The 70293-nt window shown below is 31.9% G+C and overlaps 12 protein-coding genes across 12 annotated transcripts; 6 read left to right on the top strand and 6 right to left on the bottom strand.

Annotated features, from left to right (window-relative positions):
- Nucleotides 1-8552: 8552 nt before the first annotated feature.
- LOC124946107 (protein PHOSPHATE-INDUCED 1-like) lies at nt 8553-9082 on the top strand (the record flags this gene model as incomplete). Its single annotated transcript, XM_047486674.1, has 1 exon — nt 8553-9082. A coding segment is annotated over one exon (405 nt), but the record flags the coding sequence as incomplete, so codon positions are not given.
- A 2589-nt stretch (nt 9083-11671) lies between these two features.
- Nucleotides 11672-12625, top strand: LOC124910037 (protein EXORDIUM-like 2). Its single transcript, XM_047450662.1, has one exon. The coding sequence runs from the start codon at nt 11672-11674 to the stop codon at nt 12623-12625; it is 954 nt and encodes a 317-aa protein (XP_047306618.1).
- A 2099-nt stretch (nt 12626-14724) lies between these two features.
- On the top strand, nt 14725-16958 carry LOC124944822 (phospho-2-dehydro-3-deoxyheptonate aldolase 1, chloroplastic). The gene is made up of 5 exons (XM_047485169.1): nt 14725-15345; nt 15424-15701; nt 15851-16127; nt 16223-16468; nt 16551-16958. The coding sequence occupies exons 1-5, from the start codon at nt 14776-14778 to the stop codon at nt 16791-16793; spliced, it is 1614 nt and encodes a 537-aa protein (XP_047341125.1). The 5' UTR covers nt 14725-14775; the 3' UTR covers nt 16794-16958.
- Nucleotides 16959-25721: 8763 nt separating this feature from the next.
- LOC124944773 (F-box protein At1g78280) lies at nt 25722-33029 on the top strand. Its single transcript, XM_047485115.1, has 16 exons — nt 25722-26316; nt 26781-26891; nt 26979-27034; nt 27121-27263; nt 27637-27834; nt 27915-28114; nt 28952-29051; nt 29162-29704; nt 30050-30172; nt 30466-30546; nt 30622-30950; nt 31044-31256; nt 31831-31915; nt 31987-32167; nt 32263-32425; nt 32796-33029. The coding sequence occupies exons 1-16, from the start codon at nt 26165-26167 to the stop codon at nt 32935-32937; spliced, it is 2820 nt and encodes a 939-aa protein (XP_047341071.1). The 5' UTR covers nt 25722-26164; the 3' UTR covers nt 32938-33029.
- A 497-nt stretch (nt 33030-33526) lies between these two features.
- Nucleotides 33527-35231, bottom strand: LOC124910336 (40S ribosomal protein S6-like). The gene is made up of 5 exons (XM_047450969.1): nt 35107-35231; nt 34941-35005; nt 34492-34549; nt 34023-34404; nt 33527-33948 (listed from the first exon to the last, which is right to left on the bottom strand). The coding sequence occupies exons 1-5, from the start codon at nt 35110-35112 to the stop codon at nt 33710-33712; spliced, it is 750 nt and encodes a 249-aa protein (XP_047306925.1). The 5' UTR covers nt 35113-35231; the 3' UTR covers nt 33527-33709.
- Nucleotides 35232-37267: 2036 nt separating this feature from the next.
- Nucleotides 37268-39277, bottom strand: LOC124945202 (serine/threonine-protein kinase SAPK2-like). The gene is made up of 9 exons (XM_047485595.1): nt 39001-39277; nt 38842-38916; nt 38664-38765; nt 38524-38577; nt 38326-38418; nt 38154-38246; nt 37982-38086; nt 37811-37909; nt 37268-37742 (listed from the first exon to the last, which is right to left on the bottom strand). The coding sequence occupies exons 1-9, from the start codon at nt 39118-39120 to the stop codon at nt 37443-37445; spliced, it is 1041 nt and encodes a 346-aa protein (XP_047341551.1). The 5' UTR covers nt 39121-39277; the 3' UTR covers nt 37268-37442.
- A 2747-nt stretch (nt 39278-42024) lies between these two features.
- On the top strand, nt 42025-43373 carry LOC124944485 (14-3-3-like protein). Its single transcript, XM_047484743.1, has 4 exons — nt 42025-42596; nt 42701-42823; nt 42910-43026; nt 43101-43373. The coding sequence occupies exons 1-4, from the start codon at nt 42105-42107 to the stop codon at nt 43149-43151; spliced, it is 783 nt and encodes a 260-aa protein (XP_047340699.1). The 5' UTR covers nt 42025-42104; the 3' UTR covers nt 43152-43373.
- A 1844-nt stretch (nt 43374-45217) lies between these two features.
- On the bottom strand, nt 45218-46146 carry LOC124944486 (VQ motif-containing protein 9-like). The gene has a single exon (XM_047484744.1). It carries the CDS (start codon nt 46096-46098, stop codon nt 45433-45435), a length of 666 nt encoding a protein of 221 aa, XP_047340700.1. The 5' UTR covers nt 46099-46146; the 3' UTR covers nt 45218-45432.
- Nucleotides 46147-47252: 1106 nt separating this feature from the next.
- LOC124944487 (O-fucosyltransferase 7) lies at nt 47253-50711 on the bottom strand. Its single transcript, XM_047484745.1, is given in 12 exon segments — nt 47253-47590; nt 47676-47771; nt 47839-48036; nt 48038-48304; nt 48371-48504; nt 48574-48702; nt 48788-48968; nt 49187-49275; nt 49467-49537; nt 49608-49713; nt 49878-49955; nt 50285-50711. Coding segments are annotated over 12 exon segments (1644 nt in total). The 5' UTR covers nt 50447-50711; the 3' UTR covers nt 47253-47457.
- A 5881-nt stretch (nt 50712-56592) lies between these two features.
- On the top strand, nt 56593-59913 carry LOC124945446 (ribosome biogenesis protein BRX1 homolog 1-like). The gene is made up of 9 exons (XM_047485890.1): nt 56593-56766; nt 57295-57496; nt 57602-57743; nt 57816-57894; nt 57984-58108; nt 58938-59039; nt 59135-59203; nt 59301-59399; nt 59499-59913. The coding sequence occupies exons 2-9, from the start codon at nt 57309-57311 to the stop codon at nt 59628-59630; spliced, it is 936 nt and encodes a 311-aa protein (XP_047341846.1). The 5' UTR covers nt 56593-56766; nt 57295-57308; the 3' UTR covers nt 59631-59913.
- Nucleotides 59914-62876: 2963 nt separating this feature from the next.
- On the bottom strand, nt 62877-63320 carry LOC124910036. Its single transcript, XM_047450660.1, has one exon. The coding sequence runs from the start codon at nt 63318-63320 to the stop codon at nt 62877-62879; it is 444 nt and encodes a 147-aa protein (XP_047306616.1).
- Nucleotides 63321-66585: 3265 nt separating this feature from the next.
- Nucleotides 66586-67494, bottom strand: LOC124910035 (homeobox-leucine zipper protein ATHB-6-like). Its single transcript, XM_047450659.1, has 3 exons — nt 67404-67494; nt 66955-67334; nt 66586-66873 (listed from the first exon to the last, which is right to left on the bottom strand). The coding sequence occupies exons 1-3, from the start codon at nt 67420-67422 to the stop codon at nt 66586-66588; spliced, it is 687 nt and encodes a 228-aa protein (XP_047306615.1). The 5' UTR covers nt 67423-67494.
- Nucleotides 67495-70293: the final 2799 nt, after the last annotated feature.

The following is a 70293-nucleotide window of genomic DNA, read 5'->3' as shown; positions in this document are numbered from 1 at the left end:
GGAATACCAGGGTTAGACATAAATCTACTCAAGCAACTAACTGTATATGCAATATCAGGCCTAGTACTAACCATGAGATACATAACAGACCTTATTGCATTGGAATAAGGCACATTCTTCATTTCAGTTATTTCAGTTTCAGTCTTAGGAGACTGATCCTTACTTAACACAAAGTGGGAAGCAAGAGGCACATTCACAGATTTAGCATCAGACATAGAAAATTTACTCAAAATTTTAGCAACATATGCACTTTGATTCAACACAAGAGAAAATTTTGGTCTATCTCTAATGATATTCATGCCCAAAATCTTCTTAGAATCACCTAAGTCTTTCATGTCAAAATTTTCACAAAGCGATTTTTGCACATGCATAACAGACTTCAGACATGGGCTAACAATCAACATGTCATCCACATACAATAAAAAAATACAGACACAGAGTCTATATTCTTGAAGTAAGACAATGATCAGAAGAACTTCTTTTAAACATCAAAGATTGCATGCACTTATCAAACTTGATATTCCATTGCCTAAGAGATTGTTTTAAACCATACAAGGCTTTTTTTAACAAACAAACATGATCAGGCAACTGGGGGTCAACAAACCTCTCAGGTTGATGCATATAAATATTCTTATCAAGTTCACCATGTAAGAAAGCAGTAGTAACATCCATTTGCTTTAATTCCCAATCAAAGTGAGCAACTAAAACAAGCATAATTCTAACAGTAGTGAATTTGACAACAGGAGCAAAAATTTTAGCATAATATATTCCCTCCTTTTGAGTAAATCCTTTGGCTACAAACCTAGCCTTGAATCTAACTTTTTCAAACTCTTGTTTCACCTTATACAACCACTTGCAATCCACTAAGGAGCAATTATGAGGTTTAGGAACAAGTTTCCAAGTATCATTGATTCTTAGGGAATTCATCTCATTATTCATAGCAACAATTCATTCAGTAGAAAACTTAGACCTCAAAGCTTCTTTGTAAGAGTTAGGCTCATTACAGTTTAGGGATTCAAACATGTTAAAAGCAAATTCAGACATATTGCAATCATTCAAAAGGCATTATAACAGTTCTTCTACTTCTATCCCTAGCAAGTTGATAGTCATGCAAATAATCAGACAAATCATTTGAATTAGACAAAACATTTGAATCATGCAAATCATCAATATCATGCACATTATCATGCTCCACCTCATTTGGAGCATTCACATCATGTTCAACAGGTTGATCAAAAACTACAGGCACATACTCCACCTTATTAGGAGCATCATTAACAAGAGTGGGGGACATAGACAAGCAAGGAAAATCATTCTCATTAAAGACAATATCTCTACTTATCACAATCCTAAGCCCAGGTTCACTCCTATTCCAAAGCCTATAACCTTTTACCCCTTCAGGGTAGCCTAAGAACACACATTTCTTGGACCTAGGCTCCAACTTGTCAACCTTCTGATGCACATAGCCAACACAACTAAAAACTTTCAAGTTGCTCAAATCAAGAGGTTTACCTGAAAACACAGATTTAGGACATTTCCCTCCTAAGGGAACACTATGGGACCTATTTATTAAATAAGCAGTAGTATGCAAAGCATCCCCCCAAAACTTCTTAGACAAACCAGATGACGCTAACATAACTCTCACTCTCTCTAGAAGTGTCATGTTCATCCTCTCAGCAACACCATTATGTTGTGGTGTGTACGGCACAAACCTATGTCTTTTAATACCCCAGGTAACACATAAATCATTCATCTATTTATTACAGAATTCAAGACCATTATCTGTTCTAAGAGTTTTGATTCTCTTACCTGTTTGATTCTCAACCAAAATCTTCCACTCTTTAAACTTTTCAAAAACATCAGACTTATGTTTTAAAAGTAACACCCAAACTTTCCTAGAATAATTATCAATGATGGACAGAAAATATTGGTTCCCTCCATGTGTAACAACGCTAGAAGGACCCCACACATCAACATGTAAATATTCAAGGATATCAGTACACTTAGACACATTTGGGTAAGAGGAGATGGGAAAACTCACCTTATGTTGTTTTCTTAGCACACATGATTCACAGAAAGGGATGGGGGACAATTTATCACTACCAAAGTGACCACCTTTATGCAAAATTTCTAGACCTTTGTTACTCATGTGACCTAATCTATTATGTCAAAGAACAGATTTATCACCAATCACAGAGTTCACAGAGTCACAAGTAGTCTCAGCATGACACACATACATATTATTCATCTTTTTAGCAGTAAAGATAACAAGAGACCCACGTAAAATTTTCATAACATATTTCCCCCACTTTCCCTCCAAACCATCATTCTCAAGAGATGCACAAGACAACAAATTATAACGCAAATTAGGAACATGCCTCACTTTCTTCAAAGTAAACATAGAGCTGCAAGAGAACTTTAGGCATACATCACCTATTCCTAACACCTTGCAATTTTTCGAATTTGTCATAGACACAAAACAATGTTCAATCTCTTTATAGTTAGAAAACAAATCTCTAAATGGAGTCACATGAAAAGTACAACCAGAGTCAACTAGCCAATCAGATTTGCATAAAGAATTAGATAACACAGAGTTCAAGCTAGCATAATCACATAGATTATTAATCATAAAAATATCACTCATATTGCCCTCACAAACAGCCACATTAACATTTTCAACATGCTGATTTCTCTTAGGCTTGGGATAGTCCTTGATAAAATGACAATTATAACACTTTTGGGCACTAGACCTACCCTGAGATCTACCGCTCACATGCATGACTTCCCTAAAATCAGTTTTTCCGTCAAACGGAACCATACCATATTGATTAACACCAGACATGCTATCAAACAAATTAAAAGCAATCAACAATCAATTGGCAGAATTTAATAGGAGGGTTCAAGCTATGATACCTTGCGAAACTTAAAGAAAGTTTTGACTTACCCACCCCGCTCAGGGATTTGCTGCTTCGTCTTCTTAGTAGCGGCACGACAGCGGTACGGCAGCGGCACGGTAGCGGCACGGCAGCGGCACGGCAACGGCACGACAGCGACACGGTAGAGGCACAATAGCGGCACGGCGGCGGCTTTGATTCTCAACGGTCGCGACAAACGCGACACCGACAACGGTTGAACAAGACAACAACGACTTCTTCTCCAGAGGCGGCAACGGTTTTCTTCTTCCTCCAGTAGCAGCAGAAGCAGAGAATAAAAGAAGATGATTAAAGAAGAAACAATGACAGATCTACGCTTATTGGTGAAGATAACTTATATCCTCCAACTCAATCTCAAACTCCAATTACAAACCCTAAACCCTAGCTCTGATACCACTGTTGGGTGTGAATGCGATTGAAGTTTGGCTCAGTCATCTTGTTTATCGATTCCGTTGCATCACTATCTCACACTCTTCTAGCCTAGTGGCAACAAGAGGTGGATATCCCCCAGACCTCCATGAGGTCTTGGGTTCGAGCCCGTCAGGCGGCAAGTTCTGCGCCTGGTTAATTGGTTAAGTATGTTTGCGGGCTATGTACTTAACCCGCGGGGATTAGTCGCACTCCATAGGAGCAGCGGAACCCCGCGTTCTAAAAAAAAAAGAGGCAACCCTCTCACTAGCATCCAAACACCACAAAGGAATTTGACATCACCCTCCCACCAAGAGAGTAGTATCTATTTATATTATTAGGTTAAGTCCAATAAGCGGGTTACTAGAGATTGAGCCACAATGTTGGGTCAACCAATACCCAACAGAAAACAATCTGTAAGAACACAAGAAAGAAAAACACAAGAACACACAGATTTATAGTGGTTCACTCAAATTGAGCTACATCCACTTCAGCTACCACTAGATTTACTATGAAGAAGAAGAAAGAATACAGAGTTTTTGCCTCACACTTTATCTCTCTAGAATTATGTCTTCACAATGTAAACCCTTAATAATCACATATTTATAGGGTAAACATTCAGGTAATAAACCTAAATAACTTTGGTCAGGCCCAAGCCCAAAACCAAAAAAAAAAAACTCAATAAACTCTAATTAATAATGTAGAGTTTATTATAAGTGTAAGCTCCATAACTCAACAATCTCCCACTTTGAGACTAACTTCATCATCTCTCGATCGGTAGTGGCTTTCCATTCGGTGTCTTAACGAAGAAGGACAACTGAAGTTGCACACAACTTCAGTTTCTCATTCGTCACAGCTTTCGTCAACATATCAGCTGGATTCTCACTCCCGGGAATCTTCTCAAGAGCTAATACTTCATCTTCTAAAGCTAATCGGATGAAATGATAACGAACCTGTATATGCTTCGTTCTGCCATGATAAACATGATTTTTTTCCAAATGAATGGCACTCTGACTGTCGCATTGCAACACACTTCCCTCGTAGTCTTGACTCAATTCTCGCATAAAGGGTTGTAACCACATCATTTCCTTAGCAACTTCTGTCACAGCAACATACTCTGCCTCACAACTAGAAAGAGCAACAATCTTCTGCAATTTTGAAACCCAACTGATTGTAGTACCTCCCAGAGTATAAATATACTCTGTTGTACTCTTTCTACTATCAACATCACCACCATTGTCAGCATCAACATATCCTTCCAAACCCAAATTAGACTTTCAAAAACACAAAGTAAGACCCGTACTTCCTCTTAAGTATCATAGTATTCACTTTACTGCTTCCCAATGTTGTCTACCCGGATTGCTCATGAATCTGCTAACAACTCCCACTACATGTGCTATGTCTGGTCTTGTGCAAACCATCGCACACATAATACAACCAATGGAAGAGGCATACGGAACAGTTGCCATGTAATTTTTCTCCTCATTTGTTGAAGGCGACTGATCTTTAGATAGTCTGAAGTGACTAGCTAAGGGGATAATAACTGATTTTGCATCATACAAGTTGAACTTGCTAAGAATTTTCTTCACATATTCTTCTTGTGAAAGCTTGAGAACTTCTTCATCCCTGAAAATTCTCATCCCAAGGATTTGTTTAGCAGCACCCAAATCCTTCATTGCAAACTTTTCAGACAACTCTTTCTTGAGCTTGTTAATCTCACACAAGCTTGCTCCAGTAATCAACATGTCATCAACGTAGAGAAGAAGAATAATGTACGATTTATCAAACTTCTTGATATAGTAGCAATGATCAGCTTCACACCTCAAAAAATTGTTACTTTTCATGAAGCTATCGAACTTCTTGTACCATTGCCTTGGAGCCTGTTTCAAACCATACAAACTCTTCTGAAGCTTACACACAAGCTCATCTTTTCCTTTGATTTCAAATCCTTCTGGTTGTCGCATATAAATCTCTTCATCTAAATCACCATGAAAAAAAACATATTTGATATCCATTTGTTGAAGATGAAGGTCTTCTTTCACAACCAAACTCAAAATAGTTCTGATTGTAATTAATTTAACTACTGGAGAGAAGATCTCATTGTAGTCAATACCTTCTTTCTGTTGAAATCCTTTCACAACCAACCTTGCCTTGTACCTCATGGTTTTATCTTGTTCTTCTTTAATCATGAAGATCCATTTGTTGTGAAGTGCTTTCTTTCCCTTTGGTGGCTCAGTGAGCTCCCAAGTCTGATTCAACATCAAAGAGTCCATCTCATCTTTCATAGCAGACTCCCATTTAATCGATTCATCAGATTGTATTGCTTCCTCATAACATTCAGGTTCACCTCTATCTGTCAACAAGATATAGTTCAGAGATGGAGACCACCTCTTAACTGGTTTTGATTCCTTGATGATCTTCTCAACTGTATAACCGGTGTTTGTTGATTTACCTTTGGGGCCACGTTCTCAGCGATTTCATCTTCAACAACACATTATTCTTCTTCGACAACCGGTATATATTCAACTGAAAATTTTCTCAAATCGACTGTACCAGTCTCTTCCAACTTTGAATCACCATCTGATGTCTTCCCAACACAATCTTTGTAGAGAACCTATTCATTGAAGATAACATTTCTGCTACGAATGATATTCCGATTTTGATTATCCCAGAAATGATAACCAAACTCGATATCACCGTAGCCAATGAAAAAACATTTATTAGACTTTGGATCAAGTTTGCTCCTATCACATTCATTAATATGAACATATGATAAACAACCAAACACTTTCAAATAAGAAAGGTTTACCTTTTTATTGCTCCAAATTTCTTCAGGAATTCTGAATTCAAGAGGAATAGAGGGTCCCCTGTTTATCAAATAGGCAGCAGTATTAATAGCTTCTGCCCAGAAGGTTTTAGGCAGCCCTGCATGCAATCTCATGCTTCTAGCACGCTCGTTCAATGTTCGATTCATTCGTTCAGCTACTCCATTTTCTTGAGGCGTTCGGGGAACAGTTTTCACCATACTGATCCCATTCATAGCACAATACTCCTTGAAATCTAAATTGATATATTCACCTCCGTTGTCGGATCTCAAGCACTTAACTTTCTGATTTGATTCATTTTCAACCAAAGTCTTCCATTTCTTGAAAATAGCAAATACTTCAGACTTGTGCTTCATAAAATATACACATACCTTTCTTGTCGAATCATCTATAAATGTCACGTAGTATTGTGATCCGCCAATAGAAGAAACAGGTGCAGGTCCCCACACATCAGTGTGTACCAACTCTAGCATTTCTTTCTTGAGCTCCTTCCCAATTTTTAAGAAACTCACCCGTTTCTGTTTTCCAAGAATGCAGTTTTCGCATAACTGATGTTCAACAGACTTCAGTTCTGGAATCTGTTCATTCTTCAAAAGAATTTTCATCCCTTTTTCACTCATATGGCCTACCTGCAATGCCACAACTCACTGTTCTTCGAGTCATCAACTACAGTAGTAACTGTTTCTCTGCAAGTTGAAGTCGTGTATAAAGTTCTAGTTTTGTGACCTCGAGCAACAACAATTGCTCCTTTAGTCACCTTCCATGCACCATTTCCACAACTGAAATTGTGACCTTCTTTATCAAGTTGTGTAACAGAAATCAGATTGCGCATTAAACCTGGAATGTGTCTCACCTTATTAATCTTCCAAACAGAACCATTTGTCATCTTCAATTTGATGTCACCAATGCCAACAATATTCAGTGACTCACCATCTGCGAGATAAACTTTCTCACAGTTTCCAGCCACATAATTCTCCATTAATTCTTTGTGAGCAGTGGTATGGAAAGACGCTCCTGAGTCCAAAACCCATGAATCTATCGGGCTATCAACAGACAGAAGTAATGCATCAGTGACAGATTATGTAACAACGTTGGCTGCATAATTTTTATCATCACCATTTTTCTTCGGTGTTTTATAGTTCCTCTTTAAATGACCTTGTTTACCACAATTCCAGCACTCAAATTTCCTCTCAAACTTGGACTAACTCCTCCTGCTCCTTGACATAGATCTGCTCTTACCTCAGTTGAAATTTCTATCATTATCTATTCCCCTGTTTTCCACATTCAGAGCAGAACCTTTGAATGTTTCACCATAATAAATTTTACGAACCTCTTCAGCAAGAATACGATCTCTAACTTCAACAAATTTCAGTTTAGCATTTCCAACTGAAATACTAATTGTTGCCCTCATAGGTTCCCAACTATTTGGTAGAGATGCTAACAAAATCAGGGCACTAACTTCATCTCCAAAATCAATCTCAACAGATAGCAATTGATTCACAATTGTATTGAATTCATTCAAATGAGTAGTGACAGAAGTATCATCAACCATTCTTAAGTAAAAGAGTCTTTTCATTAAGTGTATCTTGTTGTTAGCAGATGGTTTCTCATACATATCAGAAAAGCTTTCATCAGACCCATGGTGGTCTTCTCCTTTGCTACATTATGAGCAACCTTCTTGGCTAGCGTCAATCGGACAACTCCCAAAACCTGTCTATCAAGGAGTTTCCATTCAGCTCCATCCATCTTCTCTGATTTCTCACTCAAAGGAACATGAATCTGTTTACATAAAGATAATCTTCAATCTGCATTCTCCAAAAGGCATAATCTGTCTCATCAAATCTTCCAATCACATGTTCTATACTGTTCTCACTTGCCATTATTTTCAATGCTCAGATCTAGCCTAGTTGCTCTAATACCAGTTGTTAGGATTTGTATCTCCCAAATCCGACCTGCTTGAAAACAATCTGTAAAAACACAAGAAAGAATAACACACAAAAAACACAGATTTATAGTGGTTCACTCAAATTGAGCTACATTCACTTCAGCCACCACCAGATTTACTATGAAGAAGAAGAAGGAATACAGAGTTTATGCCTCACACTTTATCTCTCTAGAATTCTGTCTTAAAAATGTAAACCCTTAATAATTATCTAGTTATAGGGTAAACATTCAGGTAATAAACCTAAATAACATTGGTCAGGCCCAAACCAGAACAGGTGTGGAACACACAGGCAGGACTGGCCCTAGAGTAAGGCAACCAATGCACTTGCATAGAGTCCCCACTTTTATAGGGCCCCCATTTTTTTATATTTAATAATATTATATTATTAATATTATTTTTTCCTCTTTTTTCTCCTTTAATATTAAATATATATTATAAAAATACAAGTTCGCATATATCTGGGTTGGAAACTCTGAAACACAATGCCCTGGCTACTGCGCTTGGCCATTTCATCAACCCATTTACGGTCCACAAAACCCACCGTTGGTTTCCCCTAACAACGACGTGGGTCTCGACGGAATGATCATTAACCTCGCCAGTCTTTTGGCCGGAACCGCCACGAATCCTTTCGGTAACGGCTATTATCAAGGTGCAGTCGATGCTCCTCTGGAGGCAGCTTCTGCCTGCCCGGGAATATACGGGAAAGGTGCCTATCCGGGATACGCCGGCGATCTGTTGGTGGATTCTAACGGAGCTAGTTATAATGCTAATGGCTGTAACGGTCGGAAGTTTTTGCTTCCGGCCATGTATGATCCTGCTACATCCACATGTTCCACGTTGGTCTGAAAACCCTAGACAGAAAAAACACTTCTTGTGATGATGTATGCTTATATATATTGTGAATAGAACCTTTTGTATTTCTTTGATTCAATTATATTTATTTATTTTGCCCAATTAAGAATTTTGTTCAATCGAATTCCATGAAAATCTATTAATAATCATAAGCTATATCACTATGTTAATCTTGAAACAATGTGACAAGATGACAATTCATAATCTGGATCTTTATTTTTAACTTATACCCAGCTTGACAAAGCAAAATAATTAAAAGTGAACATGTTTGATCATTTGATCTTATCTCCTCGGGCATCCACAGTTTGTTGTCAAAATAAACGATTTAAAATGTATATATTATATTAATAAATAAATATTCCCTTGTGAATAAAACAAAAATGTAAAGCAAGCAAGAAAGGCAGATGTTGTCGCAGGAAAGTTTATTTCAAACACTGCCACCCAGTGTCTCCTCTGCCTCATTGAGTCATTGTGGATAACTATGGATTTTATTTATCTAAATTAAAAATAAAAAAGGATATTCATGAATCTATTGGGCCTTATTTGATTTGGACTCAAAAATGATATTTCTATATAGTATATATTGAGTGAGTCATTGTGTATTAGGAATCTAGGATATCATGTTAATAACTATTATTATATTAGCCAGTTTTTGAATTATGTATTTTCATATTCAGTTTTTATTTTAAAAATTGTGACTTTTTATTACTTACTTTATTTATGTTAAAAATAATTTATAACAATAAAATTCGAATAATTCTATCAATAAGATCTTAACCCGCCAGTAACTCTTATTTATTATGTTGTTTGACGAGAGTTGCTCACACCTGGCTGTCCAAAACTATTTTTCTCGCTCCGAAAGCCCACATGAACGGAGTTGATGCTCCCATATTAAGAATTAAGAGTAATTTAAACACAGCGAAAAATAATAAATTAAATAAAAATAAAATAAAATTTATGTATAAGAGAAAATATACTATCATATATCAAAAGATTAATGTGTTCCAAGGTTTTTAAGAATTGCAATAAAACTTTTCAACCCGCCAGGGACAGATTCAGAATTATGGGTGGGTGGGCATAATAAAAACAACATGAAAAATTTGGATAATATGAATGAATAGAGGTGAGTTTTACAATTTTTTTAATAATTATAGGTAATGTTATATTTTTATCCTAAACCAATTTTTTTTAAGTAGATTCAGATCACTCGAGCCCCTACATAGAGACGAATCGTCTCTGAACTCAACTATATTAACTTTTCAGAACGAATATGAGATACTATCAAAATAATGACAATATGAATTATATGCATAGATAGAATATACTCCACTAAAAAATAATATGACCCAACAAAATTTGATAAATGTTATATTTGATGTCTAGATCCATATCTTATACCAACTATCGAGAAACTAAAAACACTCTTTAAAGTTCAATAATGTTTAGAAAGAGATTAAAATATCTGACATACTACGACAATAAAGAATGTATCCATTCAACCTCTACAATGCACATCCAATTAATCATAATACTAACAAAAATTCAACCATTAATAAATTTGAAACAAAAACTATATTTGGAAAAAAAAAAGTCTTAGACTCCTATTACTTCTTTCCATAATAATAATAATAATATTATGAAACAACTAAACAAACAAGTTATAAAAAGCTGAAAACAAGTTCCAATAACACTTTCTTTTATTATTATATTTTCATTTCCTTTATAAATAAAACAATTGAGACAAGCACAATCCTTTCCTATTTAGACATAATGCCTTTTTTTTATTTCATTGATTTTGTGGTAGTTAGCGAGATGGATTTATTACAACAGTTATTTATGAATTAAAAAATTATAGTTGGGATAAATTAAAAAAAAAAGTTAGAGTGTCTTAAAAAAAAATATATATTATTGATAAAATAAGTAAATAAATATAAGTTTTATCCATTTTTTAAATAATAAATATTCAATTAAACTAAAAAATAAAAATAAATTAGAAGGTCGGGTAAAATTTCTAACTTTTACAAAATTTATTATTATTTTCGTGGTGGGCTGAAACATAATTATGTCATTTAAGTTTTTATAAATATATATATATATATATATATATATATATATATATATATATATATATAATTTATCAAGTACTATCAATCCTTTAAACTTTAGAGCATTAAAATATGGGATGATTAATAAAATCAAATTATCAATCTTTGAAATGCTTTAAAAAAAATGTAGGTGCTAGCAATATTATATAATGTATAATTTACAGCAGTCTAGGTACCCACAAGATCACAACTAACTAGATATACATGCATGATAAATTGTATTGAAAACATCAAGTTTCCAATTAATATAAGTTAGTTTAAAATGAAAATGACACCTAAATTATTGAAGTGCTAACTAAAATTGGATTTTCAGCTTACACTACTGCACGATCTTTAACTTGTTATTAGATCTTCTTCATTAAATTTAATTTCCTTATAAGGCAGCACCTTCCCCCATTGAAACCGACAAAGGTTCCCCATGGTTTTATCAACCCGCCAAATCTTGCATATTTCCATTGTCAAACCCACACGCTTAATTAAACCCATAAACATGTTCATCACTCCTCTCTTATCAATGTCGGATTCAACATATATATATATATACACAATCTAAATAACTCATGATTATACATATTGATAATTAAACACAAAAGCTCACTCATCATGGCATCTTCTTCTTCTTGTCTGTCAATTCATCTCCTCCTTTTCTCTGTTCTATTTTCGGCCTGTTCTGCTTCCCATCCAGCCCGAATGCTCTTCCTTGTTAAACCCAAACCCATCATTCTCAAATACCATGGCGGCGATCTTCTCAAAGGAAACATAACAGTTAACCTTCTATGGTACGGCAAATTCAACCCTTCTGAAAAATCCATCATCATAGACTTCCTCAATTCCATCTCCACAAATAATTCAATTCCCCCGCCGCCATCCGCCGCCTCCTGGTGGAACACCACCGCCAGTTACAACACCGGCCAGTCTAAAATCTCTGTCGGGTCCCAAATATCCGACCAAAACTATTCCGTCGGAAAATCCCTCACCGATTCGGATATAACCTCTCTAGCCTCCAAACTTGCAACGCCCGGACCCGGAAAGAATCTGAATTCGTTCAACCTTGTTCTGACATCAACCGACGTGCTCGTTGATGGGTTCTGCATGAGCCGGTGTGGTGTTCACGGGTCCGGTCGGGTCAAGAGGCGTCACGGGCATCGACTCGAGTTTGCTTACGGATGGGTGGGTAACCCTACAATTCAGTGCCCTGGAGAGTGTGCCTGGCCGTTTCATAAACCGACTGTGGGCCCTCAGACGCCGCCGCTTACGCCGCCAAATGGGGACGTCGGAGTGGACGGGATGGTGATAAGTCTGGCGACGATCTTGGCCGGGGCGGTAACGAACCCGTTTGATAAAGGGTACTTTCAGGGTTCACCTAGTATGCCAATGGAGGCTGTGACGGCTTGCGCTGGTTTGTTCGGGTCGGGTGCGTTTCCGGGTTATCCAGGAAAACTATTGGTGGATAAGAAAACGGGTGCGAGCTATAATGCGCTGGGTGTTAAGGGACGCAAGTATTTGATTCCTGCTATCTGGGACCCGAATACCCTGAAGTGCAAGACACTGGTGTGACCCGGAATAAATATTATAATATTTATTATTTTCTGTTCTATATATCGAATACTTATATTATATTTTATGTCTGTTTAACCATTATATATTACAGAGTGTTGTAATTTTTAATATGTTTATTTAATTAAAGTGTTTTTGTAATAAAATAATGACGAATTATAATATTGTCATTAAAATTTGACATTAGAAACGTGGCATGCATGATACTGTTGAATATTTCTGTACATTTAACATAAATATATGCAACCAAATTAAAATATATGATTTTAAAAAATAATAATAATTTACTGAAACATTCAATCTCTACATGACTAAAATATGTATATATATGAGCACTAAATGAGTAGCTAGAGGTCCTTTTCAATATTTCTAACATTAGGGGATTGAATTTACTATTTAGAGGGTTAGTTTTGACTTTTTTTTCTTAATAGAATATGCCAAGCAAAGGTACCATGTGCTTTTATACTTTTATAATAAAAACCTAGCTTTGATTTTTGTTAAACTGTAAATAATTACTTATTAATGTAGTATATAAGGTTAGGTGGTCTTTTTAATTTATTTTAAGTTAACGTAGAACAAATTTTATTATAATTCAAAAAAAAATTATATTAATGAAATTTGTTGATCATTTACTAATATGTAGAATATAGGATTTATTAATAGTTATGGGTTAGTTTTAGGTAGAAATGTTGTTGATATTGATGAGTTGTTAAGTATCAATGTTTTTATTTTATTTTTTATTCTTTTTTTTTGTTACAGTTTTTTTTTTGCCAGTCAAAATTTATCCGATACAACATAATGGTTTAACCCAAAAAATTACTACTCAACAAACTTAAAAAAATATATATTATTCACAATTATCAGGTTTCAACAAAAATATCGAATAAAGTATTTGAATAACACTTACTAATTAGTAATAAAAATAAGAAAATGACTTTAAATTCTAAAAAACAGAAATGGTAAGACATGTAATAGAAAAAATTAAAATAAAGAGATATATATCTCTGAAAATTAAACTATCAAAACAAATTAACTTATTAATTCAATTAATATTAACAATTAAATTTAATAAAAATAACTTATTATTTAGTTGTTATAATTTTGCTTTCAAACCCCTTTAGTTATTTTCTTGAAAGGTTAGTTAGGAATGGAGCATGATAATGGAAGGTGGTAGGTGAGTGCCGCCATCTCTGTAGTGTGTCTAAAATCTAAATATAATTAATTTTAAAGTTATGATTTTTTATATATCTTTGTATACTTACAACTTTAAATTTAAAAAATCTACAAATATTGGTAGTATACCTAAATCCATATAAACTAATATGTAGTAATGTATTTGCAGCGAATAATGATAAAAAAATCGAGAAAGAAATTGCGATAACATTTTAATTACTATCACATATATATATTCAAATTAACCATAACTTTCAACCCGACAATCCGAACACTTTAAAAATTAAGGACCATATTATATATATATATATAAATTATTTAGTTAAAAATTGAACTTATATAGTTAAAACGTCGCACGTTCATCAAATTTAATGTTGAATTTAAATTATAAAGTTTTATTAGTTTAGTTCGTTAAAAGGTTGTATTTATTTTTGTTAGGTTGCAAGTTAAAATATACCTATAACATTTTTTATTTTAATTTTAACCGTTTTAAGTTTATGGACGGGTCATTCCACAATCCGACCCAAATATCAATTTACTCTCACATATATATTCAAATTAACCACAACTCTCGAACCAATCCGGACACTTTGAAAATGAAGCATCATATATATAAATATTACTATTTTCAATACATATTTAACTTGTTCAGTAGCTATGTAAAAAAATAAAACAGCACAATTAATTCCAAGCTGTTATATATTGATGAAAATGGTAGGTGACAAATAATTCAAAGTATCTAACATTATTTAAAAAAAAATATATCTTTGTTAAATTATATTTTATAACTTGGTCAATAAAAAAAATATTATTATAGTATAATTACGGAAATACCCTTGATGAGAATCACCTACCACAGCCACCATACAGGGCCTTGAACCGCTTATAGTCTCACCTACTAAAACCCTCTTCTCTATAAAATCTCTCCTTTCTCCTTTAAGCTCTTCAGCTACCAGCTTCCAATTCAACTCACAACAATGGCCGTCGCTAGCAGTAGTAGCTCTGTTATCCCTCTCAACTCCTTCAATGTTCAGACCCAAACTATTTGGTCTTCTTCTCAATCATCTCTAATCAGATCCACCAGATCCGTTAAACCCATTTCCGCCGTCCATACTCCTGATTCATCTAAGAATCCAATCATCTCGGATAAGTCTTTGAAACCCACTTCATCGGCTACTGCGGCTACTGCGTCGAATGTGACCCCGGTTTTGACGAAGCCCGATGTGGGTCTGGCGCCGGTGAAATGGAACATTGAAAGCTGGAAGACTAAAAAGGCTTTGCAGCTTCCTGAATACCCAGATCAAGCTGAGCTTGAATCTGTGTTGGAGACGATTGAGGCTTTCCCTCCTATTGTATTCGCTGGTGAGGCACGGAATCTTGAGGATAGATTGGCGGAAGCTGCTATGGGTAATGCGTTTCTGTTGCAGGGAGGGGATTGTGCTGAAAGTTTTAAGGAGTTTAATGCTAATAATATTCGTGATACCTTTAGAGTTCTTCTTCAAATGGGAGCTGTACTTATGTTCGGTGGACAAGTGCCTGTTATAAAGGTTTGATTTTTCGCTTTGAATGGGTGTTTTGTTATTTTGAATGTGGATAGGATTCTGAATGATTGATTGTTAATTCAGGTGGGAAGAATGGCTGGGCAGTTTGCCAAACCTAGATCGGACTCGTTTGAGGAGAAGGATGGAGTGAAGCTGCCAAGTTACAGAGGTGACAACGTTAATGGCGATGCTTTTAACGCTAAATCGAGGATCCCAGATCCGCAGAGGCTGATTAGAGCCTACTGTCAATCCGCAGCTACTCTTAATCTACTGAGAGCTTTTGCTACTGGAGGATATGCTTCTATGCAGAGGGTTACCCAATGGAATCTTGATTTTACCGAGAACAGCGAGCAGGGAGACAGGTAAAGACTTCACCATCATTGAAAATCACTTTCAAATCGAAGTTAGATGATACAATTTGTCTGTTTGCTGTCTTTTCCTTGTTGTTTGCGATGATGATGATGGTTTTAAGTAATATGGGTTGGTGTATCTCTGTTTTGTGGTTATTCAGGTACAGGGAATTAGCGAACAGGGTTGATGAGGCTTTGGGATTCATGACTGCGGCTGGGCTTACAATGGAACACCCTGTTATGAAAACAACTGACTTCTGGACATCACATGAATGTCTGCATTTGCCGTATGAACAGTCCCTTACCAGGTTGGATTCGACTTCTGGATTGTACTATGACTGTTCTGCCCATTTCCTCTGGGTCGGGGAACGAACTAGGCAGCTTGAAGGTGCTCATGTTGAATTCTTGAGAGGACTTGCTAACCCTCTTGGAATTAAGGTAACAAACAAACAAACGGGCAAAAGTGTTTATAGAAAATTATTTTGAAATTTGTTCTAATTTGATTGAATTGTTGTTGTTGTTTGTTACTACAGGTGAGTGATAAGATGAATCCATCTGACCTAGTTAAGTTGATTGACATTTTGAATCCAGCGAATAAGCCTGGAAGGATTACCATCATAGTAAGAATGGGAGCCGAAAACATGAGAGTGAAGCTTCCCCATCTTATTAGGGCTGTGAGAAATTCGGGCCAAATTGTCACATGGGTCAGCGATCCTATGCATGGAAACACCATCAAGGCTCCTTGCGGCCTCAAAACCCGACCCTTTGATGCCATCAGGGTAAATTAACCATCTTGTTCTTCTTCTTCATCTTAGCGTTTATCATAAGTAGAAGAATTGTTCTAATAAATAAAAATGACAGGCGGAAGTGAGGGCATTTTTCGACGTGCACGAGCAAGAAGGGAGTCACCCTGGAGGAGTTCACTTGGAGATGACAGGACAAAACGTGACGGAGTGCATTGGAGGGTCAAATACTGTGACATTTGACGACTTGAGCTCGCGTTACCACACCCACTGCGATCCTCGACTAAATGCTTCGCAATCTTTGGAGCTGGCTTTCATTATCGCAGAACGCCTCAGGAAGAGACGGCTTGGGAATCTCTAGGCTTGGATTGTGTTGTGTTTGTTGTTTACTAAAGTTTGTTCACATTTCATATTTACTATTATTATTATTGATTGTTACTTACTAATTAGTATTTTGGACAAGTAATGCATGTGTACTACTAATAGAGGAGAATAAACCGGCAAGATTGAATGTTTATTTGCTCAATTTTGATTCCAATCCAGATATTTATGTTGTATAAATTAGGTGGAACAAACTGATAAAACGTGTCCAAGGAAAAGCCAACCACCAACTGCAATTTTATTTTTTTTAAGAATATTTCATATAAATAATCTTAATATTAAAACAATTTACATCTATATATTTGATATTTCGTCAACATCATCTAGCTGTCGCCTGTTTCTTCATCGTTTTTAATTCCATTTATATTATCATGTTAAAGAAAATTAAATAGGTTTGAAAATAATTTAAGTATGTATTATAGTTTATTGAAAAAATGGAATACTTTTGAAAGTAATTTAGATGTACATTATAATTTATTGAAGTGGAGACTATGACATCAACCAAACATGGATATATCTTGTTATATTATAAAAATAAAATGTAATAGGTTTGAAAGTAACTTTAGTCAATAAATCAATTGATTTAACCAAACATGGATATATCTTGTTATATTATAAAAATAAAATGTAATAGGTTTGAAAGTAACTTTAGTCAATAAATCAATTGATTTAATAAAATTTGTAGTTGGAGATTTTAAAGTGAATAGATATTTACATTGTTTCGATTGCAAAATGAGTTATAGACTATTATATATGGTATAACTATGTTCATATACTTATAATAACATAATTTTGGAATAAAAGTTAATTAATCTAATTAATTAATATCAAAATTAAATAATACAGTTAACAATCAAATTAACTATAATAAACTTGTTAAACAAGGTTTAGAAATACAATATCTTATTATTTTATTTGTTCATTTAGGTTTGTAATATTATTTAAAGTGCAGATGACATTAAACAATTAATATTATTAATTTTAAAATATTTGATATATACATATTTGGTTGATAATAATTATTTATTTGTAATTTCAACTCATTACAATTCATATGTAGATCTTACATGAATTTGTTTACTTATATCAAGAATAAACTCAAGTTTATAAAAATTAATAATAACTATAATAAAAGGTACAATTATCCCCATGAGTGAATCGAAAGTTAGATCTATATTAAATCTCACCTGAATCGTCCCATCTATCCTCCGAGGATGTGTTTTGTTTCAAACCCCGATTGGAACCGGTGGTAGGAAAGATCTGTCTGACATGGTTTTGTGTATGTAAATTTTGGATGGATGAAGTTTATATAAAAGATGGTAAGTGTGAATGCAAAACTTACAAAAGAAAAGAAAATATGCGGATAAGTTCAATAAATGTGTGCCATAAGTTTTAGGCAACACAATGAAAACTAGTGGGAAGTGAAATAGGCTTGATAAAGACATTTTTATGAAAAGAGGAGATAAAAAATAATGATGTTTTGGACAATGATTTAAATGTGAAAAACTTACTTTTTCTATTATGATTCATTTGTAATTTGTGTTTACCCTAATTGAAATGAAAGAAATACTATAGTCTTTTACTCTTTTAGTTCAAACATAGAAGTGATGAAAATATTTTAAAAAATATATTGAATAATGTATTATTATTAAAAGTATAGAAATGCCATTACTGTATATAAAATGAAATTTTTTTATTTCAAATTTTCTTTTAAGCTGATAGATGTATAAAATAGAATAAGGTGCTTAAATTGATTCTATAAAAAAATTGTAATTTTTCTGTGGATTATTTCGTTAAGTTGACTTATACAAAACTAGCATGTATCCCGTGCATTTGTACGAGTAATAATATAAAAAATCGTAAAAAAAAATATCACGGTAAAATTTTTATGGGCGGGTCAACCCACAATCCGACCCAAGTATCCATTTATTTTCACATATATCCAAATTAACCACAACTCTCGACCCGGCAATTCGGACACTTTAAAAATTAAGCATCATTATATATATATATAGATTAGTTAGTTAAAAAGTTAAACTTTTATTGTTAAAATGTCACGCGTTTATCAAATTTTGGGTTGAATTAAAAATTTGAAGTGTTATTAGTTTAGTTGGTTAAAATGTTGTACTTGTTTTGTTAGGTTGCAAGATCGAACCATACCTATAGCATTTTTAATTTTATTTTTAGCCGTTTTAAGTTTATGGGCGGGTCAACCCCAATCCGACTCAAGTATCAATTTACTCTCACATATATCTAAATTAACCACAGCTCTCGACCCGGCAATCCGGACACTTTAAAATTAAGCATCATTATATATATATATAGATAAGTAACTACACTAACATCGGTTTGAGAAATCTAAGACTAACATTTCTTTGAGAAATCTAAGACTAACATTTCTATCTCATTGTTGGTTGTAAACTAGTCATGCAGTTTTATTAGTGTGGTAAAGATATTGCTAAATAAATATACAACACAATATATTTTAAGAAAAATATATAATAATAATAATAATAAATTATATGTAAATTAGTTTAATGAAAATATCTTTTTTAATTTTTTTTAATATTTATGATTGTTTATTAGGGAACAAATTTTTTATGTATTTTGTTTTCGATAATAGAGTTAATTTTATTAATTAAAAAAGAGTTACAAATTCAAAATTAATTTATAAATAATATCTAAATAATCAAAATGGTTAATTTTTTTAGCTTTATTTCAATTATATATATATATATATATAAGTTGTTTAGTAATGCTCTAGTTAGCTGTATTTTCTTTTTTATGGAATCATTCCCATTATTGGGACAAAATAGTCAAATTAACAAATCAGTTAACTCATAAGTTAAATAAGTTAAATAGGGCCGATCAACTAACTTTCCAAATCGTTTAAAAATTTGATACTTGTCTAACCAACTATGGTATATTTTGTGCTAATAGTTTTAAAATTAGAATGAAGATTGGTTAGTGCATTTAGCTGTTTAAACTATAACCAACCCTTTGATTTGACAAGTCATTTTCTATTTGGACCATTTCATCTAGTCAGAAAGTTTGCTCATTTTTCATATAACAGCGTAACAAGCGTAGTATTTTATATTAAAAAGTCACGAATTTAATTTCATCTGAAAACATTTTGATATGATCGGTGAGATGTCAACTAGTTCTCATTTAATTCTAAAAAAAATATAATATTTTATATGATTGTGAACCCATTTTTAGCCTAACAGTAATAAAAAAGTGAATATCCCCAACTTGTTTGAGAGGTGCTGAGTTCAAACCCTTTAGTTAAATGACTAATTGTGTTTGCGATACTATATGCTTATTAAACGAGAAATTTGATGAAATGACCATAATAACGTCTTTATTTGGGAAATGACTAGCGCCCCATAAACCTTATAAAAATGACCTTTCGGACGGAAATACCCCTTCGCGTCACGCAACGTTGCGTCGCAGGACGCGACGGAACCCTAATTCGTCGAGTGTGTCGTCACGAGACACGACCGCCATCGTGAGACTTCAACGAATTAGGGTTCTGTATTCATCGAGTGTGCCGTCGTGAGACTCTAACTAATTAGAGTTATGTCGGATTATCGTCATAACACAGGAGAATGGATATTTCCTCAAATTTGATTGAGTGTTGATAATTTCCTCAAATAAGGGCTTTATTAGGGTAATTTCATCAAATTTCCCTATTAAAACATTGTTGTCACATATTTTTATTTTTTTTAAATGAAATGCATAAAATTAAATTAATAACCATTTTCATTTTGTACTACAAACAAGAGGGAAATTTGAGGAAATGACCCCAAAATAGGGCCAAATAGCCGATGGTGCGGCTCCCTATTTTTTATAGCGCTGGTGACCCCCAAATATTTTAATGACCATTATACCCATGCGTCACGCACCCTCCAGATGCGTGACGCACCCTGAACCCTATAAAGACTTAATTCGTTTCATTTTCTCTCTCATCCAGCCCCTTTCTTCCCCGTCTTCTCCGCTCCGCCGTGAAACCCTAATGGTGGCGGAGAAGATTTTCTCTTCTTTTTCAGCGATGAAGAACGAATCGAAGTGGCACCGTCGACCATGGCACCATATTCAACGGCCTATAGCTTCGAAGAACATCCAATGGAGACGAGTTTGCACAGCGCTGAGGATTTCGAACAAATTGACATTTCATTCGACCATTCCACTATATTTTGTGTTTATTTCGTTATTGTTTGTTTCGATTTCCTATTCAGTTCGTGTATATTTCCTTTACAGAACGTTCCTCATTGATTCGCTGATTCGTTGAATGCAGGTTGTTTGTTTGGTAGGATGCGTCACGTAGGATGCGTCAAGATGGATGCGTCAAGATGGATGCGTCAACTCCGATGCGTCAAGTAGGATACGATGCGTCACATTTATTTTTATTTTATATAAAAACCCAAATAAGCCTCGACCACTATTCATGCTCTCTCTCTCTCTCGCACCCGACGACGCACCTGCCTTGACGTCTCTTCCTGCTCGTCTTCATTGACTTCATGAGGTTAGTTTTAGTTATGTTGGTTTATGTTATGGTTCGTTCATTCATTGATTTATGTTCATGTTAGGTTTTAGGGTTGGTTGCTTCTTGTTTGCAAATGATTCATTCATGGTTTATGTTAGGGTTTAGGGTTGCTTCATGCTTGCAAATGGTTCATGAATGTTTTATGTTAGGGTTTTAGGGTTGCTTCTTGCTTTCAAATAGTTCATGCATGTTTTATGTTAGGGTTTTAGGGTAGGTTGCTTCCTGCTTTCAAACGGTTCATGCATGTTTTATGTTAGAGATTAGGGTAGGATGCTTCTTGATTTCAAATGGTTCATGCACGGTTTATGGGTTGGGTTGCGTCTTGCGGTTGCGTCAAGCAGCTGCGTCAAACAGCTGCGTCACGCATCTGACAGTTGTTTCTAGCTATTTTGACGGTTGCTTTTCTTCTCGTTTGTTTATATTTGTTGTGAAAGGTTTTCACAAACATTGTTGTTTTTGTTTTCCCTTTTGTAGATGGCAGACTTCACGGTTTATGATTTTCCTGATAGGATTTCATTGAAATCTGTCCTAGCCTTGAAAAAAGTATCTGATAGGTTTGAAGCGCTGGGTCTTATGGAGAGGGCTCTAAATTCCCAATTTCAGTATTTATTGAGAGGAGTCCAAAACTTGTTGTTCTCAGGGACCATTTTACATCAGTTGCTGGTTCGAAAGGTGAAGGCCAATTTGAATAGGATGATTTTCAACTTTAATGGGGAGGAATATACTTTTGGTCTGAAAGAGTACGCATTGATTACAGGCCTCAACTTCGACAGATTGCCTATATACAAAGATGAATGCCGAGGTTGTCCACCCTTGCTGATAAAATATTTCAAAAAGAATACGTCAATTCGAATGATGGATTTGGAATCTATTTTCATGAAATGCACCGATAAGGAAGACGCATGGAAGATCGGGCTGATCTGCTTGATTAACCAGTACCTCTTCTCATATGACCCAAAACGGCTTTTAAATCTCAAAATCATCCATATGGTTGAAGATGTTGAAGATTTCCTCCGATTTCCATGGGGGAAGGTGTCCTTTAGATTCACCATGAGGGGCCTTGACCAGGACATGAAACACCACAGGTCCGTATATATGTCCAGGAAAGGGAGTGGAGTTACTAATTCTTTTGCTTATAACGTGTATGGGTTTGTACTAGCACTACAAGTGTGGAGCTATGAGATCATTCAAAACTTGGTCCCTAAATTCGCCACAAGGAAAGACGTTGATGGCCCTTTTCGCCCAAGGATACTGTTGTATCAATCCAAAAGGAAGAATACATTTCAGGAGGTACAATCTGCCTTTAATAGCGCTGTGTTTTCTAAGATGGAAGAGTCCTCCGAGGAGACGAGTTTGTACAGTGGGGAGGATTTTGAACACATTAACAATTCATTCGATGATTTGTTTGAGGGAGTTACTGATGGGGGAAAAAAGAGAAAGGCTGATGAAGATGTTGATGAAGATGATGATGATGAAGATGTTGATGAAGAACCTACTACTGTCCAACCTTCCAAGAGGAAGAGGAATGTTGAATATGATGATATATCCCCCCCGAGCAAAGCAGCCATCAAACGTCGTAGCCTGCGTAACATGAGTCCCCCATCCGCAACTTCAACACCTCCATCATCACCTGCACGTGAACCGGCACCGGCATCTCATGTTCAGATAAAGGATGCCGAAGTGATAAAGAAGGATGTCGAAAAGATAAAGAAATATGTCGAAGAGATCAAGAGAGACATAAGAGACATCAAATTGAATCAACAAAACTACTTTATGAGGTTTGAAAAGATGATTCTCAGTCTAAGCAACCAGTTCGCCAGCCATGTCACCAACCAGGTAATTCTGTTAGAGCTTTCTGTTTTTTACTACTTTATGTCTTGACGCCGCTGCTTGACGCAGCTGCTTGACGCATCCTGAATTTAAATTCTTTTCACTTTTGTAGCAGGAGCAGAAGGAGAATGACATCGGTCTGAATGACATTCGTGACGAAGAAGAGGAAGAAAAGCAGAATGACATTCGTGACGAAGAAGAGGAGAATGCCATTGGTCTGAATGACATTCTCGATGAAGAAGAGGAGCAAAAGGAGAATGAGAAGGTTAATAATGGAGCCATTTTGCAAGACAATGTTGAATTGGAGCAGAAGAAGATTGAGAATGAGAATGTTGAGGATCCGCCGATAGAGAACGTTATTCATGAGGCTGTTGTCGAGAATGAGAATTTTGTTGAGGATCCGCCGATAGAGAATGTTCTTCAAGAGGCAGTTGTTGAGAATGAGAATGAAGAAGTGGAGATTGAAGAAGGGGAGAAGAAATAAGAAGTGGAGATTGAAGAAGGGGAGATTGAAGAAGAAGGGGAGAAGAAAGAAGAAGTGGAGATTGGAAAAGAAGGGGAGAAGAAAGAAGAAGTGAAGAGAAAGTCTATACAAAAGACTTTTCAGAAGAAGGTGGGGAAGAAGGTGGGGAAGAAGAAAGACGAAAATGATGAAGATGAACTGAAAATAGTGAATACTCCTCCTCCTCTTCCTAAGAAAGTCATATTGGTCACGAGAAGGAATAGGAGGCCGAAGAATGATCCAGATTTCACCGACCCCAATCTGAAATAGCCCAAGTTAAAAGATCCTATCACCGTCAATCCACTTCTAAAATATGACGATCAACTTCTTCATCAATTGCAAACATGGCTTAAAAATCCAAAAACTGACAACACAAAAATTGAGCTCCATACTACGTTAGGTGATAAGGCATTATTTCGCCGATTGCTAAAAAGGTTCACCTGGCTGACTGATGATGTAAGTAATATTCATGTTAGAATAATTTTAGATTTGCAGATTGTATTTTAAATGTTTTTCTCTCGTGTAGGAAATTGATGCAGGTTGCTTCATTCTGAGAAGAAGATCTTGGGTATATCCAAAGACATATAAGAAGAACTTCTTTATTGGAGATTGTTGGCTCCACACCAGGTTCACTGCTGATTACCCTGAGTTTAAGAAAAGTCGTATTGAGTTTGACATTGAAAACTTTTTCGAATAGTTCTTGGGCAATGAAAACAACTTTAGGAATAGTTGGAAAGTATGCGATGATATATATATTCCTTTGAACATCAAAGACGTCCACTGAATACTTTGTGTTGTCCGTCTACAGCAATGGCGCGTAGACGTATATGACTGCGATCCTGGATGTTATGCTAATCTTGATGAGTTTGTGCTACCAATGTGCGAAATGATTCCGGTTATATTTGACAAGGCATTGCCTCTTGAAGATAAACAAAGATTTCCTCTGCTCAACCCTGATTCCGTTTTGCCATACAAAAGACTTCCAGAGTCAGAAGTTCCCAAAGCAACTAAGAGTGGAGATTGTGGTGTATTTGTACTAATGTATATTGAGTATTTGACTGCAAACCTGAATCTAGCAGAAGTGACCTCAAATGAGATGAAAGCTTGGAGAGAAAAATGTGGGCAGTGAGATTATTTCATGAACTTGTAGATCCATAGGTTATTTATGAAACTTTTGTACTGATATCAAATTTTTGTAATGTTAATCTCAAACCTTTGTAATATGGTTGATTTAATGATATGAAATGATGTTAATGATATATATGTTATTGTAATTAATTTAATGCCTTAATTAATCGTCTCATAGATTGTATCAACTAATTCAGCAAATGTAGTACATTGGAGTATATCCATGGTTTTGCATGATTGTGCAAAGAAAGACCTGGTACCATTGGCTGCAATTTGCCACTCTCCATTGTACACAACAAATACGTCAGCAAATACTTCAGCTGCAATTGAAAAAATGATAGTATCAATCGAGAGACACCGTAACAATGAAATGGAAATAATAGTTATAAATGGTCTGGGGTGCGTAACGCAGTTGCGTAACGCAACTACGTGACGCAACTGCGTTACGCACCCGGTTTCCGCCGCGACGGTGGCATTCCACCTACTCATTCCCTAATCACTATACCCTAACAAACAAAGCGTGGAAAGAGAAATAAAGAAGGAGAAGAATTCCCGTAGCAGCAGAAAGAGACATTGTGAAGGAAGAGAAATGGATTCCGCCGTCGTCTTCGTCGGTCGGTGGTTGTCTTTTTTAGAGAGAAGAAGGAGAAGGGAAGTGAAGAAAGAGAAGAAGAAAGAAAGAATGAAGAGAACTAACATTTTTTTTTATTATATAGTAAGGGCATTGTGGACTTTTCACAATGTCCTCAGGTGCGTCACGCAACCGGAGGGTGATGCGACGGGGATATTTTCGGCAGAAAAATGTTTGGGGTTCACCAACGCTATAAAAATTAGTGGCCGCACCGTACGCATTTAGTCCCTTTTTGGGTGTCATTTGCTCAAATTTCCCCGCACAAGAAGAGTGTGGGGATTTAGTGCTGGAATCTGAAGTGGTGTCTAGTTCATGCTGAATCTTTCAATTCAAAGATGATAATATGATGAATGAAGGAATCTGATGGGAGATTAGTGCAATAATTGATGATTGTGCTCAAAACTCAATTCTTATAAGGATTTGTAAATCCATGGGCGTCGTCCGAAGACCAACTCTACATCGTTGACTTCTCTCTTTCCCGCGGCTTTGGCCGCCCCTAATGGAAACGCATAAAGTATCAATAATAAACAATAAGGATTCAGACGAGAGCTCCTTCTCCGCGTAACTTCGCCGCAGAAACCACGCATCTCTTTTTCTCTCTCCGCATATATTCTCCCCGTTTCTCCTTTTGCCTTGTTACAACAATCGATTAAGGCAGGGAGAGGAAAAGCTAAACGTCGAATCAAACTGCTCTTGAGAACTCGCTAATTATCGATGGAGGTCGAAGGTTTTCAAGCTCAATTCCTTCCCACAGATCGAAGATTCGATGCCTTAGGTGACCTTAGGGTTCTTCCTGATGAAATTCTCTGCGCTATATTGACCTCTCTCACTCCTCGCGATGTCGCTCGCCTCTCTTGCGTTAGCAGGTTTCATTTCTTTCAATTATTCCAACTATCTTTTACTTATTGTCAATTCTATGGAAGGAAGGAAGGTCTATTCTAGATTTAGATTTACTTGTAATGTTTCTGATGATAGTAATTGATTGAATGCGGAAGGTAATGGAGGTAAAGCTATGTTGGAATACTTCTTTAATGTAGTTAGACTACATTGCATATTATGCATCTAGAAATGAAATGCAGGAAAAGCTGAACCAAATTTCACTCAACATGGCTTTTCAATAACCTTCTGTAATAGGAGTTCTTAAGTGTTCATCTCTCATTTTAATCCATAGCTTTTATCGAGAATATGTGTAGTTCTTAGAGGAATAAATTACTTCATTTATCTGTCTGGTTGATTACACAGGGTATATGATTATAATGTGTTTAATGATTTATCTCTATTTTTTTATTTGAACTTTCTTTTCATGAAGTTAATGTTTCTATTTATCCAGTGTGATGTACATTTTATGCAATGAAGAACCACTATGGATGAACCTCTGCCTCAACAATATAAATGGCCCACTTAAGTATGATTTAGGTTGGAAGAATACAACATTAAAACAGTAAGTATTTGCTTCAGTTACAATCCAAGCATAAGCATCCGCCTTGATTCATTATGACAAATTCCTGTCCTACATTTCTTTTTGTAGCTTAGACTTGCTGAAGGAAAGTCATGAACCTCGACAAATGGTGCTGAGATCAGATGGTAAGGTTGATGAATCCTAAAGTGTTAATTTTTCTTAATGGATCATTCCTATTTATGTTACTTATGGTTTATCTTTTCCTCTGTAGGGTTCAATTCACTGTTCCTTCTTAGAAGATACTACAGGTGCCATACCACTTTGGCTGGTTTCTCTTTTGACCAGGGAAATGTGGAAAGGAAGGAGGATATTTCACTAGAGAATTTTCAGGATGAGTTTGATGGAAAGAAACCGGTAAGGATTAATGATCTGGTTCTCATCCCCTAGATTCATTTGCAAACAGTGGAAATGGTTTTCTTCCATGTTGTATATCTTTCCTGTTACATCAAGATTTATTATGTTTTCCAATGTTTAAGTGCTCTTTTACCTTTTCTCATCACTTTCCTTCGATTTCTCTTCTCCTTCTAACATATATCTACTTTCTATTTTCCCTTTTTTTTCTTTTCTTTTTTGGGAGGTGGGATTGAGTGCAGCATTTATTATACGTGCAAAGGAGAACTCTGCAGTTCATCTTCTTTTTACAATGTTTTAAGCATATGCATCTGACTATCATAGTATATGGGACTTCTATTTGTTTCATTCATGTCTCTTTATGAAAATATCCCAGGTTTTGCTTACTGGCTTGGCTGAAAGTTGGCCTGCAAGGCATATGTGGACAGTTGACAAGCTAATAAAGAATTATGGTGACACAACTTTAAGGATCTCTCAGAAGAGTGCCAAGAAAATCAGCATGAAATTTAAGGACTATGCCTCATACATGAATAATCAACATGATGAAGATCCTCTATATATTTTTGATGATAAGGTGGTTTACGAGTATTAGCTTTATTTTACCTTCCAATGTTATGTGGAATAGCTCATCATTCTAACTCAAGTGTACTGCAGTTTGGTGAGGTTGCACCAGGGTTGTTGGAGGACTACAGCGTCCCTCATCTGTTTAAAGAAGATTATTTTGACGTACTGAGTTTAGAAAATCGGCCTGCTTTCAGATGGCTCATAATTGGACCAGAGAGGTCTGGAGCCTCTTGGCATGTTGATCCTGCTCTTACTAGTGCCTGGAACACTCTTCTATGTGGCCGTAAAAGGTAAAATTTGTGTTATCTACTTGCAGTTAAATTCTGTCATACAGTTTTTATTACTTCTTGCATCAGGATGTCTTCTTGTTTCTGTAAGTGGTTATTTCTTGGCTACATAGTCACTTGTCAATCCTTTTCACTTTCAGACTAGCTCGCTACATTTGGTGTTGATGGTATTGGTAGTAGTAGCATTACACATTAAATAATTAGATACTTGCACTCAGTCATCAAGGATCCTTTCCGGGACATTTGGTTAATGAACTTGATCCTATATTGACCAAATATATAGACTGGATTGCCTGAAGGGAAATTTGGATATTATAAAAATATTTTTACATGTTCTTAGATATGCAGATGCTTATGTTGTCTGTGAAGCAAATGCCGTCTGTATCGTTACTTCCATTAGTGGTCAGTTCTAGTGTAGTTAGCTGTTTTTTAGAATCATCTTCCTCTTCAATCAGGTGGGCACTATATCCTCCAGGAAGGGTACCTCTTGGAGTGACTGTACATGTGAATGAAGAAGACGGTGATGTCAATATCGTCTACATTTGGTGTTGATGGTATTGGTAGTAGTAGCATTACACATTAAATTAGATACATGCACTCAGTCATCAAGGATCCTTTATGGGACATTTGGTTAATGAACTTGATCCTATATTGACCAAATACATAGACTGGATTGCCTGAAGGGAAATTTGGATATTATCAAAATATTTGTACATGTTCTTAGATATGCAGATGCTTATGTTGTCTGTGAAGCAAATGCCGTCTGTATCGTTACTTCCATTAGTGGTCAGTGCTAGTGTAGTTTTGCTGTTTTTTAGAATAATCTTCCTCTTCAATCAGGTGGGCACTATATCCTCCAGGAAGGGTACCTCTTGGAGTGACTGTACATGTGAATGAAGAAGACGGTGATGTCAATATCGATACTCCACCATCACTGCAGGTATTTCAATTTATCATCCAGGACAAGATCCTATTGCAGCTTCTAGGTTTTGATTATTTTTGTATGGCTTTATATCTTGGACATAACTTATATTCTTTGTGTTCTCTCAGTGGTGGCTGGACTTTTATCCACTTCTTGCTGATGAAGACAAACCTATAGAGTGTACCCAACTGCCTGGCGAGACTATATTTGTACCCAGTGGATGGTGGCACTGTATATTAAATCTGGAAACCACTATTGCCGTAACTCAGAATTTTGTGAATTCAAAGAACTTTGAATTTGCATGCCTTGATATGGCTCCTGGTTATCAACATAAAGGAGTTTGCCGAGCTGGAATGCTTGCCCTTGAGGATGGGGATGATGGAATGCTTATGGACAGCTCAGACATAGCTAGGGAAGGAAAAAGAATGAGAATGTGCAAAACTTCAGAGGAGAAAATCCATCATGACACAAGTAGGACCAACGGAAAATACAATTCTTCTCGAGATAACTTTGCTTATGACATCAACTTCCTAGAGATGTTTTTGGATAAAAATAAGAACCATTATAGTTCTCCTTGGAGCTCGGGTAACTGCTTTGGACCGCGAGAAATGAGAGAGTGGTTATACAAGCTTTGGGTGGGAAAACCAGGAATGAGAGACCTAATATGGAAGGTATTAGATTTTAATGGAATTTGTTTTCTGTTATCTTGGCAATCAATAAAGGGCACGGTTAATTTGCAAAATTGCATTCCACTGGCTAACATGTCTTTTTGCATCAGATATTATTCCTCCATAGAAATGTGACAATTGTTTTCTGAGGAATACCTTGCTCTAACTTTTTTCTTTCTTTCTTGGGAAGCATCCTTAATAACCTCTTTCATCCATAATTAACATCTTGATAGTAAAAAAATTAAGCCAAGAGTTGAGTGTTTACTTGCAGAAGTGTAGACCTGTATATTTTATTACAAATTAATTAGTTTAATCAGTATCTAAAACTTGTTATCTTAAATTTCGTAGGGTGCCTGCATTGCACTGAGTGCAGATAGATGGCATGAATGCTTGAAAACAATTTGTCCCTTCCATGGGTTACCAGTCCCTACAGATGATGAAAGGTTTCCTATAGGCATGGGCAGTAATCCTGTAAGTGATTTACTTAAATTAACATTTAATTGTTAGATATCTCTGGGCACTCTGGTTACTTTTTCTGTCTTGTTGAATTGTGTAATATAGTCACTTGTTTCATCCGCCTTGCCCAGTGAGTAGATAAACCATAGTTTGGATAATATGATGTTACTTTGCGTAAAATCCCTATACTGATGTTCTTTGTTAAACTGAAAAATATTCCGTGATAAAGAAAAAACAGAAGTTCTGTACATCATCAACAAGGGTATTTACTATCAGTTGGATCATGTCTGTGCTTTCTTCCTTGCAAGGTGTATCTCATTGCTGATAATGTAGTTAAACTCTATGTTGAAGGAGGGTTTGAAGCATGTCTTTATGCTTTAGGAACGGAGGTAAAAAATGTCAACTTTTTGGCTCAACTTTTTGTCTTAGTTATCCTTACTAGCTTCAAAATGCCCTTTTTACAGCTTGAATTCTACAGTCTTCTATGCAAAGTTAAATCCCCCCTTGTAAATCACATACCTCTTGTTGTGGGAAGCGGGTTTATATATATGGAGAATGAATCATATAAAATAGTATCGTGGAATGGAAGAGGTATTCCTGAAATGATAACAAACACAGTGATTTCCGAGCAGTCATCTGAAGATGAATTTCCTTTTGGAGTATGGAATAGAAGTAAATATCTATGTAGAGAAGCAGGAACATCACTGTATGAATCAAGTCATGATGGTGAATACCCAAATATATGGCCCTATATTATCACCAAAAGATGCAAAGGAAAAATATTTGCTGATTTGTAAGTTAATCATATGTTGATAAAAAAATCCTTCAGTTTGAGTGAGGTGATGTGTTAATTTTTTCTTGACATATTGTATTTTCATTTCTTCAGGAGGGATACACTTTCATCAAAAGATACTTTGAATTTAGCTTCTTTTCTTGGAGAACAACTTCATAACCTTCATGTGCTACCTTGCCCTTCCTTACATCCTTCAACTTTAAATCACAGTTCCAATGATACCTTTAACATAGCACCGGAATGGATGTTATTCATTCATACATTAGACCAGAGAAAGACTGATGTCTCTACCCGATTGAAAAAATGGTATGCTCCTTTTGGTTTGCAAGAAAAAAAAAAAATTGAAACTCTTTTGGCTTTTATTTTGTTGAATCATATTTATTATATTACTGCCATAACTGGCATGCAAAGTCAAGTAGTCCTATTTGTTAAAACTAGTTTATTATCCTGAGTTTATATATATACTTTTTAAGTTTCTATTAATAGAGTTGTGGCGACTACAGTGTCTGATCTTGAACACATGATCTGAAAATTGTTCATTTCATGCATCATTCAATTAGTAGGAATCATGCAAGTTCAAATTATTCTCTAATAATGCTTCTTCAAATGCAAACCTAAATCAGCAGAAGGGATCTTAAAACATTACTCTTAAACTGTCATTATCAATAACGATAACTAATAAAAGTTCTCATTGTTTCACTATTTTTTGTACACAAAAATTCTAGAACACCACAAGCTTATGATTAGCCTTTCTCTCATACTTTCTCATGTTAATGTTTGATTATATATCCCTTCTGCCTTTTTTGAGTCTTTGTTCATTTATGACAGTTTCACTATTATGTTCATGTTATCATTTAACTAATATTTATTGCAATTATAGGGGTGATCCAATTCCCAGCTTTCTCATAGCTAAAGCCGAAGAGTACCTTCCCACTGATTTGACTCAGTTGCTGAACTTATCCAAGGTCAGTTTTCTTCCTAGTATTCTCAATTACTCTATTTGATAGAATAATAATTAATTTGGTTAATTTTGCAGGATGGGAAGGTTAGTAGACCATGCTCCTGGATACATTCTGACATAATGGACGACAATATACATATGGAAGAAGAAGGTTCCGCAAGTTCTTGCCCATTGAATGGCAATATTGATAATAACGTGGAGGAGCAAACATCATGGAGACCTAGTTTCATTCTTGATTTTAGTGATCTTTCTATAGGTGTGTGCTTTCTCTAATTAACTGATTTTAATTTTTTCTTTCCTTTTCTAGCAACAGCATGATCCTTATATCCTTGACTTCTTTTTGGTTTGTAGGTGATCCCATTTTTGATATAATTCCAATCTATCTCGATGTCTTTCGTGGAGATCCTTATCTTCTAAAAAGGCTTTTAGACAGCTACAAACTTCCATTATCAATATCCTCGTCGTGTGATCAGTCAGCCAAGGATAAGTTTGGACGACTCTCTTATGTAGCCATGTAAGTTTTTCGTTCTGAGATATCTTTATTCTTTAATACTTAATTTTTCTTTAGCGTTTACAATTTCTTCAATCTTTCAATATCTTCTCTAGTTGCCAACATTCTAATAATAGTGAAACATAATATCAAAAAAAGTATTTTACTTTCATAGGATATTTTTCTTCTCTAGTTTTCAATCAAGGTGCTTTTAGTCAAATCTAACGACCTCAATCTTTATTATTTTTGTGAGACCGATTTTTTTTGTAAGAGGCTAACACAATATTTCATTATCACTTCAATTAAGGTGTTTTCAGTAAAAAAAATGAACTTAATATAAATTGGTGTTTGCATAATTGAATCCTAACATTATGGTTTTTGATGGTATGAGCAGGTGTTATTGTATTTTGCATGAAGATAATATATTGGGGGCAATCTTTAGCATGTGGAAGGAACTTAGAGAAGCAAAATCATGGGAGGAAGTTGAAGAAAGAGTATGGGGATATTTAAATGAATATAAAGCTCTCAATAATTGATAAATCATCTTCTTCCATTAATTCTTTTTTCCATGTATTATTTTATTTATTTACATTATTAGTCTGAATAAATGCCTCCTTATATGAACCTTTGAAGTTTGAAATTTGTTATTCAAACTTTACCACCAAAATAATGTCATGTAAAACATACCCTCATCATTCAACATAATGTTACAAATGTTCATCTTCTTTGGATAAATTTAAATTAACCCTGTTAGTGTAAATAAAGTCTATAACATAGTCAATGGATCATTTTTAAAATTTTAAAAATTACATTAACAAAGTCTTTATAATAAATTATTTGAAATAAAATTTTGTTAAATGGATGTGACAAATTAACAAATAATAAAGTATATTGTTTTGTTATTCTCAAACTTTATAAAAAAAATCTTATATCCAATCTTAAGATGTCCAATCTTAAGATGTCACCCATACATGGTATGAGTCCTTCATACCCAAGACTCCTTACAATATAATAATCATATTTTTATGTAAAATGAATAATTGAACTCATGAAACCAAACATGCATGGAAATAAACCAACTTTATAACCTACAACATATATAAAGCAAAGTCAAAGAGAAAAATATTCAGGAAATCAAATTTAATTGAAGTTCAAAATTGTCAAAATAGTGTGTAGAACAAAAAAACAACACAACTTAAAACAAGGATTATGAAGGCTGATCATGGCTATCAGATATCATTGGTTCATTCAGTCTCAACCAGTAACTTAAATAGAAAAACAAAGTTCCTGCAAATTTCAAAATAGATCTTAAGCCGCAATGGATGGCTTAGAAGCAGTTGATAGCCTGGACCTTTTCTTAGCCATACTCTCGCTACGCTTCTCCCTCTGTTCCTTCAAACGACTAGCCAGCAGCTTCTGATAGTCTGCAGCCTCAGACTTAGCCTTAACAATCCTCTTCTTCTTATCAGCAATTCTCGCCCTCTTCCTCTGCAATGTCAATGGTGTCACCAACCTCTGAATCTTAGGAGCCTTGCTAACCTTCTTCCCTGTTAAAACAAAATTCAACAATCAAACAATCATTCCTTTTCTTTTCTTAACAAAAAAAGTTAAAATTACCTACCTTTCTTGTTTGTGAATGTTCTGCGGTATGTGTTCACATACTTGCGAACATCATCCTCCTTGGAAAGATTGAACAGCTTGCGGATTTTGGATGCCCTCTTGGGACCCCTCATTCTGGGCTTCTCAACATCGGTCAATCCTGGAAGGTCGTTATCTCCCTTCTTCACAATAACTAAGTTGAGAACAGAGAGATCTTGGCTCACTATGCATCCTCTCACAGACTTTCTTCTCCTCTCCCCATTACGTCTTCCATATCCACGGAAGCAAGATGTTCCTCTGTGGAGTAACAAGCTCACTCTACCAGGAGTCAACACTCCCTGTTTCATTGGGAAACCCTGCTTGTCACACCCACCTTTAATCTTGAACACATACCCCTTGAACTCCTATCATCGAGAAAAAAGATGAATATAATCAAGATGAAATCTTTAGGATTCTTGAATTATACAAGGGTGGTGAAGATGGGTACATACCTCTCCTAGAGCATCTCCACTGACCTCCTGTGAGATCCTCTTGTCATAAAATGCACGGCTGTACAGGTCAAAAACAAATTGAAAAATAAGAAATGCAAATCAATGGATATGAAATTGTGGGTTTTGAATGCATTGCTAAGATAATCTAATAAATGAACTCAAACAATGACAGACGAGTGCTTTTGAATGTAAATGAATGAATCACAGAACCAATTGAGCCTTAAAGTAACCGAACAAACTCATGAACAATAAGTGATTTGTCCTCATATCATCAATCTCAATATTCAGGCTTGGTCTATTCAACCCATGAAGCAGAAGTTATAGACATTCAGCATAGAAAATGTTGTTTCAAACAAAATACAAAACCTAATCTAGCTATAAACTATCTTAGTAGGAATGAACAATCTTTGATCAGATGCATGGTAACGGGTATAGATTTGATAACTTACAGCTTCTGGTCATCGTCAATCTCCAGCTTCTTCTGGCATCCAGTGGTGGGATTTGCGATGTTGAACTGAAACACAAAGAAAATCAATGTGAGAGCGAAACAAGAGAAGACCGAATCTGGTTAAGATGATATGAGAAGGGCGTAAGGATTAGTTCGCCGGATCGGACCTTCATCTTCGACGCCTATTTGCTGGCTGCTTCTTCAGTGCCTCTGCCGAAGATAGAGAAACAATACTCCTCGATATGACGCTTTGATTAGGGTTTTCTCAAAGAACATGTATTTATATCCCTCCCTTTCTCAACCAAATAAAATATAAATATATATTTATAAATAAGCCCTGAATTATTTTACATATTTGAAGAAAAGTCTTTAATATAAATTCATTTTAATTTAACCTTTAACTTATAGATATTTAGAAAATATAACTTAACTTCATGTGATATAACATATTTAGAAACATTTTTATTTGATTTTTACTTTTAAACAATTTTTTTATAAATAATTATAATTCACTAATATTAAATTCATTAACAATATCTAAACTAATTGTAAAATAAAGAGGACGGATTAAAATTATATATATATTATGTTCTTTATATACATACTACTCTCATTTATATATATAATTTAATATACAAATTAAAAATATATTAATATTTGATATATCAAATTATATAATTTAATATATAAGTAGGACGAATCTACGTAGGTAGGAGTTAATTCACTCGAAAAAAATTAAATTTGATTATATTTATAATTTTTTAAAAAAAATTTAATATATTTCAATGTTTATTTATCTAATTATTAAAAAATTATAAAACTTACATTTATCCACTAGTTTTATTTAAAATATATTTTTTTTTTAAATTCGGTCAAAGTCAAGCTTTAACCGAGACAACTTGACACAATTTTCAGCTCTAGGTCCGTACCTGTATATAAGGATATAAATATCATATAATAGTCTTCAATTCTTTTTATTTAAAATTTTAATACTTTTATTTAGTTGATTAAATTTTTTTCTCTAAAAGTTAAGTTGAATACTTAAAATTAAGTACTATAAATACTGAGATTCTCATTATCTACATATACATTCTCAATCAACAAGTGAAACATTTAAGAAAAATTGTAATGTTAATTTTTTTAAAATATAAATTTATCTTTTCTCTAGTTAATTACATCACTCTATTTATTAATTAAAATATTTTTTCTATTTTAAAATTCATAAAAAAAATTATTATACTTTACCTCCTCAAAATAGTACACTTAGGCTATGTTTGGTAGAAGGTAATGAATGCACTATTGGAATAGTATAATTATTCCAATAGTAAAATTATAACGTTGTTTGGTTGGACTAGTTTTATATGTATAGTAAAATTAAGGTATAATTTATACCTTGAAAAGGTATAAAATAATAACATCCTACACATGTTACAAGAATGTATTAAAATTTTAATTTATTTTTTTATATTTTTAATCTTATTTTTTAATATTAACATTAATTTGTTTTATTAATTTTTCAGATTAATCATTAAGCTTTTATTATTTTTAATTTTAGTTTATATTAATTTTTTTAAAACAAACTTATTTTATAAATTTTAATATTTAAAATTTTAAATAATTTAAAATTTTATTTATTTTTACACAAAATAAATTTAACATTTATTTTATAATTAGTAGTATAAAAATAATAATATTATTATTATTATTAATTATAATTATTATCTATTAAATGTTAATTCAATGATTTAAAAAATATATAAATTATCGTTCATATTTTAAACATAATTAAATAATACTAAATATTTATTTTTATATATTATTATTAATTTAAAATAATAACGTAATTATATTATATTTATTTATTTGATATAATATTAATAATATTTAAAATAATTATAATAAATTTTAAATAATATTAAAATATAAAAAGGGTTAATTAAAAATAATATTAAAAACATAATTAACAAAAATAAAAAAAAAATAAAAAATTATTTTATTCTTATACTTAAATTTTATACTATCTACCAAACAAAAAATTATAAACCTATATAATGTCTTTTCCAACCAAACAATAATAGTCTATATAAATTATACTCTTTTATATCTCGTTACAATTTATACCTCCTTATAGTTTATACCTAATATGTTGTACCTTGTACCAAACGTAGCCTTAACATTTTTAAATAAATCAAGTTTATTGTAAAATTATAATAAACTATAATAAACCCAAAAGTGCATCATTAATTTGATAAACATTTTAATTATTTTTAAAAAATGATAAACAGTTTTCCTCGGAAAAATAACTTTTACATTCATCTCTTTTTTCAGGTTCAAAATGATTATATTAAAAAAAACATAAATATGTAATTATATTTACACAAAAGTAGACATCTTACAAGTTACAACTTACAACACAATAAAAACATCCGACTCAAGCTTTTACTCTATAAACTTAAAAAAATGGTCCGATTTCACTTGAATGAAGCTCTGAACTCATTCAAGCTTACACAAAGTCCCCACTAGTTTCCACTTCCTCGTAATCATCGTCGTCTTCTTCCAGTTCCATCCCGTCCATATCGATACTTTTTCCCATATAGAGATGATCCATGTTTTCATTATGATCTGTGTTTTCAGGCGCATCTTCAGGAGGTATCCTCGCCTCCTCAATTATGGTCAGTACTTCTTCCAGGCTCTGAGGAGGATTGTTCACCTCCTTCTTCGCAAAAGAACCATTTTCCCACAATTCTATCGGCAAGTTCTTTAAGAACCAAGGGTGTTTCTTAATCTCTGCAATCGTTATCCTCTGCACATTCATAATTCAGATTTTAAAACTCGAATCTGCTGAAACCAGATCTTCGACAACACAATTACCTTTTCAGGGTCGGCCACGAAGATACGAGATAAAAGATGTCTACACTCAATTGAAACTCGAACATAATCCGGTATTGAGTATTGAACATTAAGAATCCTCTGCCACCCATAAACATAATTGTCAACAACAGACAAAAAAACAAGACATAACAAACACAAATAGTTCATTACAGCAATAGTGTGGCCAAAGTTTTTAGGATTTGCAGGATCTTCAAAAGGGTACGCTCCAATCACCATCACGTATAATGTCACCCCACAAGACCAAACATCTGCAATCTGTCATGACATTCAAGTAAGAAAACTTTAAACAAACAAACAAACAACTTACAAACTCATCAATCACCTTTCCATCGTATTCTTTCTTCGCAAACACCTCCGGTGCAATGTAGGCAGGTGTTCCCACCCTCGATTTCGGTTGCGAATGAAAGACAGAGGACTGCAAAATCAAACAAATTTCAAAAACAACATTTGATTATTCGATAACAACTCAACTATAGCTAGGTTCTCTTCTCTACCTTAGAGTATCCGAAGTCACAAATTTTAACCCGAGGCGCACCACTTCCATCTAGAAGTGTGTTTTCAAGCTTAAGATCTCTATGACATATTTCCTGCATTATTATTATTATTATTGTAGCTAATAAATCAAACAGTTATTTCCTAGGTCATAATCTTAGATTCCATCATGATCATAAGAGGAATTCAAGAATCAATACCATCAAATGGCAATAGCTAACCCCTGATATCAATTGTTGGAAGAAAAATCTTGCCTGATCCAACCACAATTATTAATCAATTATGATAAGTGATAACTAAAGTAAAATCAATAAATATAATAAATTTGATCTTGTTGAACCTCATCTTCATTGAATCGTCCAGAATTGCATATTCTTTCAAAAAGCTCTCCTCCTGAAGCATATTCCATCACTATCGCCAGATGCGTAGGCGTTAACAGGACCTGAAATCAAATCAAAATAAACAACAGTTAATAAACTTCAAATCAAAATCAACTCAGCGGTTCATAAATCAGTTACCTCTTTGAATCTGACAATATTAGGATGCTTAAGCGATCTATGATTAACAATTTCCCTCTGTACATGTTCATCAATCTACAGAAATAAGAAGATATAATAAGTCCGATGATGATCAATTAAAAGAGAATGAAGAAGAAGAAGAAGAAGAAGAAGAATGACCTTAGAGCCTCTCTCGATGAATTTGATGGCTAAAAGTTCATTACTCCATTTATCACGAACAAGCTTAGCAACACCGAAATTGCCTGCACCTAAATCCTTCACGACTTCATACCGATCCATTTCTATAAACTGATCGATCTTCAATGAGTCTTCTTCAGTTTTTAAACTACAAATTGAAAATATGGAGATGGTGATGATGAAGAAGACGACGGGAAAATCTGCTGTTCTTGGGAGGCGTTCCCGGTAAAAATTCTCGTGGTGGATTATTATTGGCTACAGTTATCTTAACTATTAAGTCATTTTATAAAACGACGAAATACAATAGATAATTAAATATAGAGATTTAATGCTTTACTCCACTATTAATTAAATTATTATATTTCTTCATTTCCATTTTTTAATAGACTTTATTTCTCTACGAAACACGTATATCGTATGTTGGGGGAAATAAAATTTGATGAAATGACTCTAATAAAAATTTTATTTGAGGAGATGATCCTTGACTAATAATATTTGTGGAAATGACTAGGTATGGTATTTTTGTCCCAACGGATAATTTTTTTTATTTTCAATTCTAGGTAATTTCGGGTCAGAACTAATTGATTTTATTGAAATATGTTTGAAATGTTTTTTTCTTTGTTATACTTTATTTCAATATTCCGTTCCAGTTTCATTATTTTTTTTTATAACATAGTTTATTTTTTTTATAATGAAAATTTTGTAAAATGAAAGAAAAAAAATACACATGATTGAGAAAAAAAGAAAAAGAAGGGAGGGAAGAGAAGAAAAAGAAAAGAGAGCTAAAAAGAAATATATATTAGAGAGTTAATTTGTTTTTAATTATTAACCTTAGTTTTTTTTTTTAAATATTATTTATTTTTATGTGATATAATTTTGGGATGTTTGTTTTTTTAATTAATAAAATATTTTATATTTTTTTACTAAATATTTTTTTAAATCTTAATAAAAATTGATTTTTTTTTTGTATTATTGAAAATTTAAAAATTAAGTTAAAAAGTTTAAATTTTTTAAATTATTTCAAATTATATTTAACTATGTTCAAAAAGTAAAAATATATTAAAGTAGTTAAATGAGTAAAAAAAATTGTTTAAAAGAATCAGTTCGGCCTGGTTTATAAACCAAAATGTACAACACAACCGTTGAGGACGGTTTTCCTAAATCATAAACCGTCGGTTTTAGTTTATTGATAAATTCGATTTAATCGGTTCGATCGGTTTATTCGGTTTGCTCAATTTAAAAATTAACTAAAATTAAAATTTGTAAAACAGTTATTTTTTTTTTATAATTTGTAAATTTGTTAAAGACATTGTCTTAGATACATGGTATAAAACCATGTTAGTTGGACTTCGATCCTAAATCTCAAAATTATTTTCTATAATATAAATTTTTGAATTAGGAATACCTCCCTACAAAAAATTAGAACATAAAAGATAACAAAGAATAATGATAACAAAGAACAAGATCATTACTTATTATTAACATAAAATATTATAAACTGTGTGAGAAAGAAAAAGTTTTTATAGAAATGAATGAGGATGAGAATGAAGATGAAGTTCTTTCTCATCCACACAAAAAATTATTCCAAACCCAAAAATATAACATATCGGTGGTTCGGTTTGACAAATAATAAACCGACAAATCGAACCAAAAGACTTCGATTCAAGCTATTTCAGACTGTCGGGTTTTAGGTTGATTGGATCAACTTGTTTTTGTTCGGTTTTAGGCGGTTTGGTTCGGTTCCAGGCGGTTCGGTCAGTTTACTTACAGGCCTAGGCCTAGTTCCGGGTACCCATCAGTTCCGAACCGATATTTCGGATAATTTAAATACCCGATTTTTTCGGGACAAATTCGAGTCCGGTTCGGGTCCCCCGAAACCCAAACATTTGTCATGCCTATAAATGACCACTCCCCTTGTGTTATCACGTAAACTAGCATGTATTCCGTGCATTTGCACGAGTAATAATATAAAAAACCGTGAAAAAAATATTACGGTAAAATTTTTATGGGCGAGTCAACTCACAATCCGACCCAAGTATCAATTTACTCTCATATATATCCAAATTAACTACAGTTCTCGACCCGACAATTCAGACACTTTAAAAATTAAGCATCATTATATATATATATTAGTTAGTTAAAAAGTTGAACTTATATTGTTAAAATGTCACGCGTTTATCAAATTTTGGGTTGAATTTAAAATATAAAGTGTTATTAGCCTAGTTAGTTAAAATGTTGTATTTGTTTTGTTAGGTTGCAAGTTCGAACCATACCTATAACATTTTTAATTTTATTTTTAACCGTTTTAAGTTTATGGGCGGGTCAACCCACAATTCGACATAAGTATCAATTTACTCTCACATATATCCAAATTAACCACAGTTCTCGACCCGGCAATCCGGACACTTTAAAAATTAAGCATCATTATATATATATATATATTAGTTAGTTAAAAAGTTGAACTTATATTGTTAAAATGTCACGCCTTTATCAAATTTTGGGTTGAATTTAAAATATAAAGTGTTATTATCTTAGTTGGTTAAAATATTGTATTTGTTTTGTTAGGTTGCAAGTTCGAACCATACCTATAGCATTTTTAATTTTATTTTTAACCGTTTCAAGTTTATGGACGGGTTAACCCATAATCCGACCCAAGTATCCATTTACTCTCATATATATCCAAATTAACCACAGTTCTCAACCCGGTAATTCAAACACTTTAAAAATTAAACATTATATATATATATATATAGATATCTGTGTAGTACGCGTCACTCGACGACATACTCTTACGAATTGGTGTCCCTGGCGCATTTACTGGACTGGGTCTGAATATAATAGATCATAGGACCCATAAGATTGGGCCTGTTTGATTATAAGGCCCAAGGGTTTAGTGGTCCCACAGGCCAGCGTCATGGTCCAGCACTAAAGTTTTAATCCAACGGCTAAGATTTGTTTGATCTCACAAAAGTAAATGGCCGCCAGGGAGAAAAGGGGCAAAGTCTACGCGTTTCTCTCTCCTTCCGCCATTTCTATCTCTCTTTCAAATCTACACCAGGAAATCGGAGATTCAACAAGGAACGACTATGGCGGCAGTAGCATCATCATCGGCGCGTGACGAGTACGTTTACAAGGCGAAGTTGGCTGAGCAGGCGGAGCGATACGAGGAGATGGTAGAGTTCATGGAGAAGGTTTCAGCTTCTGTTGAATCCGATGAACTTACAATCGAGGAGAGGAATCTTCTCTCTGTCGCTTACAAGAACGTGATTGGAGCGAGAAGAGCTTCCTGGCGTATTATCTCCTCCATCGAGCAGAAGGAGGAGAGTCGCGGGAATGAAGATCATGTTTCAATTATCAGAGATTACAGATCGAAGATCGAATCTGAACTTTCTTCCATCTGTGAAGGTATTCTCAAGCTTCTTGATTCCAGGCTTATTCCATCGGCTTCAGTTGGAGATTCCAAAGTGTTTTATCTGAAGATGAAGGGAGATTATCATCGTTATCTTGCTGAATTCAAGACCGGAGCTGAGAGAAAGGAGGCAGCTGAGAACACTCTCAACGCCTATAAAGCGGCTCAGGTTTGTTTCTGAAGATATACTGATTATGCTGAACTGCTAGGGTTTAAGATCTAGATGTCGATTTAAGTATTAGAAATGAATGAAACTGATCATGTAATTTACAGGATATTGCTAATGCTGAGCTCCCACCAACACATCCTATTCGTCTAGGGCTTGCTCTGAACTTTTCTGTGTTCTATTATGAAATCTTAAACTCACCCGATCGTGCATGTGGTCTTGCAAAGCAAGTAAGTATTTCTGCTAATAATCTTATTTGATTTGAGGGTTTAGTGTTATATCTTTGATTAATTGGGTTGCCCTAAATAATAACCAGGCTTTCGATGAAGCAATTGCTGAATTGGACACACTAGGAGAAGAGTCTTACAAAGACAGCACTTTGATTATGCAACTCCTTAGGGATAACCTTACCTTGTGGACCTCAGATATGCAGGTATTATGATTGATTCAAATTCTTGTTTTTGACAATGATAATGATGATGAAACATGAACAAATCTTTCTTGCAGGATGATGGGGCTGATGAGATTAAAGAAGCTTCCAAGAATGATGAACAGTGAGAGACTGAATTTGAATTTTAGGGTTTCTCCTGTTGTGGGTATCTTTTTTATATATATATAAACTGGGAGAAGGTGATTTGATTGCTTGTTTGCTTTCTAAATTCCTATGATTAGGAATCAGAATGTTGTAGGCTTTCATGCTTGTTATACTGGAACCTTCAAAATTTCCTACTTTTACTATTGTTATGTTGTTTGCTTAATGTGATTTCGGGTGATTACCAATTTCTCTTTTTATTTATGTATTTAATGTTTTGCAAGTTAACAATAATAATGATTGAAATGATTATATATTTTTTAATTGATTAAGTTAACCTAATTCTAAAATCTTAGGTGTACACTGTACTCCCAATTAACTTAGAATCACAAGCAAGTATTTGATGCAATATTTGCTTTTTAACATTTTATTTCTTTATTAGATAAAGATTTAAGGACTAGTTTGATTTGGTATATAAGCATAAATAAGTCTTGACCGTTTAGATAATAACAAACATACTTGACCGTTTAGATAATAACAAACATACTTGACCGTTTAGTTGATATTGAATTCTAAATCATAATTTTCTTGTAAGCTATACAGACAGAAGGTCATATGAAAGATAAAATATACAACATACTATTGCCATTGAATTGTCCAATTTCTAATTTACAAAAACACTCAAATTTCTAGAAGAAATCTTTTAAAAAAATTGTTTTTTTCTTCTTCCAACCACTTTTGGATTTGATTTTGTGCTAATTTTGTTCAATATAACCTCTTATTTGGTCGGATCGGATATTTTTGATACGAATATGAGATGAAATTACCGAATCTAAAGTTGTTTTTTTTATTTGTTAAATTTGTGTCAGTTTTTTCTGATATACATATGAGATGAAATTACCGAATCTAAAGTTGTTTTTTCATTTGTATTTATGAACCATCAACTTTTAATGTAGCTCAATTTTAAAAATATATTTTCTTATATCTTTGATTGGTTTGTGTCTTGTTTTACTCATTCACGGTCCTCATGAATATTTAAATTCATGGTCCTCATGAATATTTAACATTACAAAATTGTTAGATTTTCTTCAATAAAATTTTAGTTTTTGCAAATTTATCATTTTATTTAACATTTCTGTGTTTAGTAATTAATTTTGTTAATTTTATTTTTTAGTTTAATTTTGTATTTGTAACTTTCTTTTTAAAATGATTATCTAAATTAAAAATGATAAGAATAGTTTAAGAAAACCAAAAAAAATAAAAATATAAAATAATAATAATTTTATATTTGCAACTCTTTATTTGAATAATGATAATTAATTATTTAAAAAGAGAAAATGACCGAAATAATCTATTAATGGTGTTAATTCATTTTATCAAACGAGTAGGATGTCAATTTAATATGGTCTGAAAGTCCTATTTGAATTGTATTGTTTAGACTATTTTTCCTAATTTGACTAAAAAAAAGTTAAAAAACTAGCTTTCTCTGTCACCAATATAATTCCAACTTATATTTACAACATTACAAATATATATTATTTTTTATTATATTTTTACTTGTATATTAAAATAAACATATTAAGTAGACAAATAAATATTTAATTTAATAAACTATTTGTATTACAAATTAGTTTAGTTAAAATAAAAATAAATATTATTATTGTCGTTTATAATAAAAAATGATGCTCCTCACATATTATGAACCGATAACTTTTTCTAAATCAATTCAAAACTAAAATTTAGTGTTGATGGTAAATTCATTTACACTCTATTATCATCCTTAAATACTATACTATTAAGCTTACATTAAATAAGTTTATAAAAACCTATTAGAATAATTACAAAAGATCTTATGTAAAGATTTGATGTTCTAAATTATATAGCCATCAAACACCTGTTACCAAAAAATATTAAAAAATTAAGTTGAAATTAAAATCTACATTAAAAGATGTATTGTATTATAAAGAGAAAATCAAAGTAGGTTTTCATTCTTTTAAAAAACTTTTTATAAATTACACTTGTGCCTTATTTTCAAATAACTAAAAAAGCAGTCCATGTTTTGGTCAAAAAGACTACAAACAACATCAATAAATAATAAATAAAATATTTAAGATATACCAAAGGATTATCAAATCAAATATCAGTAATCTATGAAACAAATTTCTCTACAATCATCTTAGAATTCACTCCTATATATATATAATATATTAATAATAATAGTTACTTCTTACATTATAATAATAATAATAAACTGTATCTAAATCAAACAAGGCCTTAACCTGACAACAAAAAAGAATTGGGGATACGCTATGCTGCTGACCTAGGTGATAGGCACCCAAAAGGCAACGGAGAAGATGGTCGGAAACTCACCGGCGCCGACGACGTTATAGGACCAGATACCATGTTATGCGGCGGCGGTGGCGGAGCAATCGCCTCGTTTTGTGCCAGATCATAGTCTAAACCAGAGACTTGTCCATGGAGGAAATGCATGTAGTTGGAGAAAGGAAATTCCGGCACCGACGTGTATACCGGCGGTAACGGCGGCAGAGGCGAAAAGGGTACCGGCGGCGGTCTTAAATTAGTTGGGTATACCGGCGGCGGAAATACGAGGTTATTGATTTGTACGAGGGGCGGCGGCCGGATCCGTTGAAGACGGGAGTTGGGTTGTTTAGGTGGTTGAATCGGGCAGGGAGGAGTACCCGATAATCGTTCGTGGGCGGGTGACCCGGTTAATTTCTGAACAACGTCACGGAAATCGCTCTTATTTATGTTGTATACAGGCGGCTGATTTTGCTGAGGAGGTGCTTGAAGAGGCGGTTGCGGTTGCGGTGGAGGCGGGTCGAAAGCGGGTCTTCGAGCGGGTTTGGAGATCTTGTGATGAGAAACCTTGTTGAGATGTTTAAGGAACTGATTATCTCTATTTACGCCGCCGCCACCATTAATGGTGGTTGAGTCTGAGCTGCTTTTATCCATCTCTCTCTAAAACAATGTTGAAGACCAGTTTCTCTCTCTAGAATATGTTCTTTCTTTCTAGAATGCTGAATTATAAATTCAGATAATTTCTTTTAAATAAATCTTTACTTTTAAAAGTACCTTCTAGTCCTACAATATACTAATTATCTCATGATGTGATGGTTTATTTTTTTATATTATTTAAATACATTATAAAAAAACAAAATATATTAAATAATAATAATAATTAAGTTTGATAGTTTAAATGTTTAATTGAGTGAATAAAAAATATAGTAGTTTATTTTGATTAAATTAATTTTCATTCTTATCTACAACTAGATGGAGAAAGATAGAGAATGGCACAATTCACAAAAACATTGTTGTGGCACGCCATTTTTTATCATATTTAAATTTTTTATTTTATTTATATAATTTTTTTTTTGAAATTCTTCTTCTTGGTAGGGTTGGATAAAGAATATATTTTAATATAAAAGAAAATGATATAATTAAAATAAATTATTATATCCAAATCTTGAAACAAACAGATCCTTATGGTCAAAGTTACTGTATTATTCTTCTTCTTCCCAAATATGGTGGGGTAGGAGTTCACGGGGATCTTTTTCGTGGGACCCTTATCTCGATCTCCTCAAGGATTGGTTCATTTAATATGACTTATTTTTTAACTTTTATTTTTCATATTAGTTAATAATTTGAATGTTATACTTAACAAAAAAAAAATACATTTGTATAATTAAACTTAAGGTGAGTGTTTCAATTAAATCAATAACCTCTATTCTAAAAAATCTCATTCTGGGTTTGGATTCATTAATAAATTAAAATATCGATTTAATTAGGTTAATTTATTCGTCATAAATTATTACTAAATATATTAGTTATATTATAAAATAACACCAATAATAATAATAAACTTCTTATAAAACAATTATTCATCAGAAGGTGAAACCTAAATCCAGTTGTTTATTTCATTTGGTTGAAAGAACACAAAGCAAAACTTAAGACACATTAATGAATTCAATATGAACACAATATTCATCCATTCACATTTCAAGATTCAACTAGTTTAGAGTCTAATAAACTAATTCTACAAGTTCGATTTCTAATAAGAATACCTTAAATTAAAAGGAATGAATGGTTATGATCCATTGAGACCAAAGAAAGTAAACAATGAAAAGAATTATTACTCTTTTTTGTTTCAAAGTTACAACCATATATTTATCTATAAACACAGAAATTCAATAAACAATGAATGCATCATCCCAGTTAAATACATATGATCTGAATGAACTCTCTCAAATCAAGTGTGGTAAGAATTCACTATCTCAGAGTTAATTAGTTACCTCCGTAATGAACTAATCTAAACTAAACCATTGTGCTTTGATTCTGACACAGACAATCGGGCAATGGATTCTCGTAAAACGACTCTTCTGAACGAAACCTATCCATTCCTTTCGTTCCAGTTATCGGACCTTTTCTCTTCCGAGGAGATCCTTGTCTAGACAACACAACACAACAACAACCAAATCATTTAAGGATATGTTTTATTTTTGTTTTGTGGAATAATCATATCATTCTCTTACCTTCGTCTGTGAATTTCAAAAATGCGGTTGGACAACTTTTTCCCCTCTTTCAAAGTTCCCGCCTCTATTTTGTCAACAAGGCGAACAAGGGCTTTCCTAAACATAATCTCGTTTAACAAACTTAAATCCAAAAAAAATAAGAAACAGGGGACTAATCTTTTACCTGTCTGGAGAAATGGTCTTCCGATGTCCTAGGAAACGACGATGTCCTTCAACTGCCCTAGCCATGTTCCCGGAAAATGAAGGAATAAATATGTCACTCTCCACTGACACTATGTAGTCTAATGCAGCCATTTGAGATGCGTGATTCACAAATGGCTCAAGTTCTTCTCTCGATGACAATTTTTCCTGAAATAAATCAATTTGAGGAAAAAGAAGAAGCAACAAATCGACCACAAACTCCCAAGCCCTATACCTTGTTCATTAACAAGGGAAAACGCGATTGCAGATCAGTCATATGCGAATCACCTCCGTATATCTCTCCAGCAGCCATATATATCGGAGTGCTGGAAGGAAATCCAAAACCATTGAGGAAAACTCCTACTTCCTTTGGTGTTAAGGGGCAATAACCTTTGCTCCTCTGCTCAGTCGAATTTATCTCTTTTATTTTCCAATATGCAGTATTCTCCCTATTCATAAAAATAACAATTAAAACCCTAAACTCAATAAAACTAAAATACAAATACAATACCCACCTGGTTATCTTTAGTTCCTCAGCTTCTTCGGGTGACAAACCATGCGTACAACCACTAAAAGAAAGCATGTCTTTCTCGTATCGTAAATGCAAAGCAATATAAGGACCATAGGATCTCATACGGTCAACCAACAACTGCAAAACCAAACAGCCAAATTAAACATGTCCTACTTTTGGAAGTTAGAATTATAGATTGTGTTTTACTTTTGCCATTGCCTCGATCCTTGGTGAGAAGCGTAAAGCTTTGTAACAAGCTCGGCAACGCAACTTCTGAATATCAAGGGGAAGATTATTATTTGCTAGCCGTGAATCAGATTTCGCTGCTCGAATGACCTAAACAAAATGCAGCTAGCAGAAAGTTAATACTGCTTGCTTTGCAATAAGGAAAAATGAATTGTTCAATGACTAACTAACATACTTGATAATCAGTCCACAAGCTAGCTATCTCTTCCTGGTAATAATTTAATCCAGACCAGCTTCTGAAATTCTTTACTGCACGAGTAGCAGCTGAGAGTTTCTTAGGGAGCTTTTTCACAATCTTTACATCATTGCTCAATGAACTAATGAAATGATCTTCGTCAAAAACATCAGAAAAGTTGCTGCCACGTACAAGATAAATTAACACCAGACAAAGAGAATTCAAGAAAGACGCGGCCCAATGTGGAAACACTTAATGTTTTTGTATATGGATCCGTTCCTAGATACAGAACACCTATATCCAGATATATAAACAGATGGAAATGTATCCACATACAAAAACAGTAAGTGTTTCCATCCGGGGTTAATGTTCCAACAGCAAAACAAAAGGCTATAATACCTAGTGTCCTGCCAAAATGATCGTTTATCCAGTTCTGGAATAACAAGAGTAGCATTTATAATACGAGCCACAGCAACCATGTCGCATATCTACAATAATAAAGAATGAAATATCAATCAATTTGGAAATAAATAAATAAATCCATATACGAACAGAAGAATTGCTACTATTTTGTTAGGTTTAGTTTCTTTGGGATATATCAAAAACCGAAGCCTTTTTCTCCTTTAGAGTCTTAGAAGGCTAAAACAAGGGCAGCTAAATGAAGAGAAAGAAAACAAACCCCAGCTCGCATCTGATTCAGCCCGCCATTAGTATGAACAAGAAGGTAACCTCCAGATCCCTCCTCTGGTGCTGAAGATAAAAAACAATTTAGCGTAAAAAAAAGCAGTTAAAAAGGATTCTGATAAACAAAGTTGCATACATGTGTAGTTCGAAGACGAGTCCACACATGGACCATAATCACGTTTAGGTGGTGGCTTCCACAGCTTGGAATTGAAAATGTTCAAACTCTTCTTTGCATCATCCAACTGTCAAGTCTAAAGGAGTGAAAACATGAAAGAAGCATGACTAATTTTTTTGCAGCAAAACACATGCAAATCTAGCCCAACACACTGCCTTCCTATTGTTCATCAATTATACTTTCAATTCACATGCCAAATGGCTCATAGTTAAAGTAAAAGATGTACAAAACCTTTCGTGAAGGATGAGAAACTTCTGACAAGTGTTGATCCGTATCATCTATCTTCCAGCTTCGTTGTTCACTTGATTTCTAATCAAATTCAACCATTTAGGTTATACACAATTGAGCAAAATCATTAAGAGATGGAATCTTTCGGTTCTTAAAGAGCACTAAACACGTAAGTTTGGTAAAAGACAAATGTATGACCAGAAAGTTCCAAAACTAATACACGTATTAATCAGACGTGTGGATATATACAACCAAAAGAAGTCAAACAAAATTACCACGGAAAATGCTAGAACTGATCAAAATAGAACAATTACGAACCCTAGCGAACTCAACTAAGTTTAGCGCAATACAAATTAGCTAAAGAATAAGCGGAAGAAGCAGAAGAATCAAATAACTGAGTAATAATAAACCTTTGGAAGGTTATACGAAGAGTAATCAAGCAACTTTGGCGAGTCGGACGATGGAGAAAGATGTATATGACATGAAAACAGAGCCACCAGACTTATCGAGCCGATGGCGAATGTTAAAAACCGCCTTAGCAGTCCTAAGAATCTCCACCGCCGTTTCTGCATCTCCTTCGCTGATAAATCTCCGGTGAAGAACAAACGACTCGTTCCAGTAAATCTCGATTCCTCTTTAACCAGTCACCGTTCCTGCTTTTCCGATTTCCGTCTCAATCTCTCTCTCTCTCTATATATATATATATATAATATATATATATATGTATATAATCAAATCTATCTTCTTCGTTTGTTCTCTTTCTATAATCTAGATCCCATAGCAATCGTCGTCTCTCTCTCTCTCTGCAACCTTTGAACCTTTCCTACTATATTCGTCAGTTTTCTAGTCCAGAAGAAATTAAAATATTTTTGATAACTTAAATTCAGATCTGATCAAATGTTTTTTTCAAATAATTTTTTTTAAGTAATTAAATTATTTAATTCAATTCTTTTTAAATAATAATCCGTTTACAAAGATTCAGTCAATATTATTTCATGCCTCAAGTTATGTGACAAATAAACTAACAATTAAATTGTGACATAATCTAATAAAATATATATCCTTTTTAAAGTTTGGGACTTTTGTAGTTTTTTTTTTTATTATTAATGTTGGTAAATAAAGAACGGTTAAAATAGCTTTAATGGATATACATTTTTTTAAGTTAATTAATTTATTATTTTGAAGTTTGTGAGATTAAAGTGTATTATTAATTTATATTTATTTATTAAATATATACATATATATTAAAGATGGGCACTAATTGATTGGCTACAAATGTGTATAATTCATTCAGATCTGTCTACCTATTTTAGTGTTAATTGTTATCAAAAAGAAATTAATGCGCGTGATTAATCAATTTCAAGCGTTAGCAGGTTTTTAGGGACATTATGTTTTATTAATGGTTTTTAGATTTTTTAAAAATAAATTAATGTTATTTTAATTATTAAATCATTTATTAATTAATTTAAAATTTTATTTATTAAATTTTAAATATAAAAATATTTTAGTAATTCTACTACTTGTTGATTGTGTTTCTATTATATATATATATATATATATATATATATATATATATATATATATATATATATATATATATATATATATATATATATATATATATATATATATATATATATATATATATATATATATATATATATATATATATTTATGGTTTTTTAGTCACAAAAGTTTGTGTAGTTATATTTAAATTACTTGTATCATTTTTAATTATACATGTACTATTTTTAAAAAAATCATTCAAAAAAATTCAAATGAATTATAATTTTATTAATTAAAAGATTTTCAACAAGATTAATACAAATAAAAACAAAACCCAAAACAAAAAATTCACAATGAACTTTACAAATGAAACATAAAAATAAATCTTATTTTAGATTGCAGCCACAAAAGGAAATTTGAAATTTTTGATTCATCTTATTTGTTAAACTTTTAAATTTATTTGATGGTTTTATTTATTTATTCAGTTTGATCATTAAAATATGTTAGTTTATATTTATATATATAATTTATTCATTAAATTATTGTAAAAAATTATTTCAAAACACAATTAATTAGCTATAAAACTAAATATTCCGTCGTACAAAAGAAAGAAAAAAAATGACATAAAGGTGTCTAATGGAATATATGCTCATCCATCTCGTCATGCGGTTTTCGATCTAAATTATCTTGTTAAGGGCGGTTTTTCTCCGATTTAACTGGTAGTTAATCAAGTATGAGTCAAGATGATATTTGTGTATCCGATCTTACCATAATTATGTCATAAATAATAAACAAAATTAAATATACAATATCACCCATGTTTATTTATTTTCATATTTTAGAATAATTTTAAGTTTATTTTTATAATAATATGAAATTTTAATATATATAATATTTAAAATTTTATTTAAAAAAACATGGTATAACATTGTCATGTGAATTTCAAAAGGGAAAAGGGATGAAAATGATAGTAAAAAAGTTTTCGAAATGAAATGAGACGGGAATGATAAAATCGCCTAGTTGCATCCCTACTCTACACTAGTTATCTTAAATCAACTGCATAAATGTTTGAAAATTTATGTTATATCTAATTTTGAAAATTTATTATTATTAATTTTAGTTTGAAATTTTATATTAATATATACTTAGAAATTGTGTATTCACATTTTAAATAATTAGTAAGATATTATTTAATAGAGGAGTGATAGAAGAGAGAATTTGGGAGAGAAAATGAGAGAAGGAATGATGTGTTATTATATCAATGATTGAAAAATGATAAAATGTGAGGAGAGAAAAAAAGAGAAGAGAGAAAAATTTTGTTATTTTTTCGACCAATCAGATTGCGCCACGTCATTCTTTAAAAATTTCAATATTATTTCACCACAGTTTAGTTTATGAGACTTTTGAACTCATCAAAACTAGTGATATGATTTATATCAAGTAGAGTTATGGTTAATATGTTTTCGGGTTGAACGACATTAATCAGAACATGATTTATTTAATAATTCGGGTCAAAATCCCTAACATGCACCTCATTTGTTTATTTATAATTGTCCTAACATAACTCGATTGATCTGACTCAACTCGAACCCAAGACAATTTAACTCAATGTAATTAATATAATGTCTCTCTATTTCAAATTAAAACAACATAAAAAAGTTAACTCATAAATTCGTTTATAAAAGTAAGTAAAAAAAGCAAACACAAAATTTTATCAAAGAAAAATTTATAAGCAGGTTGACGGGTTTAGGTCATTTAAGGCTCATAAGTACTTACGGGTCATAATCAAAATGTTATTACTTTCAAAAAAAATAAAAATGAAAACTTTCAAAAGTATAAGTAATGAAGTTATGAACATTGATCTTTCATGCATACAATTATCTTGTAACAAATATATATTCAATTGTGTAGTATTCATCCAAAAATTAACACAAACAAAAGAAGATCAATGAAAAAATAAATAAATAAGAAACAAGGAGACTAATCTTTTAATGAACCCTAGACGACCTTGAACGAACCAATCCATGATCGATACTCTTACTTGTCCTAGCTCGAAGTAACTTGGACCATAGCCCACTTTTCTTCTTGTCCATCTTCATTGACCCATGGTCCGGTACAATGACACATGATACAAAAGCCATTGACGTGCTCTTTGTGAGCATCACCGTGCTTTTCTGGTGAATTTTTCTTAAGAATGACATAGAATATTGTCTTTTTGACTCTATTGAAATCCGACCATCGTAATGTTGACATGGAACCGGAGATGCATAAGAGGAAATCGAAGAAATTGACGACAAAGAAGAAGAGAACGAAGAAATCGAATTATAGTTTCTCAAAGATGATGTTGTCGGTATCTTTGAAAGCCTCTCGTTCAAACAAATGGAGCATACTCCGGGGGATTGTTTGTGCTTGGGGTGCTTATTGCAACTTGCCATCCTATTGTTTTCAATAGTTTGTTTCATTTATTAGTCTTCGATCTAGGGTTTGTAGGAAACGAGTATAAATAGAGAAATTAAGGGGACTTCCAATGTGACCTTCTTGTAAGGTTCATAAGAAATGAAATGGCTCCTAATTTTGACTAGTTTAATTAAGCACGAGACATTTGGAAAAGTCTAGATAGAAAATAAATATAGACGGTTGTGATGATAGGAGAAGAAGTCGGTGGTTAAGGTCATATGATGGGTCATGGGTGCTTTTCAAGTCATAGTTTTGTTCTATTAATGTATTTTAATATTTCAACTTTTGTTGTATCGGTTTGTTTTTAATTTTTGAATAATACATAATACAAATTCATTCTTAGAAAAAATAAAGTATACACCTCCAAAAAAAAATTTAAAATCTTTTGCCCCTTTAATTTTATTTTGTTTAATTATAAACAAAATTTTCTTAAGTCTTAAGTTAAGTACAAATCAAATATTTGAAATTGATTTTAGCCCCTGAACTGTGACCTTTATTTATAAAAGTAAATAAATTAACATAAATCAATATTGAAAGTCATCCAACATTATAAATACATGATATATAAAGTTATTATTTTATAACTTTGGTACCTATTGAACCATATTATGTTTATGTATACATTAGTTTTTGTTAGAAGTTTGATACACTATTGTTATATTTAATCAAGTTTATATAATTAAACACATCACTCAACGACAAATACTACCAAAAATAATTCATAAATTTTGTTTGGCATAGGAATGGGACATAATCCTTTATTTTTATTTTTTAAATTTTCAATTTTTCAATATTATTAACTAGTTCCTTCTCAATTTCATAAAAAGATGCCAATATCCAAATTGACCCAATTTATTAAAAAAATTAAAAATAATCATTTTCTTTTATGCTCATCTCAAATTTATAAAGTCCAACGTAACTCTATTTCTGAATTCGTCTGGGTATCACTATTTTTAAAAAAAAAAATATAAAACCATAATTGTACGTGCTTAAATATTTTATCAATTTCAAAACAATTTAACTTATTTACAATATTAAAATATTATTAAAAAATAATATAAATATTGGTAATATTCAATGGTAATTAACTAGTTTGTTAGTTTATTAAGCTGAATGAAAATTTTTGGGTCATGTGTATGTATGTGTATGTGTTATCAATAATATATATAATATGGAATTAATTATTTTATATTGAAAAAATATATAAATATTAGAAAATAAAACTAAAAATAATAGAAATGTCTAAATAGGAACTATTTCCTGTCCTACCCACCTTTCAAACAATTTTTCCCAAACTACCCACCTTTTCATTCACATTCCCAAACTACCCACCTTTCTCTCTCTAAATCATTAATCAACCCATTAATTAACTCATTCTCTATCTTAACCCACTAATTAACTCTCTCTCTCTTTCAACTATTAATTAATATCCTCACTTTTAAACTATTAATTAATTCAATTAAAATATATTATATAAATATTAAAATAAAATAACACATATGTTTTATTTTTATTTAAATCTATAAATATAATATATATAGTTCAAATTAAATACACAAAATTAAATAATTTAAATAGCTATTATAAATTAAAATAAAATAGAATATATTACATAAACGGGAACTTGAAATAAAATATATTACATAAACATTAAAATAAAATACATTACATCACAATAAAATACATAACATAAGCATTACAATAAAATAAAATACATAATAAATATTAACCACGTTCAATATACAATAAAATGCATATTTTATCTTTATAATTCAATTTTATGATATCTACTCCATTTTTCACAAGAGCAAAAACCTCTATATAAATTCACATTATGTTTGTTACCACCCTTCCAATATCCATTTATGGTTCTGTATTGTGCATTAACGATTTCGAAGACTCCTCTTTGTTCATTGTATGGAATAACCTTGTGTGATGATGTTTTTTTCTCAACAGTTTCAAATAATTCTCTTGACCTTTGACAATAAGTTTGACCATTTTGAAGGTCATTAAACGTCGCAGTTTCAAATATAAAAAAAATGAATTATAAAGATAAAATATGCATTTTATTGTATATTGAACGTGATTAATATTTATTATGTATTTTATTTTATTGTAATGTTTATGTTATGTATTTTATTGTGATGTAATGTATTTTATTTTAATGTTTATGTAATATATTTTATTTCAAGTTCCCGTTTATGTAATGTATTCTATTTTATTTTAATTTATAATAGCTATTTAAATTATTTAATTTAGTGTATTTAATTTGAACTATATATATTATATTTATAGATTTAAATAAAAATAAAACATATGTGTTATTTTATTTTAATATTTATATAATATATTTCAATTGAATTAATTAATATTTTAAAAGTGAGGATATTAATTAATAGTTGAAAGAAAGAGAGGAGTTAATTAATGGGTTTAGAGAGAGAAAGTGAGTTAATTAGTGAGTTAAGATAGAGAGTGGGTTAATTAATAGGTTGATTAATGATTTAGAGAGAGAAAGGTGGGTAGTTTGGGAATGTGAATGAAAAGGTGGGTAGTTTGAGAAAAATTGTTTGAAAGGTGGGTAAGACAGGAAATGATTCTCTAAATAGCCGGACTTGAAACAAGGCCTTTTTTTGCAGATGGATCAATCCATGTGGAGCCCAACTAAACAAATAACCATTGGACTTTCGAAACTGAAAAGCCCATTAGTGAAGAAGACCCCGCTTCTAGGGCTAATATAGGCGCATGAAGAAAGGGAGAAGACGAGCCAAGGGTGACCACCGCCATTAATCTTCGCTTCCCGTTTGATTGAATACAGAATCTCTATATTCTCCAATTCTTTGTTCAAGCTCCAGGTGACCGAGCTCTAGTTTTGTGAAGCAGCGGCAATCCAGTTGATGACTAGGATCATCAATTTGTTTATCCGCTCAATGTAAGTGTTTTGCTACTCTATGGTCTAGCTGTGAACATACTGTAATTGTTGATTGATGTTCATTCTTTAAATATGTTGTTAAATTTGGTTCGAGACAATTCCTAACCTAGCTTATCAAAATAGGATGCTATAATCATGGAAAGAAAGTTGAATCATTGTTTTGCTTCAATTCTCTGTTGTAAGGACAGGACTGTATGTGTTTATCAAATGTTCGTTTTCCTGTTGATTGTTTCAGTTTTTCTTCAAGATTTCATCGTCCTAGCTTACTAATGATTACTAGATTAGTTTGAGGGCATGAAGATGATACGCTTCATAACACAGGATAATCATGTTTTTTTGTAGTTAGATAGTTATTCATTAGTTAAGTGAGATGATTACTTTCATTCAAATTAGAGTAGGAGTGGAATTTTACTAAGATTATACTAGCTGGTATTATTTATAGTGCTCCTTTTGTTCTTAGGTAAGGTTGTTCTGTGTCTATTCACTTTATTTCCTTGTTTTCTTAGAGAGATTCATTCAATTTTACAGAAATTTGTGACTTAATGGGTAAGAAGCGAAAACATACCGAAGTGGTTGCTGTCCCCGAGAAGAAAAATGATGCTGCTGAAGAGAGACCTCAGCGAACACTTACGGGATGGAAGGATAAAGTTGAGGAAAAAGAAACTGATTCTGTAATATTCAGAAATAAGGAAAAGGTTTTGGTTACTTGTTCCCGCAGGATTAGTTACAGGTTCGACATTTGCTTTACTTTCGCTTAATTTCCGATATGTATTACTGATTTTAGGGTTGATATGAAATAAAGAAAACTCCTTGTGTGGGATTTTGTGATTTGCAGGTATCGACATCTGATGATGAATGTGATATCGCTATTGCCTCACTGTAAGAAGGATAACAAGGTTGAATCAAAACAGAGCAAAGGAGCAACTTTGAATGAGCTCGTAGATCTTAAAGGATGTTCTTCAGCTCTGTTCTTTGAGGTACTTTTCTTCTCCGATGTAATTTATCTAGATATGCTCTTCGATGCTTACATGTTTGTTTTCTATTCACAGTGCAGAAAGCAGAGAGATCTTTATTTGTGGATGGCAAAGAGTCCTGGTGGCCCTTCTGTGAAATTCATAGTGAATGCTGGTAATGTTTCCAATACAGCTTTGAAGATTATCCAAAGCCAGCAATTTTTATTACCCTGACTTTTCTTTTTCTGTTTTTTGTTTATGAAGTTCACACCATGGAAGAACTGAAGCTTACAGGAAATCATTTGAAAGCTTCACGTCCTATTTTGACATTTTCAACCAACTTTGATAGCTCTCCTCACTGGAAACTCATTAAAGAAATTATTATGCAGGTATATGAATGTTAAATTCTCACTTTGGGTTGAGCAAATTAAGACTTATTTCTTACTCTTTCCAGTCTCAGTTTTCTCTCACTTATGGGATGTTGAACTAGACCTGGTTTTGAAACAACCAATAATTTTTGAATAATTCAGATCAGTGGTCTTAATGGTTTTACATGTCGGTGTACGCTAAAAACCTTCTAACCATTAAACGCCTTCCATCAACTATCCAACCACCCGTTTACCATAAAATTTATACAGTTTGTAGGCCTCCGGCTTGAAGATCAAGGTCTTGTTTGACCAAATAACCCTTTACTCCATAATTCAAATAAATGACTAAAATACCAAAATACCCTTTATTATCTGTAACATTTTAAATTTTAAAATACAAAAGATACTCATCTAATTCAAATAATCCATTTCTTCATGAAACAAGTTTATTTTTTCATTCAAATAACCCAGAATATTTCCAAAGAAGTCCTCATCAAGCTCAAATTTCACTGCTGAATTTGGACTAGATATATTTTGTTTCCAAACAGAATCTCATCTGGATCCTCACCCACAAGGGAACGCTAGATGAAGCAGTGTTTCCAATCAATCCATTGCTTTCTTATTACTTATAAATTTATTTGAGGAAACAAATGATAATGGTGTTCAGCAGAATATACTACAAAATGTTATTGCTTTAAATGATATATTTTTTTCTTTCTTTTTTTGAGAAATTAATGATTTTTACTATTCTCATGGTTTCTCCAATGTCTGTCTGATTGGGTGATACTCCATCATGCTGGACAGTACTTGCATATTACATTACTGCACTAACCTTTTTCTTTTTGTACAGATATTTGGAACCCCAAAGGATCATAGGAAGTCTAAACCGTTTCACGATCATGTGTTTGTCTTCTCCATTCTTGATGACCATATTTGGTTCCGTAATTACCAGGTTTATTATGAATACATTGTCACTTCTACATTCTCTTTATTACATGTTGGTATGAATGGAAATATTGAAAATTATTTTTTGGATTATGTCAACAGATATCGGCTCCACACAGTGAAATCGACAAAGTTGATCGGGGTGGTTTGGATAAAATGACCCTTGTAGAGGTTTGGCAAGATGACATTCTTATTACTATGTAGAAACAAAATAGCCCAATGTTTTTTTCTTTCTAATCTAAGATTGGTATTTGTTTTTATGTCACAGACTGGTCCTAGATTTTGCATGAATCCAATCAAGATATTTGGGGGCAGCTTTGGGGGGCCGACACTCTACGAGAATCCATACTATGTTTCTCCAAACCAGGTACATTAATCCTTCATCTCAGATATTAGACACCTTTATTCGCTGTGGTTTATAAAAAGAAAACTAAAATGGCTTCAACATTTTATATAATATGTCCAGATTCGAGCACTAGAGAAAAGAAAGAAGGGTAGTAAATTTGCGATGAAAGTTAAAGCTAAGATTAGGAGAAAGCAACATGAGGACGCAAATCCTCTTGAGCGAGACGAATTTGCAGATATGTGGCAGGATTGATGAAACCCAATTGCCTTCATCGGACTCTTTTTATTTCTTCCTAGAACCAAGTGGTCTCATGATTTTCGCAACACCCCGAACTAGCACACTTTTTTGTTATTGTTTTGATAGTTTGAATCGATGTAGCATGTATTGAATTACCTTTTTATTTGCTATGTCTTGGTACCTTTTATTGTATTGCACTATCTTCCTTTTTGTTAGAATCATTTGGATGAAAACCTTAGCTTCATGTCTCAGTGATTTTGTTTTTCTTTAGTGTTTAAAAAAAAATTATTTTGCTTCCTTTCAGGCTGAATTCTATTGTTAAAATGGTTCAAAGTTTGACCTTAATAAATATAAAACTTTTTCTCTATTGAGATTTTATTAAAATATTTCACATTATTAATTATTTGATTTCTTTTAAAACATATTATAGGTCAAACACATCTTCATCCAATTAATTCAACAATTATAGAGTAACTGAGATATCAATTACTGCTTCAAATACTTGACAGCCCACATCCATACATAAAAAGATGAAACTTATATTTCAAATACTTTGACACTCTTTATCTTACTTTAATTTTGGTATATTTTGATTTTGAGTTAGCATTGTATTGGTATTATAATATTTATCTTACTTTAATTTTGATATATCTTGATTTTGAGTTAGCACTGTATTGGTATTATAATATTAGAATAATATATTAACTTAACAAAAAAAAATCAATTTAATATGTTAAGAATTACACAAAATTAAAATTAAAGATATTTAAAATAAAATAAAATATTCTTTTTAAAATCTAACCTTCTTATAAATTATCAAATGTTAAGAATAAAAATTATTTACAAAAATTGAAGTTAACCAAAATAAATATAATAATAATTTTCAAGTTAGATTAAAATGTAGGCTAGGGTGTTTTGTATTTGAAATAAATTTGGTAACATATTAAACTTAATTAATTTTATTTAAAAAAAATATTTTATAATAAATAAAATTAATAAAATGCCTAAAAATTATATATATATATATATATATATATAATAAATAATATTATAATATAATTATAAATTTAATTCAAAAATAATATTTATATAGTTAAATTAATATCACATCTCTCTCTATATATATATTTATAAATATTATCTCGGTATATCCCGGTATACTTAAATTTTGAAAATCTCATATATTTAACTTATCAATAATTTCGATATCGATACTATAATTAAAAATTTTTTTGGTATACCAAAAAAATTGATATTTTTAATATATTATGGTATAATATTTTACCTAAAATAATTATCGGTAACATATTAAACTTAATTAAGTTTATTTAAAAAAATATATTTTATAATAAATTAAATTAAATTAGTTTTATATATTGAAAAATAAAATGGCTAGAAATTATATATATATATATTAAATAATATTATAATATAATTATAAATTTAATTCAAAAATAATATTTATATAGTTAAATTAATATCACATCAATATAGTTTTTAAGTATTATATATATATATATATATATATTAATTTATAAATATTATCTCTGTATATTCCCATATACTTAAATTTTGAAAATCTCATACATCTTATCAATAATTTAGGTATCGATACAATAATTTAAATTTTTTTTGGTATACCAAAAAAATTGATATTTTTAATATATTGAGTATAATATTTTACCTAAAATATCGATAATTTTTCCCCTATACATATTATATCCGTTTTTCATGCATTAATGGTTCAAAATCCCACCTAATATATACAACATCCATTGGCGGAATAACCATAATCGAATTCACAATCTTCTAAAACAAACTAGGTTTAAGAACTTTTAGTTGATTAGGTATTTTTTAGTTGATTAGGTACGTACATGACCCGTTACTTAATCTATTATCGTTTATTAGTAAACCTTAAGATGATAAAGATGAAAAATAAAATATGAAAAAGAAACCAACAATATCCATTGTCACAATAGATAATATTAGAAATTGTCCGTGTCTAATTCTTTAGTATAGGTGTCCATGTCTAATTGAACATTTATATTTATATATTTGAATATATATTTGTTTATTTAGATTTTTTTTAAACAGGCTAACTTTGTGCGAAATTGTTTCATAAAGGTTTTTACTACTCCTTGTAAATGTACATTTCATTTGACTTTTTTTAGAATTAATTCAAGAATTATATATTAAATTAAATTACAAAATAATAGTAAACAAAATAAAAAATATACAAATAAAAATCTATATATTAAATATTACGACATTTGTAATAATTAGTTTTTTAAGAAAGAAAATTCAACAATATTCTTTCAAATTCTTGGCGGTGACTCTAAATATCCATATACGTGATATACGTGATGGGTCTAGCAAATCAATCAAACAATGTCGTAAAATCTCTATCAAATATTTTGAGCGGTATTGAAAATTGTTCTTGATCGAAGGTTAATAAACAACGTCAAAAAATATTCGATCAAATGATAATTAATCATCTATTGGGAAAAAAATTGTGATAAATCCGAAGAAATAATGGAAGTATCGAATTAATGGAAGGATACTTGTAAGAAGGTCTACAACAACTTGAGAAATCAATTTCAGTGACTCTTTATTGAAAAGACAAAAAAACAAATTCAGATCCGATAACAATTATCTTTTTTGTTGTAAAGAAGAAACAAACTTGAACTCGAGAAATAATCACTAAGAGTCCAATCAGAAGATTTAAATGAATATTATTTAGAATCTCAAATTATAAAATTGAAGAATAAAAATCCGATTCAGTCACACAAGATATCGCAACGAAAAAGATATAATACCAACTCAAATCTAAGTGTTGAAAAAAATAGACACTTGCGTATTCTTGAGAAACCAGCGGTTATATAGAGATGGAGGAGCACCTGTTTGAGAAGTACCCCTCACAACGGTAGGTTCTTACGCGTTCCTCTCCGATGCAAAAGAAACATTGAAGGAAAATAAGAAAATGACTTTTCAACCTTTCTTCTCAAGGAGAATCATGAATTAGAAAGACTTCTTCATTTGTTGCAAAAACATAAAAATCTAAATTTTGAAAATAGAAATTATGGACAATACTAGATCAAATCTCTCCATATTTACATCTCCACATTCTTTTACATTGATCATATCATGCATGCAATCTTGTAATAAAGGGATAATTTTCATTGTGTAGTATCCATCCAAGAAATTAAACAAACAAAGAAGATCAAGGAAAAAAATAAAAAAGAGAAACACCACATCAATCCTTTAATGAACCCTAGTCGACGCATTTACTCTTTCTCTCGTGGTCCTAGAACGAACCAAGCCATGGTCGATACTCTTACTAGTCCTAGCTCGAAGTAACTTAGACCAAAACCCGGTTTTCTTCTTGTCCTTCTTCATTAACCCATGATCCGATCCAATATCTCTTTTTCTATGATCAAACTCAAAAGCCATGGACGTGCTCTTCATGAGCATCACCGCACTTTTCCCGCCCAAAGAAAACCGACCATCGTTATAATGTTGATATGGAACCGGAGATGCGTCGGATGAAATTGAAGAAATTGACGACAAAGAAGAAGAACACGAAGAACGCGTATTATATTTTCGCAAAGATGATGTTGACGATATCTTGGAAAGCTTATCGTTCAAACAAATGGAGCATACTCCGGGGGATTGTTTGTGCTTGGGATGCTTCTTGCAACTTGCCATATTCCTTTTGTTTTCCATATTCATTAGTCTTGGATGATTTTGTAGGAAACTAAGTATAAATAGAGAAATTAAAAGGGAATTTTCATGTGACCTTCTTGTAGGGTTCATAAGAAATTAAATGGCTCTTAATTTTGACTATTTTAATTAAGCTAGAGACATTTTTGAAAAGTCTAAATAAAATTAAATATGTATATTGACGGTGGTTGAGAATCTTGAGATTGTGCGAGGTTTGGCAGTGGAATGCACGTAATAAAGAATTGAATTGAATTTAAATTAAATTAAAAAAAACATTTTAATGTTTTATTTTCCTTATTTGGAGGCGGGGCGGCGTGTAAAATACTGTACGCCCACATTGGAATTTCAAGGAAAAGTTCATCATTTCTTACTTTAAATATATATTTTCTCTTTTTAATATAAATATTAATTTTTAATATTTTTATAAGCAGCATTTTTTATTACTAACAAATGGATAAGGAAATCTTTAGAATTATCAAAATATAATTAAGTCGGGCACAACAATAAGGTTTAATGACTGTCGTCCAATAATTGTTTAAATTTTAAAAAATATATAGATATATAATGAGTTTATGAATAAGAATTAATATCTAAACTTATTTTAATAGTTAAAATTTTAAACTATAAAATATTTTAAAATTAAAAATACTAATAGTAAAAATGCCTTTACATTTTTTAGAAAAATATAAAAATGTTACATATTATTATATTATTATTGATGTTATTTGTTTTTAAATATATTTTCATTACCTAGTAATTATTTTTGACGAACAAATAAACTTGATGTTTAACTGGCTTAATTGAACTGATCAATAAATGAAAACTGATTATTTTGAATTTTCTTAAATCTTTTTTTTTTTTACATTGCAAGGTATAAATTGATCAAACCATTTACATTAAGATGAGAATAGAACGTTAAACTCGTTAAGATATATAGTTTAAGTTAGATCAAAGAATTCAATCTCGATTTTTCACTAGAAAAACAAATAAAAAGTCATAAATTGATACCGCTTATATGGTAGGGATAGTGTTTAATTCAAAAATAATATTTATAATTGATGACATTAAATTTCACATGAGAACATAATCTCTAACTTTATTACCAATTTCCACAAAATCACTTTATCACCTACTATGCAGTTTTCATTTAAAAGATATCTATATATTTCAGGACTCTATACACATTAATCAAAATATTTGTATTAATTAATTAATGTTTGTAACTCACTTTTTCAATAATAGGAATTTTTCTACTTTGAAGAAAGAAAACAAATTTGAAAGTTGGAATTGTTTTGTTTTATAAATTCAGAACTGCATTATAATATTTTACATACAATTAATATAACCATAATCCTAAGAGTCAAATCGTGACCACCATTCTATAGAAACAAAGATTAAGAATAATCGTGACTACCATCAAAATTCAGACTTCTTTGGTTTGTTTTAAAATAATTAATAAATATAATTAAAATTAAATTAATTATAATGTACTAAAAGTCTATACATATTTTAATATTATTTCTTTTCTTGAAAAACATGATTTATTTTATTGAGAAAATTAACTAATATATTTTGTTATGATAGTTTTATTATTATTTATATATATATATAGGAAGTGAATAATTTCACTTCAATTTAAATGTTTTTATTAAAAAAATGAAATGAAATGTAAAGCATTGTTACAGCTGTTTCCAGGTAAAAGAGGAATAAAAGAAAGGAGAAAATTCAAACAATACAGACAATTCAAAACAAGGCCAAATCCACAAAACTAGTGGTAGCTGGTAATTTATTAATTGTATTTATATGTTTCTGTAAAATCATCTAAAAAAAATAAAAATAAAATAATTATATTGGATTATTTGAATATTTTGTAATAATTAGGGTTAGACTGGACCTCTTTCTTAGTATGGCCCCAAAAAAGTATTAAGAATAACTTCTGTATAAAGAAAAGAAAGTGATGTTCTTTTGTTGACAATTCATGTTGGTCGAGGAATCGGATGGTCATTTTAGCGGGTTGAACAAACCAAACATGAACTTAATAGGTTTACTATTCGGAACATAAACCTCACATGTTTATTTGTATTTGAGTTTGGAGCGGGTTGAACAAACCAAACATGAACCTAATAGGTTTAGGTTACATGTTTATTTGTAATTGACCCGAAGTCGACTAATTGGCCCGATTAACCTATTACTCGAATAAATTTTTATCACACACTCACTTAAAAAATTAAGTGAGTAGGAAAAGACAAATAAAAAATCATACAAAAGAAAACTGTAAACAGTTTACATTAACCCGTTTTTGACATGTTTATTAGCCATGTTAATTGAGTCAACTTAATTTTTACCTAAACTTAAAAATACATTATCCTAACATAATTTTTTTTGATTTTAGGGTTAAATATTGACAGCCCTAGCAATAATTGATCCGCACATTCTTTCTTATCAATCGCATGTTAAAATATATTTTATTTTTATATTATATATTTATACCATTAAATTTTTAATCAAATAATTCATTTTTTTTTTCAATTATTTTTTTAAGAATACCAAGATAGGTTATTTGAGTGACTTCTATTGTTGTTCAAATAACCCATAAAATTATGATACTTTTCTAGTTTAATTCACATAAGATTTTAACTCAATTTGACTGGTTAAATTGGTGTAAAATTGAAAAGAAATCTTGATTCTACCCTTTTCTTTTTTTAAAAGGTTAATTTCATTGAAAGCATGGTTTCCTAGGGACCATCTGAGCCCAAATTTCTTCTTGGGCTTTTAGACCCATGAAACTTTAACTTAATCTTTATCCTAAGAACCAATATGGGCCCAATCTATTCAACATATAACATGAAAAACCCATTCTATATAAAAATTATTTTCGGCACATCAATATATAATATTCAAAGACAAATACTATAATATAAAATAGACAACCATACAAATAAAATTAAAAGTCATTTTTTTCAACTCTCAAGAATTTGTCATGCATAATAGTTAATAAAAATGAAGATCATATAATTTGAATAAATTATTATTTTATAACACATGTTCAATGAGATCAATAGTCACCGCATTTGTCGGCTCCATTTTGACATCTCAACCGCCATAAGGAAAAACCATGAAATCAAAATTAAAGCAAGTCCATGTCACATTCAACAAAAGTATATATTTATATATATATATATAATTAATTATTTATAATCCTAATTAATAATAATAATTATTATTATTATTTACCCAACTTTTTTTATAATTAGTAAAATGTGGGTGGCTGATCAAGTGAAAAGAAAGAAACAGAGTCATGATCTACACCAAACAAGTTATGTTCTTCTTCTTCTTCCTTAAATAGTTGATTGCTGTCTGATAATCCTCCTCTCAGACCACCCAGGAGCCGTTCGATCTGGGTCCGGTCGCAGCTGCCATTGCCTCCGGCGCCGGCGCCGGTCAGGGTCCAAGGGACAGCCACATTGTTGTAGTTTGTCTCTGATAATAACATGGGTGCCGGTTGTTCTTCAACGATCTTCTCTTTCAACTCTCTTAGCTGCAATTTATGAACACAATTATATTAAAACTGACAATTTGTGAATTGTGATAAACTGATAATGAGAAATAGTTATTTGACCTCTGAGATTAGAATTTGATTCTGGGTTTGAAGATTTGAAAAGTTGAGTTTAAGCTCATCGTAATTAGCTTGAAGAACTCCATAATCTCTCTCTAACTGCTTCGTCTTCCACCTTGCTCGACGGTTTTGAAACCAGACAGCAACTTGACGAGGTTGAAGACCCAATTCCTCGGCGATCTTCTGTTTCTTGTCGGATTCAAGTTTATTTTCAATTTCAAATATCTTTTCCAATTTCCTGACTTGATCTTCGGTCAGACGCCTCTTTCTTTCTGAGGTCTGACCATTTTCGTCGACGCAATCTTCGTCTTCCATTCCGTCTAACATGGCTTGAAACTCGGAACTGTAAATGAAGCTTCTTTTTTGATTCTTCTTCATATTACCTGTTCAATTTTGGGCATAAGAGAAAAGTATACAAGTTAAGAAAGAAAAAGAGAGGATGGGTTTTTAACCTTGAGGGGAATAAGCCATTGTTTGTATGAAGTCTGAAACTAGATGAGATTCACTAGAGAGGTAAATTCAGGGGGAAAAGAAGAAGCTTTTATTTTTCTGTGATTCAAAAAAAGTGATACAGGTAGAGAAGAAGAAGATGACAAGTACTGTAAAGGCCTGACATCACTGATCTTGATTCATGCACACACTTATATATATATATATATAATGATCAACGGAGTCTCTCTCCTCTTTCTCTCTCTCTCTCAAGAATAAAAAGTGAATATTTAAGGGGAAAAGAATATGGGTAGGGCAGTCTGTCTCTTCAATGAAGCATGCAACTCTTAGCCAAAAAGAAAACAAGGTAAAAATGTAATTCTTTCATTACTTCTTACCCTAGGGCTGATTATTTACTTTTACCTTACCTATTTTACATATCTTATTTTTGTTTGGAGTTTATTTTTTTTAATGCTAAGTTCCGTTAACCTTTTGAGTGCGACAACTAATCACTTCGGTCTTAACAATTTAATCAGACATAAAACTTCTTGCATGAGAACTCAGGACCTTAGAAAAGCTGGAGTTATTCACCTCTTGTTTTCACTAGAACCTTACATTTTTTTTAAAAGTTATTTTTTTTAAAATTGAAATGGGTGTAATGAATATAAAGTGGTTAAATAGCCTGCTATATTTATAAAATAGCCTGCTATATTTATAAAATAAAATAAAAAATACATTTTCAAACTATTAATTATAAATTTTATTTAATAAACAACCATAGGCAAATAACTTGTTCAAGTGATTAATCACTTTTGTATTAATTGTTACAGACCGCCCCCATTTAGAAAACATTTTTAGAAACATGAGATTCTGAGTTGGATCTAGGTTTAAACAAACAAACAAATTATTATTCTTAAATATTTTAATTGTGATATTAATTTAGATTATATATATATATATATATTAACAAATTTAAAAATATATTTTCCTTGAAACTCAGGTGCAATATGTTTATTAATTAAGAAAAACATGTCAAACAAAGAGGGGCTTACTTACATATATGATTATTTGAATTAAATATAATTATTTAAAAAAAAACAAACAAGCCTTTGGAGCCATGAAGGTCATTATTATAGGGTTTTATTTGTAAAGGTAGAGTGGTTAAATAGTCAATTCCATGCATGTAAAATGGAAGGATCTATAAATGTATGTAACTATATCACTTTAAAATTAATTGCATGAAACTTGTTAAGAATTGGTGAAGGTTGCATACAACTATATCCCCAGCTAGTTTAATGTTGATAAATACTTACCTTGAAATAAATTACAAATAGGGAGGAGACTAAGTTATACTATAGGATATTATAATATATATATATATATATATTATAATTTTGAAATTAAAATAGTGACATTATCACACAATACCAATTTAAAATTAATAATTAAATTTTTTTATTTATTTAAAAAGTTAGTATAACCGGACAAGTCATGACATCCCTTTAACTTTTCGACACTAACAAATAAATGTTCAATTCTCACCCTAACAAATAAATGAAGTTAAAATTTTATAAAACAATCCTATATAAAGTTAAATATATTTCATTAATTTATGCATATTGTTGCAATGTTCCAAATATATGATAAAAGTCATTACAAAAAAGTTTTTGTACAAATTAAATATCATATATATATTTTTCAGAAGACAATATAATAATTAAAATAACTAATTAACAAAATTCATATTTTTCACTATAAATAACATTGATCACTTATATCAACAACTAAACTCCCAATCTAAACAATTACCATTGTACGATAAAAAGGTACAAGGAAAACTACTACGAACAATAACTATGTATAATTCACTAAAACAATATTCCTTATTTTCTACCCTTTTAGCTATTTCATATCCTTAAAAAGAAAATACTTGTGAATTATAAAAGTGGGTACTTGTGCAATGTGAACATAGACTTAATTATGAAAAAGTAATGGAGACTTATAAATCCAAGTTACTTTGCTTTTTTTTTTTAATGTTCAGAGATGATTATTTTGATAATGTAAAATCTTCAAATATATGATATATATTTTTAAATAAAAAAATATTTTAATTAATGAATTGTATAATGTGATTGATTATAAAAATTAATTAAATAATTTTGGATTATATATAATTGAAATTAAAAATGAACCAATGCACTATTTCATTCCCTAAAATAGATAGCTACAAAATTGATGTATAATTAAACTCATTGTAACGATTAAATTACACTTACTTAATTTTTAGTGAAAGTCGAACATAAAAAAACTAGTGATCTATTAAGTAAGATTCTTAATGAGTTAAGCTTTAACTAAATTTAAATGGTTTATTTATTTAACTTATTAAAAACTAATTTGTGACTAATTTGTGATGAAGTATTAAAAAAAATAATATGTCACATTTTATAATAATAAAATTGAAATGTGTTTTTGAATAATGTCAATTTTACAGAGGGTTGAGGAAGATACCCAAAAATAAATTAAGACAAAACAACATTAATATAGAAACAAATCAAGAAGGAAGGAAAAGAACAAAGACAATAAAAAAACAAAGGCCAAAAGGATGAGAAGGCAAAATATAAAGACTAGTAGCTAGGTCTCTAGAATATCACTTGCCAAAAAATATGGTCACCACTTGTCTATAGATAGATAAACAAAAAGTAACTAAAAATTATAATTATAAGGGTTTATATTCAAATATGGATAAACAACAAGTTATTAACAGGTATGGAATAACTTTATTTTATTTTGAACAAAAAGATAAAAAGTGTTACAAAATATCAAGTTCTTAATGAAATAACTCAATAACCCACTTATTATTTTAATAATCCATTAGGAAACTAGTTTGCAGAAATGAACATTGTATCACGTACA

Source organism: Impatiens glandulifera, chromosome 7 (assembly GCF_907164915.1).
Source record: "Impatiens glandulifera chromosome 7, dImpGla2.1, whole genome shotgun sequence".
Classification (NCBI taxonomy): Eukaryota; Viridiplantae; Streptophyta; class Magnoliopsida; order Ericales; family Balsaminaceae; genus Impatiens; species Impatiens glandulifera.
Note: the sequence above shows the minus strand (reverse complement) of the source record. Positions and strands in the feature narration are given on the sequence as shown.

Excerpts from the sequence above, each read along its gene's own strand:
- LOC124910037 (XM_047450662.1), top strand. The coding sequence starts at position 11,672 with ATGGCATCTTCTTCTTCTTGTCTGTCAATTCATCTCCTCCTTTTCTCT.
- LOC124944822 (XM_047485169.1), top strand. The coding sequence starts at position 14,776 with ATGGCCGTCGCTAGCAGTAGTAGCTCTGTTATCCCTCTCAACTCCTTC. Across the intron at positions 15,346-15,423 it reads GACAAGTGCCTGTTATAAAG|GTGGGAAGAATGGCTGGGCA; the intron begins GTTTGATTTTTC and ends TTGTTAATTCAG. Across the intron at positions 15,702-15,850 it reads AACAGCGAGCAGGGAGACAG|GTACAGGGAATTAGCGAACA; the intron begins GTAAAGACTTCA and ends GTGGTTATTCAG.
- LOC124944773 (XM_047485115.1), top strand. The coding sequence starts at position 26,165 with ATGGAGGTCGAAGGTTTTCAAGCTCAATTCCTTCCCACAGATCGAAGA. Across the intron at positions 26,892-26,978 it reads AAGAATACAACATTAAAACA|CTTAGACTTGCTGAAGGAAA; the intron begins GTAAGTATTTGC and ends TTCTTTTTGTAG. Across the intron at positions 29,052-29,161 it reads ATACTCCACCATCACTGCAG|TGGTGGCTGGACTTTTATCC; the intron begins GTATTTCAATTT and ends GTGTTCTCTCAG.
- LOC124910336 (XM_047450969.1), bottom strand. Across the intron at positions 34,550-34,940 it reads ATTGACGATGACCAGAAGCT|CCGTGCATTTTATGACAAGA; the intron begins GTAAGTTATCAA and ends TGACCTGTACAG. Across the intron at positions 33,949-34,022 it reads AACATTCACAAACAAGAAAG|GGAAGAAGGTTAGCAAGGCT; the intron begins GTAGGTAATTTT and ends TTGTTTTAACAG.
- LOC124945202 (XM_047485595.1), bottom strand. The coding sequence starts at position 39,120 with ATGGATCGGTATGAAGTCGTGAAGGATTTAGGTGCAGGCAATTTCGGT. Across the intron at positions 38,578-38,663 it reads GACGATTCAATGAAGATGAG|GCAAGATTTTTCTTCCAACA; the intron begins GTTCAACAAGAT and ends TGGTTGGATCAG. Across the intron at positions 38,087-38,153 it reads AGAAAGAATACGATGGAAAG|ATTGCAGATGTTTGGTCTTG; the intron begins GTGATTGATGAG and ends ATGTCATGACAG.
- LOC124944485 (XM_047484743.1), top strand. The coding sequence starts at position 42,105 with ATGGCGGCAGTAGCATCATCATCGGCGCGTGACGAGTACGTTTACAAG. Across the intron at positions 42,597-42,700 it reads ACGCCTATAAAGCGGCTCAG|GATATTGCTAATGCTGAGCT; the intron begins GTTTGTTTCTGA and ends TGTAATTTACAG. Across the intron at positions 42,824-42,909 it reads CATGTGGTCTTGCAAAGCAA|GCTTTCGATGAAGCAATTGC; the intron begins GTAAGTATTTCT and ends AATAATAACCAG.
- LOC124944486 (XM_047484744.1), bottom strand. The coding sequence starts at position 46,098 with ATGGATAAAAGCAGCTCAGACTCAACCACCATTAATGGTGGCGGCGGC.
- LOC124945446 (XM_047485890.1), top strand. The coding sequence starts at position 57,309 with ATGGGTAAGAAGCGAAAACATACCGAAGTGGTTGCTGTCCCCGAGAAG. Across the intron at positions 57,744-57,815 it reads CTTCAGCTCTGTTCTTTGAG|TGCAGAAAGCAGAGAGATCT; the intron begins GTACTTTTCTTC and ends TTCTATTCACAG. Across the intron at positions 57,895-57,983 it reads GAAATTCATAGTGAATGCTG|TTCACACCATGGAAGAACTG; the intron begins GTAATGTTTCCA and ends TTGTTTATGAAG.
- LOC124910036 (XM_047450660.1), bottom strand. The coding sequence starts at position 63,320 with ATGGCAAGTTGCAAGAAGCATCCCAAGCACAAACAATCCCCCGGAGTA.
- LOC124910035 (XM_047450659.1), bottom strand. Across the intron at positions 66,874-66,954 it reads ATCAAATTCTAATCTCAGAG|CTAAGAGAGTTGAAAGAGAA; the intron begins GTCAAATAACTA and ends CATAAATTGCAG.